The sequence below is a fragment of the Meriones unguiculatus genome, chromosome 7 (assembly GCF_030254825.1).
Source record: "Meriones unguiculatus strain TT.TT164.6M chromosome 7, Bangor_MerUng_6.1, whole genome shotgun sequence".
NCBI lineage: Eukaryota > Metazoa > Chordata > Mammalia > Rodentia > Muridae > Meriones > Meriones unguiculatus.
Window position 1 is genome coordinate 43,515,747 of NC_083355.1, and position 70,356 is coordinate 43,586,102.

At 51.8% G+C, this 70,356-nt stretch overlaps 2 protein-coding genes and 1 pseudogene across 2 annotated transcripts; all 3 read right to left on the bottom strand.

The window, feature by feature from the left end:
• Positions 1–20,336: 20,336 nt before the first annotated feature.
• Positions 20,337–37,544, bottom strand: Trarg1 (trafficking regulator of GLUT4 (SLC2A4) 1). The gene is made up of 3 exons (XM_021664830.2): positions 36,865–37,544; positions 23,499–23,631; positions 20,337–21,698 (listed from the first exon to the last, which is right to left on the bottom strand). The coding sequence occupies exons 1-3, from the start codon at positions 37,240–37,242 to the stop codon at positions 21,688–21,690; spliced, it is 522 nt and encodes a 173-aa protein (XP_021520505.1). The 5' UTR covers positions 37,243–37,544; the 3' UTR covers positions 20,337–21,687.
• Positions 37,545–41,603: 4,059 nt separating this feature from the next.
• Positions 41,604–42,907, bottom strand: Bhlha9 (basic helix-loop-helix family member a9). Its single transcript, XM_021632695.2, has one exon. It carries the CDS (start codon positions 42,731–42,733, stop codon positions 42,062–42,064), a length of 672 nt encoding a protein of 223 aa, XP_021488370.2. The 5' UTR covers positions 42,734–42,907; the 3' UTR covers positions 41,604–42,061.
• A 13,251-nt stretch (positions 42,908–56,158) lies between these two features.
• LOC110565140 (mitochondrial import inner membrane translocase subunit Tim23B-like) lies at positions 56,159–57,880 on the bottom strand (annotated as a pseudogene).
• Between the last annotated feature and the right edge of the window lie 12,476 nt (positions 57,881–70,356).

The following is a 70,356-nucleotide window of genomic DNA, read 5'->3' on the forward strand; positions in this document are numbered from 1 at the left end:
CACACTGCCTTGTGGACAGTTTCTTCATGTAACTCGGTGCCCACAACTTTCCGAGCCATTAATTCCTCATCTGCCTCATGTTTTGCAAAAGCTGCACTGAGTTTCCTTCTGCATATGGCCTCGCCAGATAAATTTTTCAAATCTACAACCCCTGACTTTTAAACTATGGTTGCCAGTTTTAGCCCATTATAAATAAATGAGCCACGCTGGCTCTTCCTTTTAAAAACCCCGAGAGCAGATCTTTCTGGGCGCTCACTCTTCCGCTAACCCTGCAGTCTCGTACATTTCCTTCTGTCCGTTTTATGAACTGGGCCGAGGGGCATTCTCCAGTTTACTAGTGACTGTTTAGCTGGTTTGTGAACTTGGGATATACTGACAAAGGGCAAGGAGAAGGGCCCCAAAATGAAGAGCTAAGCATGCCTCCCTTTCAAAGTCGACCAGAAAACCATGTGTAACGGTGCAGATTTGTAATCCCAGCACCTGGGAGGCAGAGGCAGAGGCAGGAGGCTTGTCTTGAGTTCGAAGACAGCCGAGGCTACGTGATGAATTCAAACTGAGCCTTCACTCCGGAGCAAGACTGTGTCAGTCAACCAGTTAGCCGACAGTTAGACAAGGGGTCATTCTTACAGTAACAGTTTAAAGGGATAGGCTCCTTTTAAACTCAAAGCCTCCAGCATTTGGGAAGTTGAAACAGGGGAATTGTTGTGAGTAAAAACTCAGCCTGGGCTACCTTGTGAAGCCTGTTATAAAAGTAAACAAACAAACAAAAATAAAAGACAAATGGCTGGCTCTGCTAATTAAGTGTCCCGCACACATGAGGCTCTGAGTTGAGCCCCAGCACCATGGATAGGTCTGAAATATCAGCGCTCAGGAGACGGACGCAAGAGGATCCAGAGTCCTGGGACATCGCTGCTTGGTTGGTTGGCTGGTTGGTTCGTTGGTTAGTTAGTTGATTGTTGGCAGGTTGATTGGTGATTGGTTTTTGGGTTTGTTTGTTTGTTGTGTGCATGAGAGAGAGAGAAATTTACTATGTAGCCAAGGCCAGACTCAAATGATCCTGCCTCTGACTCCCAAGTGCTGATTTGATTTGAGATGGGGTCTCACTACGTAGCTCTGGCTGTTCTAGAACTTGCTCTGTAGACCAGACTGGGTGCAAACTCACAGAGCTCCGCCTGCCTTGGCCTCTTCAGTGCCAGGATTAATGGCATGTGCCACCACCACCAGGCAATTGAACAGGTTTTTGAAGTGGCTGACCCAGTCTCCCTTTCGACCATTGATGATCGAACATGGCAGCTCCAACATGCCCCAGCGGTTTCTTCCAGAAGCCGTGCTGGTTTGCCTTCCACGTTTAGAACGGTAATTCTTCTGCAGTTATTTCTGCATCCGATGTGAGGTGGGATTCAGCCTCGTGCCTGAGAGCCCTCCCGCCTGCAACGGCCTGACCCTCCCACGGTGCTGTGGATGCAGGCACTGGAAAGGGGTCTCTGCCAGGTGTTTCTTTGTTTCCATGGCTGCTCTCCTGCTCTCCAGTCAGTACCACCCTGTCACTATCCCCAAAATGTTCTGAGACATCTTGACAAGTGGGGCATAAATCTTACAGATGTGTTCTTCTTCCTATGGTGTCTGGGCTAGTTCTTAGTCCTTTGCAGTTTTATGTACGTTTCAGAAGGTCGTAGGTCCCTAGAAAACCCCTGGCAGAGCTTGTTGCCTGACAGCGTCCACGCCCAGTCCCTTAATGTCCTGCCCATCACAGGGGACAATAGACATAGAAGCACACGCTTACAACTCACACTCCTTAGGATGGCTGCTCTCGGAGGAAACGAGCAGCAGGCGCTGGTAATGACATACGTGGACAAACTGAAATCCCCTGGATGCTGGGACCAAATGTAGTAACACAGTGATTCCAGCACTCGGGAGGCAGAGGCAGGCAGCTTTCTGTGAATTCAAGGCCAGCCTGGTCTCCGTAGTTCCAGGACTACACAGAGTGAAACTCTCCCAAAACAGATAAAATAGAACCCATTGTTGGAGGCAGGGGTGTGCTTGCCTCACATGGACATGGTCCTGGATTCAATCTGAAAGTGCAAAAAGTGATCAGAATAAATAGAACAGTTAAATTAATTAGAGGTGTCTGAGTAGATAGCAGCACTTGCCACACAAGCTGGATGAGTTCAAAACCTGGGACCAAAACAGCCCTATTTGGTGGCATGCATCTGTTCCTCCAGCACGTCTACGGGGGCGGGGGGAGGGAGAAAAGACTGAAGTATGCCCTGGAGTATGAAAAGTGGCAGAAGCAAGAGAGACCAGACCCAGCCCTCAACAAGGCAGAAGGGAACCAACTCCCAAAAGTTGTCCTCTCACCTCCATACTGAAGCCAAAGTGTGTGTGTGAGAGAGACTAATAACAAATAAAGGTTTTGAATATTTTACAATATTAATAAAATACATGGTCATGAGGCTCAAATGAAAGATATACAGATGTAAGCAGCATAACAAATTCTCATTAAAAGTTGCTTGTCAAAATAAAGGGGGGTGGGCTGGAGAGATGGCTCAGAGGTTAAGAGCACTGCTTGCTCTTCCAAAGGTCCTGAGTTCAATTCCCAGCAACCACATGGTGGCTCACGACCATCTATAGTGAGATCTGGTACCCTTCTCTGGCGTGTAGATGTACATGCAAGCAGAGTACTGTGTATATAATAAAATAAATAAATCATATATATATATATATATATATATATATATATATATATATATATATATATATATATAAGTTGCTTGTCTCAGCCAGGAGGTAGTGGTGTGCACCTTTAGTCTCAGCACTCGGGAGGCAGAGGCAGGCTGATGTCTGAGTTCCAGGTCAGCCTGGTCTACAGAGCAAGTTCCAGGACAGCTAGGGGTACACACAGAAACCCTGTTTCAAAAACTGCTCCCACAAAAAGTTCTCTCTCTCTCTTTCTCTCTCTTCCTCTCTCCCTCTTCCCTCTCTTCTCTTTTCTCCTTCTACTCTTTCCCCCTTCTCTCCCTCTCTCTGGGTGTGTATGTGTGTGTGTCTTTCACTCTGGTTTATTGAGACAAGAGCTCCCTACCTAGTCTCGGCTGACCTGAAACTCATTATGGTGAATAGGCTGGCCTCAAACTCATAGAGATCCTCTTGTCTCTGCCTCCTGAGTCCTGGGACTAAGATTGTGCACGACCACACCTGATGTATGTGACTTTCAAAGGAAGTCAGGGGGCCAGGGAGATAGCTCAGCGAGTAATGGGGCTTGCTTCCAGGGCTGATGACACGGGTTTGACCCCTAGGACTCACATAGGGGAAGGAGAAAACCTCTGACCTCCACATACACAAAATGACAAATACATGCCACACTTACCCAAATACAGACACACACACACACACTCACAAAATCATCACTATCATCACCACCACACAAATAAGTAAATAAATAAATAAATCGGTTTAAAAAAAATAAAAGTAGAGAAAATTTACAGAAAATCCGAGCTTCTGGGGGAATGGCACTGAGTATAGGACTGTTGATGAAAATGACCTGTGTGCGGCTCAGGACGGGCAAGACTGCCCACTGTCTCCCTCTCCTCCCCTGTGTAATAGGGAGGACCGTTTTATCTCTGTTCTCCAGGCACATGTCCTGCCATGCCTCTATCCTGGGTGTTCCTTGATGTCTGTGTCACTGACTCCCTCCTTCCATCTGGGAGAAGACTCCTTCCCCTCAGGCCCACGTGTCTACCCAAGGATGGGCCTCCAGGGCCGGCTTCCCCATCGCCCGCCTGGGGAGAAGCCTCTGTCAAGAGAGGCAGGGCAGAAGACACTGGGGCAGCCGCTGCTGCGTCACAAGCTCCTCAGGGACTCCCTTGGGCAGGCAGGACTCTGCCCCTGATGCAAATGGAACATTTGGGGCCACTGATTGGGCCAGGACTGAGTTCGAAGATGCTTGGAACATGAGCAGACGCGCAGGCATGAGAACGTTAAGGCTTCTCCTTAACGTTGAAAACTGGGTTTTAGTGGCACAATCCTGGAATCCCAACCCTAGGGAGGCTGAGGTAAGAGGGTGGAAGTCCTTATCTAAATAAATAAATAGATTTTTAAAACAAAAACCAGACTTGGGCTGGCATATAAGTATTGCAAAGCCTGTGCCTTTAGCATGTACAAAGCCCTGGGTTCAGCAACCAGAACCAAAAGGTGAAACTGAGTGATGGTGTGGCCTGTAGAATTAAGTCCAGATCCAGCTCTGGCTGGAGGTGACCAAAAGCAGACAGACAGCATGAGGGGTGACAGGAAAGAAGGCAGAGAGACCTACATGTGCATTTTTATGTGTTTTTAAGATTTCTTCAGTTACTTATCTGGGGGGCTGGAGAGGCAGCTTGGCAGTTGAGAGCACTTGCAGCTCTTGCAGAGGACCTGGGCTCTGCTTCAAGCATCTATAGCTCCACTTCCAGGGCATCTGATGTCCTCTTCTACCTTCTACAAGCTCTAGGCATGCATATAGCGCACATACACTCATGCAGGCAAAAACACTTATGTACCTACACAGGGTCTTGAACCTGGGTCTTCTGTGAGGCCAGCGACATTGCTAAGCCACCTTCAGCCTCCGGCCTGTGGGTTTTAAATTGGAACTTGTGAGGGGTTCTCTGTAGAATCACAGTCACCTCTTGGTGGGGCCTGCCCATTTTAGTGACCATCTCTGAAACGCCTGAGAAATTTGTAGTCTTAAAAGACCAAGAGCTGTGGAATGTTCCTTTTGAGTTAGCAAGCATAATTAATATTTGGTTTGAATGAAGTGGTGAGAATGTGTAATTGAGGGACGTTGGCCCTCCCTGCCTTAATTGCATGTTTTCACAATTGCCTGTGTTTTATTGAGCTTTGCAGTTCAGATGGGCAAAACCAACATGGCATACCAGACAGTGAGAGCCCTCATCTTCGTGGGTCACACAAGGACAAGGGGCGCCCCCTCTTAAAGTCCCTGGGAACTTTGCCTCAGTTAATGAATCAGCTGAACAGCCCTGGCTCTTGAAGTCAGCCTGATGAAATCCATTTCCTCACCAGCCCAGACTAAGGCTTTCCACAGAGCAGAGTCCAAAGGCAGAGGGCACTTAGCTCTCTGAAATGGCTTCACAGTTCCATCGTAATTGAAAGCCTAGTTAAAACACAACCTAGAGTTCTGGTGTGATGTTTTCCCTAAGCAGTGGCTTTTGTTATTTCATCTTCAGCTCCCATTCAGCTCCACTGCTAACCAGCTGTGAGATCTCCAGCAGGTTCAGTGGTCCTCTGTGATGTACGTGCAGAACTGTGGGGGGGGGGGGGCAGAGACAAAGGTCCCTCATGGCAGGTGAACCGCCAGGAGCCCATGGAGGCCCCACAAGGCAGGGGTTACTCTCAGTGGAGTTCTTGGCAGCATCTGACAGCAACCTGTGCCTTTCCTGTCTCTCGTGAACCCAGGCCAACATCCCAGGCCTGACCTCAGCCCCATCCCACCTGAGGTGAAGAACCTTCTGTGCATTTCAGATACAGAAGGCAGTAGAGAGGCTGGCAATAGGGCTCAGCGCTTACCACACTCGCCTGTCAAACTGAGACCTACAGAAAAGGTAGAAAGAGAGCTGAGTGACCCCACAAAGCTGTCCTCTGACTCCCACAAGGGCGCTCTAGCACACATGCCTACATGAATACCCTGTTGCACACATACAAATAATAATATTTAAAGTAAAAAAAAAAAAAACACCAAAATGACAATCATGTGGGGAATAAATATAACACATTACAAAAAATAAAAATAAAAGAAGTTAGTATGGGAAGCTAGGTGTAGCAGTGTGCACATGTAATCCCAGCAAGTGGACGGTAAGTCTGAGGGCAGCTTGACTGCCTGCCGACATGCTGGAGAAAGAAAACGTCGTAGGGTTAGAATTTGCTGCGATGGAACACTATGACCAGAACAACTTGGGGAAGTGCAGTGGTCTGAATAATAATGGCCTTCATAGCCTCAACTATTCGAATACTTAGTCACCAAGGAATGAAACTGTTCCAAAGGATTAGAAGGATTAGGAGGTGTGGCCTTGGGGGAATTGTGGCCTTGTTGGAGGAGGTGTGGCTTTGCTGGAGGAAGTGGGGATGGGTTTTGCAGTTTCAAATGCCCATGATAGGCCAGCCTCTCTCTCTCTCTCTCCTTTTCTCTGCCTGCAGGTCAGGATGCAGCTCTTAGCTACCACTCCAGCACTATGAGGGCTGCCATGCTCCAGCCACGCCCCTCCCTCTGAAACCGTAAGCAAGGCCCCAATTAACTTCTTTGTAAGAGCTGTGTTGGTGATGGTGTTTCTTCACAGCAGTAGAACAGCGACTGGGACAAGAAGGAAGGGTTTATTCACTCACAGTTCCATGCAATAGCTCATCGTCACAAGCAGTGAGGGCGGAAGCTCAAGTTAGGAACCTGGAGCAGCTGCGGAGGAGCGCTCCGTACTGTCCTGCCTCACATGGCTGGCACAGCCTGCGCTGTAGAGAACCCAGGACCACCTACCAGCCCAGGGATAGCCCCACCCACAGTGGGCTGGGCCCGCCCCCAACAATCACTAAGTAAAGAAAATAACCTACAGCTTGCCTCCAGTCTGATCTCATGGAGGCATTTTCTCAGTTGAGGTTCCATCTTCCCAGATGACTCTAGCTGTGTCAACTGACATTCAACTAGCCAGCACAAGAAGGAAGGGAGGGGAGGGGAGGGGAGAGGGGAGGGGAGAGAAAAAAGGCGAGGAAGCAACATGCAAAACGGCAGGAGCTGTGCGGTCACACCTGAGCACAGACGCTCACTCATCCATCCACCATGCAGCGAACCACCTACTATGTGCTCCATCCCTGACAAACAGCAGACACAGCCCCTGCTCTCTCTCGGGATTTAGGATTGCAGCAGGAAGAACCTGGCAGTAAGCAAGTCTGCAACATGAGCAGGCTGGTGGGAAGGGTTGCCGGCTCTGAGCACGAGGCCACCCAGCCCAGGAAGCGGGGAAAGAGTCATTCTCTTCCCTGAGCTTTGGCAGCCTCTGAGTTTGCTGCAGTGAGACCGTACTAATGATGCAAGAAAAATGAAATTAGGGAAGAAAGCAAACAGCCTTCCTCCGCCCAGGCGCGAGAGAGGGAGGTCATGGAGGCTGAGGGTAAAGAGAGAGTAGTCTCCCAGCCTTTCGTGCTGTCATTGTGTTGGGCTTACAACCCCCCCCGGGGGGGGGAAATTCTCTGTCACCCTGGTGCATGTTTACCTCCTGCTTGTTTAACCATCCCAAGAGCAGCTCCCCTGGGCCACCCTCAAAACATGAGTTCATCCAGCGTGGTCCCCCCAGAGGACAGCCTGGTCTGCCTGGAACTGTGCGTTATTCTCTCTGGGGAACGTCTCCACCTGCCAGCTAGGACTGGGGCCTCCCAGCCCAGCCAATCCCCAACAGATGGATGGGCTCATGACTTACTCAGGAAGAGTTTACTTCAGCTCACAGTTTAAGAGTGCCGTTCATTTTGATACAGAAGGAATGCCTGGCAGCAGGAGGCCCCGACAGGAAGCAGAGAGAGATGAAGGCCAGTGTCTTTCTCGTGTTCTCCCCTTTATTCAGTCAGGCCCCCAGCCCATGGGACGGGGCCGCCTGCACTCAGGCTGGGTTTTGCCTCCTCAGTTTTTTTTTAATGTAATTTTTTATTTATTACAATTTATTCACTTTGTATCCCAGCTGTAGCCCCACCTTTGTTCCCTCCCTCCCTCCCCTCCTTCCATGCCCCTCTCCAAGTCCACTGATAGGGGAGGTCCTCCTCCCCTTCCATCTGACCCTAGACTAGTCTTTCATAGTCTTCCTCTGTGGCCTGGTCAGGCTGCTCCCCCATCAGGGGGAAGTGATCAAAGAGCCAGCCACTGAGTTCATGTCAGAGACAGTCCCTGCTCCCCTTATTAGGAAACCTACTTGGAGACTGAGCTGCCATGGGCTACATCAGTGCAAATGTTCTAGGTAATCTCCATGCATGGTCCTTGGTTGGAATATCAGTCTCAGAAAAGACCCCTAGGCTCAGATTTTTTGGTTCTGTTGTTCTCTGCAACCCAGATGTACCTCAATTGAGGAATGGATACAGAAATTGTGGGACATTTACACAATGGAATACTACTCAGCAATTAAAAACAAGGAAATCATGAAATCTGTAGGCAAATGGTGGGAACTAGAAAAGATCATCCTGAGTGAGCTATCCCAGAAGCAGAAAGACACACACGGTATATACTCCACTTATATACTTATAAGTGGCTATTAGACCACTTATAGACATAATATAGGATAATCATACCAAAAACTGTACACCTAAAGAAGCTAATCAAGAAGGAGGACCCTGGGTAAGATGCTCAATCTTCATTCAGAAAGGCAAAGGGGGTAGACATTGGAAGAAGGTGAAAATAAGGAACAGGACAGGAGCCTACCACAGAGGGCCTCTGCTCTACCCAGCAGGATATTAAAGCAGATGCTGAGACTCATAGCCAAACTTTGGACAGAGTGCGGAGAATCTTATGAAAGAAGGGGGAGGTAGAAAGACCTGGAGGGTCCAGACCTCCTCAGTTTTAACCTTCTCTGGAAACATAGGCACAGCTGGGGCCGGGAGGTGAGTTTCCACGGTGAATCCGAATCCATTCAAGTTAACAAGGAAGATGAACATGACCGATGACAGCTGTGTGGAGTCTGACTGAGGGGGAGAGCCTCACTGCCCCAGCTCTACCGCAAACTGTGACTCTGCTTCTCAGCAAGGGAGAGGGGCTCAGACCTGGGCCTCTGCATCACTGGCTGCAGGAGGGCGGCATTAAGGCTTAGGGGAAACTGGCGACAGGAGCCTAATAGAAGCCTCCAGATCTTGGGGTGCTAACAGTCCCAGAACCCCGGAATGCAAAGCTTGGGAGGGGAGAATGGACTCCTGAGGTGTGCCAGAAGGGCACCTCCCTACAGTTTCTGCGACGTGGGTAGAGCAGGCTCCAGGGCACTCTGTCCTCTGAACTCTCCCAGGCTGCTTCATTTCCCAGGACTCCTCCCGAACTGCAGTGTCTGTGAGACCGACTTCTTCGTAGGAGGCCGGCTGCAGGGGCTGAGGAGGACTGCAGCTTGAAAGCTCCCGGGGAGTCCAGCGGCCAGAGAGCACTTAGCCAAGCCCGGCTGCAAAGTGACTCTCGCTATATATTCAAAACAAACCCCCTTCTAATAGCCTGAGGAGGGATGCTCAGATATTCGCATTGATCGCCTCAGCTAATGGATCACAGGGAATAATTCTTCCTCTCTCCTACATTCTTATTTCTTAAATTAAATTATGAATTATAAAAGTAGTGCAGGAATAAAGGCTTGCTGTAAGTTTCTGATGTTATGATGTCTTTGGAATAAAACCCCAAAGGCTTCAAAAAATAAAAATAAATAAATAAAAGCGCTGGGCGTGGTGGCGCACACCTTTAAGCCCAGCGCTTGGGAGGCAGAGGCAGGCGGATCTCTGAGCTCCGGGTCAGCCCGATCTATAGAGCAAGTTCCAGGACAACCAGGGCAACACAGAGAAGAAACCCTGTTTTGAAAAACAAAAAACCCAAAGGCTGGCTTCACCATGTCTCCATTGCCAAAGCCCATGTCATATGACCACAGCCACAGCTAGGTGCATAGACCTTGAATTGGTTTTGTTTGGTTTGGTTTTTGTTTTCATTGTGGGGTGCTAGTGTGGAACCCTGAAACTCATACAAGATAGGAAACATCTGAGCTACAGCCTCGGCCCCACCTTTGTACAGAATTGGACAGCTGAGAGTCAGGGTGAGGACTGCACCATGAGACAGGGACCTCTGGGACACTGGCCCCCTGCTGGCTACACTCCCAGAAGTGTCCCAAGAACATAAAAGTCTCCTCTCACCCAGAAACTTCCGACAGTCAAGTATGCAAAAGGGAATCCTTGTTTCAAAATCTTGGAGAAACATGGAATTTAAACCAGATTGACCAATTTCTAAAAGGAAATCGCCATGCAGTGGAAAAATGCAAGGGGTGGGGCACCTTCAGACACCCCAGCACTCATGTCCTGAGTGGGAGCAAAGGCTACTCAACCCCAACCGCCCAACCTCCCGCCTGATCTTCGCCCCAGCAGGCGTACAGGGAAGAAGGCTTCTAACTCTGGTCACCTGACACTCTCCAGAGTCATGAGGAAAATGACAGCCATCCTTCCCAGAGGACCCCCACAGTCTGGTCTAGACAGCCTCAGCGCCAGGCTCCTGGCTGCCTGGCCTGGCCTTCCAGCCTCGGTCAAGAGTATCTTCTCCCTTCCTGACTCCTACATTTCCAGTGACCAGATCAGCTGCCCCTGGGGAAAGCTGGGCTCCAGGTGTTGACATCACTGGCCCAGATGGGCATGGAATGCAGGTGTGAGCGGCGGGAGACGCCCCAAAGCTCCTGCAGTTTTCTCCCTCAGTGTCTGACAGGAAAACAAGCTGAGAGAGGAAAGCGGGATCTGAGGGTGCTTAGCAGTGTGAGAAAAGGCGGGGTCGGAAAACAGGTGTGGCTGGTACTGTATAGTCAGCCATTTAACAAGGATGCGTGTGATCCCAGCACTCAGCCGAAACAGGAGGACAGAAGTTCAAAGCCACCCTGACCTATATAAGGGAGTCTCCAATATATCAGTAAAGGATGTTTACGAAGAACTTTTAAATAACTTGGAGAAATAGTTGGAACAGCAAATCTAAAACAGGTTTTGGAAAAATGCCTCTCAATGATAGAGCTCACGGGTGTGAGGATACTGAATATTCTCTCTATCTTGGAGATTGTTCAGGCCCCTCAGCCTAGGAAAGGCTCAGGAAAGTTTCCCCTTTGGGCCACTTATTCAACTAGACTTAATCCAGAGCATTCTATTGGGTGACGAAGCCCTTTTCCATGGGACAGGGCTGCTCTCCATGGGCCATTCTCCTCATGGGCCATTCTTCTTCCAATGATGTTTATCACAGCATGTCAGCAGTCACTAACCCCACCCCTGTCATCAAACCACTTCCGCTAAGGGCTGCATCCGTGAACTGGCACGAGCGGGTGCCTTGTCCGACTGTAGGAGGACCACCCACACCAGCCCACCTGGACCCTGGCCTTTGGCCTGGCTCTGGACACTGCACCTTCCACACAGCATGCTGTAAGCATCTTCCTCAGGTTGTTGCTCAGCAGGTGATTCCCCACATGCCCAGAGATGCCTCCTAACACCCCTGCCATGAGTGTCCGTCCTTCTGTCTGTCCCTCCAAACACTGGAATGTAAGTTCTGAAGCTAAACATGTCCCAACTGCGAAGTTGCCGAGAGGCTCAGCAACTCTCCAGCCAGCGACTGACCTGCATCTTGGCGTGGTTCCGTGGGGTAGCACGGTCAGAGAACGTGAAGCAAGAGTCTCTACCTGGAACATCCAGGAAAGCTCTTCAAAGGACACCTACCCAGCTGCCACACGCCCTTATGCCCTCCTCCTTTTGTTCTTCCCAATGCTTGGGACTGTAGCAACCATCCTGTGTCCATGATGTAGATAGATAAATGCCATGAAGATGCCTGGGACATGAGTGATGACATCACAGAGGCATTGAACCTGCCTGAACTGCCCATGTCTGGACATTTTTTTTTCCTTTCCCTTTGCAGTGCCAGGGATCAAACCCATGGCTCACTGTAAAGTTCACCACCACTGAGCCATATACCTAGTCATGGCCTAGTTGTTGGGTGAATACAAAGTGATCCTCTCCCATCCACGCCAGTGTTTGGAGGCTGGTGTTGTGCTCAGCCAAACATTTTTCCTGATGCATTCAACTCAGTTGCCCCTGAGCAGGAAAGGGCAGATGGCAGTTTGGGGACTGAAGAGTGACTCTGCACCATCTACTGTGATTAAGGACAATGAATGACATGGAGACATCTTGGTCACAACAGTGAGGGCCAAATCATTGCCATCTTAGCCCGCTATTTCCCTGCTGTGACAATCAAGGGAAGGGGACAGAGATCTGCAGCAGACAAAGCATCTGCCTGGAAGAATGGGGACAAAGGAGAAAATAAATTAGACTAAAGGAAAACTACCATTTCTTGCACAGGGGAGTTTGGCCTCAGAGTCAGGCATTCTATTTTCTTCAGTAACTACAGGTTCAGCCAAGCAGAACTGAGCTCGGGGTCTTTAATGTATAAGGACTGAGCCGGCCAGCTCCACTGTTATCCTCCTGCAGCAGCTCCAGGCCCTGCAGTCTTTCCTGCTTGTGTAGAAGCCCCTGAGACTGGACTTCAGAAACTCTGATCAGGGAGGAAAATCACTGCAAGATTCTGGCTGGTTCTGGAAGTCTTTCTAATCTCTGCCCTTTGATCCTTCCTGCCTACCCAACCCAAAGACTCCGTGGCCGGGCCTCCCCACTCTCCTGAAGCTCTGAGCTGTCCAGCCGTGTCCGCTATCCTGAGTGTCACCAAATGTGACATTGCCAGGACCCAGCATTAACCACAAACAACATGGCGGCTCATGTCACAACCGTGGGCTATGGGTGAGGAGACGCCCCACTCACCCACATAATAGCACAGTCTACAATATGTTCCTGACTTGTGGAGGCTCAAAGAAGAGGAGTTCCCCATCCCCAGGCGGCGGGCAGCTCCATCCTGAGTTAGACCAGGTTGAGGGCGATCTCAAGCATAGGAAGCAATTCCCGTATCTCCCCCATAGGTGGGAGAAAAAGCCTGAGGATCAGATAGAGCCATTAAGACAAGAAAAGTAAACACAAAGCCAGGGGAGGATGGGAAGGAGCCGGGATGCCTCCAGTTGGTGAACCTCTTATTTCCTTGTCTTGGTGAATTATTCATCCTCGTGGCCAGGCATTGAATCAATAATGCAGGAGGCAGCAGCCTGGGCAGGGCCCAGATTCCAGCTGACCCACTCAGCTGCTAAAGGCTCCGGGGAAAGAGCTGTGCTCTGTGCCAGTTGTGGGGTGTTAGCTGGGACCTCTGAAACCCAGTTGCCCTCAGTGGTCTACAGTGTCAGGGGCTGCAGACAGCCACTTGGGAATGGCACCCAGACACACCTTCTGGGACACAAATGCCTCTGCAGCCAGGAGTGCAAGAGGCTGTGAGCTTCCCAAGGTGCCTTGCTCCACCTTCCCCATCTAGCCCTGGGGGCTGAGGAAAAAGAACTTCAGGAGTATACCCACCTTGAGCTTGCCACCCTCATACCTGGGTTGCAACCTCACTGGCAACAGTTTGGAAAGTGGGGTGAAGGTGTCCACTGTTAGGAAAGGCCCACTAGGCTGAGCTGGGGTTATCTTGCCCTTCCCTTTGCATCTCAAACATGACTACCTGTGTGGTCTGAGGTTGTTAGAACAAACCCTTAAAAGGAAGGATGGCAAGAAGGAGCAGTGGGAGCTGGGGGGTGGCTCAGTAGTAGAGTTCTTGCCTCGCTTGTGCAAGGCCTTGGGTTCCAGCCCCAGCACCATCAGGAAGGAACTGAACAGGGAACATCACTCAAGAGGAGACTGTTGGAGGAGGTGAGGCTTGAGGTTCCTCTCCATGGCCTACACTTCTGAGAGCATAGCAGGACCAAGAACTGGAGACATGGGGCCCAGGCATCGTGGTCAGTGACCCTGCAATAAAGCACAGGAACCATTTTCCCATCTGTAAAGTGGGAATGTATGGTGTTGGCTTCCACTCACAACTCTGGTAATGTCCCCATGCTAATGGTCCTGGGTCCACACTTTGAGAAGCAAGACTCCAAAGTCCAGACCTGTCTCAGCCATCAGGAGTGGCACCCGGGTGTTTCAAACAAAATCCCGAACAATTTTACCAATTCAGCAGCCAGGTGCTGGGGTGAAAAGTCTATAAACTCAGAGAGGGAGGGACAGCACACAGCTGCCCTTCCTACTCAGCCAATGTCCCGGAAGGAAAAAAGTCCCTTCTCATTCTCCACACTCTCTTAAATACCCTTCAACTCAATGTTCCTTCCTTCCTTCCTTCCTTTCTTTCTTTCTTTCTTTCTTTCTTTCTTTCTTTCTTTCTTTCTTTCTTTCTTTCTACAGGGTTTCTCTGTGTAGCCTTGACTGTCCTGGACTTGCTTTGTAGACCAGGCTGGCCTTGAACTAACTTCCTGTGTTTTCTTATCTTTAGTTCCTGCCAACTGGTTGTTTGCTCTGCCTTTTGACCTATGTTGGCTTTATTTAGCTCTTATCTACAGAGAGCTCTTGGGTTAAAGGTGTGTGCTAGGGCTGAGCCACACCACAACAAGAAACAGGTTTTTCCAGTTCACACTCTCAAGGTTCATACTACCCTGCAACACCCAGGTGTGGTACCTGCAGTGGTACCCAGGTATCAGGGCCTTGTAAAGCAGGGATGTTCAACTCTTGACTCTGTGACATGATGTTGTCATCTTCAGATGGGCTTAGCCTCATTTATAGCTACTCAGGGACACATATGTCCCACAGACCTGTTAATGCCACCAGGTGATTCTCCTGTGTGTCCAGGATGAACATCCTGTTCTAAGCTGGCTCATTTCTTTACATGAGCAAATTAAGGCCCTCGGCAGCCTCTCCTAGACAACACAGCCAGTGTGTGGTAGACATTGCACAAGGTTTGTATGCTTGGCTCCTGGGCATACAGGATGATGAGTCACAGGAGGACAAAGGTAAAAGACAGCTGGGACTCGGGGGCAGGCAGCAGGGACCAGAAAGTCCCAGGTCTGGGATGAGCAGGCCTTCAGGCTGTGTTCCAGGACATTGCTACCCATGACCCTCACACAGACACAGCTCTCATTCTCTCTCCCAGCTTCCCCTCCTGGCGGAGGGGAACCCTCACCTGTGTACAGATGGTGTCTCAGTCACTTTTCTATTACTAAAGCGCCATGACCAAGACATCTTACAGAAGGAAGGATTTATTGGGGTTTACAGTTCCGGAGACATAGGAGTCCGTCATGGCGGGGGATCCTGACAGCAGGGGACAGGCATGGTGATAGGAAGCTGAGGGTTTACGTTCTGACCTGCGGCAGGAAGCACACAGAGAGAGCTGGCAGTGGGGAAAGCTTCTAAACTCTCAACGCCCGCCTCCTGGGACACACTTCCTCATCAAGGCCACATCTCCCAAGCTTCGCTAGTGAGCACCACCAACTGGGGACCAAGTATTCAGACGCCAGGGACCCAGGGAGACAGGGAGACCCATGTCCTCAGCTCACCTCTGCCCTTTGAAACTTCCTGCACTGTGAGAGCTCCAGCGTTCTTTCCCCTTACTGGTTCCAGAGTTCACTCCTGTCTGCTCTTATGCTTCTGAAATTTGATTTTTCTCAGGCAAATGGTGTCAGAGACGCCCTCAGAGCATCAGGCTGGGCTGAAAGGCAGTGTAGTCTGTGTTGTACGAAACAGAACGGTGCCTTGGGCGGTAAAAGACCTTTCTAAGACACAAACAGACCAGACTTTGCTGAAGTAAACTTTGGGAAGGCAACGGGCCAGTTCCAGGAGGGGATCACGTCACTGGGAGGGGACAGTGCCGCTGAGAAGGGGTGTCAGTACTTTCACAGAAGTTGAGGGGAGACTCCCCATTCTTGCCGTCCGACGGTTACTGCATCTGGGGACAGGCAGTCCCTCCCCTGTCTTGTTGAGTGCTGAGTTTCACATTGTTCTCCTTGACACTGGCCTTGTGTGAGATGCCATGGGTCCTTGGGGGTCAGGCTGAGGTATCCTGGCTCAGGCTCCAGATGGCTGCTGCCAGATGGTTACAGAATGGACCCCTGCTCTTAACGTTTGTCCTTTTTCTCTGTGGCCCTAATGATGGCCGCCTGTGTAAGTGGCTGCGCACCCTTTGTTGCTGCTGACATCACCCTGATGGCATTTCCTCTTTGTGAACCCTCGGGGATTAAAGGTGTTGGCCACCCTCTCCCCAGCTTTTATGGAGGCTCTTCAAGGCCTAGAGAGGCTCTCTTACCCACACTACTTTAAATTCTTTTTTCCATTTTATTTATTTTTATGTACATTTGGTGTTTGACATACAAATATGTCTGTGTGAGGGAGTCAGATCCATGGAATTTGAGTTACAGACCAGACAGCTGTGAGCTGCCATGTGGATGCTGGGAATTGAACTCGGGTCCTCTGGAAGAGCAGGCCGTGCTCTTAACTGCTGAGCCATCACTCCAGCTTCCTACCCCTGGAGTGGTGGTACACTCAGGAGGCAGAGGCAGGTAGATCTCTATGAGTTCAAGACCAGCCTGCTCTGCAAAGTGAATTCCAGGACAGCCAGCAGAGCTACCTAGTAAGACCCTGTCTCAAAAGAAAAAAAGTTTTTTAAAATTTTATTTTATGTGCATGAATGTTTTTCCAACATGTTTGTATGGAAAACAAGTTCCTGCTTGGCGCCCACGGAGGTCAGAAGAGGGTGCTGGCTCCCTTAGAACGGGATTTGCACAGTCGAGCACGGCTGCGTGGGCGCTAGAAACCCAGCCCTGGTCCTTCGGAAGGGCAGCCAGTGCTCTCAAGCATGGCTCCATCTCCCCAGCCCCCACACTGCCCTCCCAAGGGCTGCCCTTCTTCTCCATTGCTCCCTCCACCCAACTGTGTGCGTTCCTGAGTCCTGTTCCATCTAAGGACGAGCCCTCTCGGGCGTGTTAGGCGGGTTAAGGTGAGTGCTGGCGCCCAGTCTACAGACAGCGTTAGCCTCACCACTGCTAGACTGGGGGCTCCCAATAAGAATAAATGCCATCAGGGTGATGCCAGCAGCAACACTAGGGTGAAGGGGCCCTTACACGGGCACTATCATTAGGGCTAACATAAGAGCAGGGGCCCATATTGTAACAATCGGGCAGCAGCCATCTGGAGCCTGAGCCAGGATACCTGAGTCAGACCTCTAGAGCCTGACCCCCAAGGACCCATGGCATCTTACCCAAATGGCCAGTCTCAAGGAGAATTGTGAAACTCATCACTCAACAAGACAGGGAAAGGACTGCCTGTCCTCAGATACCAGGGGACGCGCCTGACGGGGTCACTCTCCTGATGGCTTCCCTGACCTCCTGCAACAAGCCTCTAAACTGCTGCTGTCACCTATGTAGGCAGCTCCCAACCCACAGCACACCCATACCTTCCTCCCTAGAGCTTTCCTTTAGATAAAGGTCACACTATCAGGAAGCCTGTTTCCTTTGTGTCTCCAGGGCCCAGTGCAGCACCTGTCACACGGCAGAGCTGTGACACAAGTCTGTGATGGGAGAGGAGGAGGAGCCCCTCAAGGAAACCATCCTGCCTTCTCCTTCCGGGAAGACCCTGGGACTTCCTCCTGCTCTGAGAAACCCCCACGTGTCCTCACGACTATGTGCTGTGTGTCTTCGTCCTCCAGGGTCTGGCTTCACCCGTTCAAGTCTGCAAATAGGAGGGTGCGTGTTACATGGGTGGGAACCCAGTGTGGCATGGAGGGATGTAATCAGATGGAAGGAGAGCTAACTGCTAGCCACGTGCTACCCCACCTCCCCCACAGGAGGCAGATTCCAAGGGATGAGGTGTGACTAGGGCACGCAAAGGCAGGGAGTGTCTCACACGTGTGAGAGAGACAGAGCGCCGAGACAGAGAGACAGAGACACAGAGACAGACTAGGGACTGAACCCACGGCATGACATATGCTAGGCAAATGCTCTAACACTGAACTGCATCCTCAGCCTTATTTTTTATTTTGAGATGGGAATCTCACTAAATTTCCAACAATCTTGAACTTTTTTTTTTTACTATGTATTTATTTTGTGTATATTAGTTCTCTCTCTACATGCACACCTGCAGGCCAGAAGAAGGCATGAGATCACATTCTAGATGGTTGTGAGCCACCCTATGGTTTTGGGAATTGAACTCAGGCCCTCTGGAAGAGCAGACAGTGCTCTTAGCCACTGAGCTGCGTCTCCTGCTTCGGCTTCCCAGGTAGCTGGGATTACAGGTCTGTGCTCACAGACCTATTTTAGGGCTGTCGTTGGTTAACTCTCCCACACGTGTGTATAGAGCAGGTTGGAGAGGCACTTGTTTTTTCTGCAGCAGGAGGGAGCAGGGCCTCCAGGCCCAGCGGTGGGCGAGCACACCTCCCGCGGCAGGGGAGAGAAGCTGGACCTTGCCTTCGCATCGTGGGTCCAGCCCACGTGCAGCTGCAGCTGCAGCTAGAGCTGTTGGTGAAGGGGGCGTGCTCATCTTGACATGGGTTACCTCTTTGACTGCTCACACTTCAGTTTGGGTTAGGTCAGAGGTCAGGAACTTCCCCAAGGGCAGGGGAGGGGCTCGACCAGTAAGTAGCCAGCTGAGATTTGAGCCCAGCACCTTGCCCTTGGCTCTGCTGCTCTTGAGTCCTGAGACCCTTCCCCTCCCCATTTCTGTGCTGACAGCACTTCCTTCCATGTCTAGCCTGGTGGCTCTGCCTGTGCTCCCCCAAAATCCCCCCTCAGGAAGGTAGCCCCTGCTTGTGGCTCACAGCAGCTAGAAAGCAGCCCCTCCCCCCTCAAACCATCCATGTTGGGCTTTTCCTCTGGGCCAGCAAGACACTGAGGGTGGAGTCATGTCACCAAAATATATTTGGTATCTTCTGTGTGTCAAGCATGGTGCGACTTCAGATAAGACCCAGAATCGTTCTGAGCCTCAGTTTACCAATGTGTGTACTGGACAGTGACACTAGCTACCCCACAGAGCTGCCCTGCGGATTTGCCTGGAACAAGAGCTGGTTTCCTGCCTTCTTCTCCTCGGCTCAAGATCATGGCCCATGAGCAGAAAGGGCAGAAGCCGGCACGGTTGGTAAAGTGCTTGTCATACAGAAGCTGAGTTCTGTCCCCAACACCTGACATAAAAACCCAGAGGTGGTACACACAATCTCAGCGCCGAGACGGAGAGACGGATGAATCCCTGGGGCTGGCCGGCCAGTCAGCCCAGGTCCCGGTGACAGACCCTGTCTCAGACACAGATAGATGGTTCCTGAGGAACAGCAGCTGAGGTTGACCTCTGACCCCCACAGGCAGGCACACACATCTGCAGGCACACACAAACAAGACAGAGAAGATGGGACCAGCCATTGCCCGCCTGCTTTGTGGTGTGTAAAACTGAGGCCCGGGAGAGAATGGTGACTTGCCCACCGAAATGCCTTGAATTGTCTGTGGAGTCCCAATGACCTCAGGATCCCTAAGCCCAAAGCCAAATCCAGGGACTGATAGGCTGAGTGGACGGCTCCTGTGGGGGTGTTTGGAACCCCCAACCTCAGCAGTACACACTCAGGGAACACGTGTGTTCAGCTTTATTTCTTTCCATGCCAAGAAATACAGAGTCGCTGGAGCATGTGGTGAGGAGGGGAAGTTCTCCCTGTTGGCCAGGCTGCCCAAAGAGAGGCGGGGCCGGTGCCCTCAGCCACTGTGTTCATGCAGCTGGCAGTGATCCAAAACAGAGTCAGGCTCGCATGGCCCCTGTCCGTCCTTCAGTGGAAACTGGGGGGGAGGGGGGACCCACACTCAAACTTCTCCCATCCCATCATCTCTCTCCTCCTGCCCCGTGCTCCTCTCTACCCAGGGGGCACCTCGGGGACCTCTAGGCTGTGTCCCTGGAACCACGGGAAGGCTTGCAGGTTGCTCTTGCTTGAATGGAAGACCGATCCAGCTAAGCCCTTCCCTGCTGCAGAGTCCACCTGTTCCAGGCTGAAGCGTGAATCAGTGTGTGCATGCGTGAGGCTGTGAACGGCAGGCTTAGTGTACACCTGGGACTAAGGGATGGGGAGGGGCGGTGGTGTGAGCTGGACTCCGGTGACGTAAAAGCCACAGATAGAGCTGCCTCTGCCTCCTCTCCCCCTCGGGACAATTCCTAGACAGTATATTTCCTTTCCCTCTTAAGGGTCCTGAAGCTGGACCCTGGGGGAGGGGGGGCTTTAGGAGCCCACCCACTCAGGATCAGGAGCCTATGACAGGCTGGTTTACAGACAGCACACTCCCCTGACCCAACCTCTCAAGTCACACACGTGCTCTTGGCTCGCACACTTACTTCCCAGAGCAAAAGGTCCCGTGAAGGGTGTGCAGCCAGTCCCTGCTTTAGGAACGTAAGTCCAGGTTTACTTCCCCAACGGGGGCCTGATTTAGGGGCACCAGCCCCAAAGAGACTCCCCAAGCCCCTCAGCCCTCCCAGCAGCCGCTCTGACCTTGTCTGGGAACCCCAGAGCTTCCTCCACAGTGCTCTGTGCTAACCTGCCCTCCTGGGGTCTCTGAGATTGTAGGCCAGGGGCCCTTGAGAGGAGGTATCAGGGCCCAGGGCATGAACTTCCAGTCCCCAGCCAGTGTGGCTGTGGCTTTGGACCTGCCCTCTTCCCCTCTCCTCCTTCCCCTCTCCCCCCACCCCGTTGAAGCCAGTGACCCTGGATCATTCCTCTCTCCCAGGTCTGAGCTGAATGTGGTGAATTGGAAAGGGGTGCTCAGAGCAGGCAAAGCTATCAGGTGAAGCCCCTGGGGGCACAGCCTGTGCCGGGCAGAAAACTGGGGAAGCACAGAAGCAAAAAGCACGAGGCTGGTTGGCAGAGGGCTCTGTTCGGCTCCTTTCCCATGCTCTGCTAGGTCCTAAGACAAGCGGCTGTGGGCTCTGTTTCCTGCCCCAACCCCCACTCTCCTGACTGACCCTCCAGCTGTGGCTTTCCTTCTAGACTCCTGGGACTCCAGATCAAGAAATAACAAGCCTTCCTAAGAACGCTATAGCCCACTCCCTAGCCAATCACAGCAAAGACTCCCCAGAGCCTGTGAACAGAATAGTCCAGCAGAAGCCTCAAAGTTACCTCTAGGGAAAGTCTTTGTTGCTGAGGACGGCCAGGGACACAGGACCAGGCACAGAGTATCCGTTAGAGCTGGGCTAACAGCCTGAAGGCAGGGTCCACCTCAACTTTTCTGGACAGGATACCCTGAATGCCCCGTATAGTCCCTGAGCCACTTGCATGGGTTACCAAGGTGGTATCTCAGACCTCCAAAGAGTCAGAGGCAGGAGAGAGCGAGGCTCTGTCCCTCCTCAATGGCTGACCTGGGTCAAGTCAAGTTCTAGGACTTCCAGGTTGATGCCCCAAGGGTACAGACCAGGTGGGAAGCAAGAGGCAGACTCCATGTTCTGCAAGGCACTCGGAACCAGAGTCCTTGGTAGAGAAGCCTCGAGGCGGCGGTTCAGTAAGAGTGTCCCTATCCGGTGGGGAACTTCCGTATGGGTCTTGCCTCTGCCGGTGGGTTGGTATGCAGGGCCCATGCTGAGTGACAGTCTCACCATGGGCTCTGGCTGGGATCACAGCGCATGCTCGGCACAAAGCATGCAAGCTGTCTGTTTGGTCCCCCTCAAGAAAAATAGAAAAGACAGCGGCCCGGATGCGCTCATGTCCACAGACACCCAGAGGGCGCGGTGCCTCTTTCTCGGCTGTGGGGCCAGTTTTCTTCCCACTCTGGCAGTTTACGCTACATGGAAGTCCAGGAACTGTGGGACGAGAAACAAGCCCGAGAACTGAGGTGATGTGATCGTGAGATCGAGTTCACAGCCAACTTCCTTCCAGATTCTCCTTCCCTCTGCCTCGGGCTGACAGTGGAGTGACGTGGAGGTCTCCCCCCAAGGTTGTGCTTTTGGAGCTTGGGAACAGGTGGGCGCGTAGCAGCCACCATCCTATCTTCGGTAATGTGTGGGGACGTGGGGGTTCGGAGCTCTCCAGCTGGCTGGCATCTGCCTCCGCTAGAAACAGCTCGGAGGTTACTTCTGAACTGCAAAGAAAAGAAGGGTCATAGTGAAACCGCGCTGGGAACACAGGAGACGCCACGTCCCTCGTTTAAAGAGCCGTGAGTCCGTACGGAATTGTCTCTTGGTGGGAAATGACGTAGGAGGTCAGGGACATCCTTGGCTTGGGGGCTCTTAATGCAGGAACTGCCGCCAGTGAGAAGAACGTGGCCTTGATTGGTGAGAGGATGGTCATGTGACACTAGGCCCAATTAAAATCAATTCTGGGACTTGTAGTCTTTGTTAGAGGCTTTAAAAAAATTTTTTTTAAGACAGTGTCTCACCGAGTAGCCCTGGTTAGCTTGGAGTTTGCCATGTAGATTAGGTCACAGCCTCTGCCTCCCACGTGCTGAAATTAAAGGCATGAGCCACCCCAGCCGGCTGAGAAGTGACTGATTTTCTTTAAGGCAGAGTTTCATGTGGCCTAGGCCTGTCCCTGAACCCGCTGCCTAGTCCCTGAACCCTGAACCCGCCCCTTCCTCCAGCTTCCACCTGCCTAGTGCTGGGATTACCGTCACACATCACAAAGACTCGCCCAGCACTTTTTTAAAATCACAGCTTAATTACGGGGCTGATTTGCCTCTCCCAGAACAGTCACCCCTGGTGGCTATCGCCCTGCCATCCCAAGGAGAGATCCTACCTAGAAGTGACGCCAACACACTGAAAGCAGGACAGGAGCACGAGACAGAGTCCCGCCACTTCCTTTCAAGTAGCTAGAATCAGCTTTGCACTAAACAGGAGCATTCCATCCTGACCTTCCCTTTGCCAAGCTGAATTCAGAAGTTGTCCAGGTGACAATGAGAAGCGGCAGAACAAGCAGCCTGGGACACCCCAAGTCATGTGGAACCCAATGCCTCAGGCTACTGGCTCCTGCCACTCGCAGGCCTGAGCACCCGTCAGACTCCACACTAATGGAGTAAGCCAAGGAGTAGACAAGACTGTCCAGGACCCCAGGCTCTGAGCATTTCCTGCTCTAGGCCAGCACCTCCCACACTGGTACTTGAACTGGAAATCTTAGAATGCAGATTCTGGGCTGGTGGTTAGCACTATGGGAGGTTGCTTCCCTAGCATCAGTAAGGTCCCAAACCCCATCCTCACCACTGCCAAAGAAAGGAAGAAAGAGTCTAAAACAGAGAGTTCCATCTGGTGTGTGCAGAGTGAGGCCTGAGAGTCTAAAATAGCCCCAGGTTGTGCCCCTCCCGAGGAACCTCGGAGCACACTTTGAACAGCATGATCTTTAGGGAAGAGGCCTACACTGACCTCTGAAATAAACAGAAATGACCCCGAGTGACCCATGCTTGGGGCAGCTCTGAGATGAACCCTCAAAGCTAGGCTGACAGGGTCCTCTGAGAAGGACCTCCACCTGCGCAGGGACAAGTTCCCGGGGCCACCTCAGGTGCTCTCAGAGCGCTGCTTCCTTCCTCCAAACATGTGGCTTTCTTCTGGTCCTCCTACCCTGATTATGCTCGCAAAAGCCCTCCCTGATGGAGGCTTCTTCTCTGTACTTTATACTTGAAAACACAAGGTTCAGCCAAATGGGACACTGGCCCAGGTCCCAGGCCATCAGAGCTGAGACTGGAATATGTGGCCTCTGAGTCCTAGGCCAGTGCCCATTCTACACTCTTTTCTATTGATCCATAAGTCCAGACATAAGAAGATGAAAAACAAAACAAAACAAAACAAAAAACACACCTAAATGGTGCTGACTGAAGTGAGAGGACATGGCCACGCCCTCACCTCTGCCCTTGCCCACAGGCCCCTCCCGGTGCCCCTGGCCCCATGCTCACCTGTGAAGTTGACAGTGACAGCCACAATGATGATAACAATGCCCAAGATGATGAAGGTGATGCTGAGCAGCCGTGCCAGGCGGCCCAGCCTCCTTGCCCCATCCAGGTCCCCCTGCTGCACACTACTTCGAGACTGCAGAGAGAGGGCAGAGAAACCTCAGGAAGCTTGTCCATCAGCCATGTGGGCATGGAAGCCGTGAACTCCCACATATTCCCCATCCTCCCTGCCATCCACAGTCCAGCAGGCTTCTCCAGGACACATGACCTGGGCTTCCTGCAGACCCTTCTCCAAAGGGACCAAACCATATCAGGTGCTTCCTCTCCAAGTAGTGACAGGGCAGTGTGGAAGGACTCCCTTGATCTCTTGAGTATTGTATGGGTGCAACACTTGTCAATTTAAAAACCTATGGTCTATGTAGCTGAGGCAAGAAATAGGTGGGATTCTGGGATAAAGCCAGAAGCACAAGATTCAATCTGCAAGATGTGAGAAAGATGGACCCATGGTGCCTGAGCTCAGGTAACCAGCCACATGGCAAAATGTAAATTAAAATAATGGGTTCTTTTAAGCGATGAGCTAGTCCGAGAAGAGCCTTGCTATATGGCCTAGGTATTTGTATATTTAATGAGTCTCATGGGTCTTTATTCCAGTAGCTAAGAGATGGGGAGGGGGGAACTACCCACAACGTAATGGCATCCTACTATAGGGCAGGTGATAGAGTGAAGATCCAGGACCTGAGAGGGTGGTCAGGTCCACACAGGCCAGAGACCCTGCAGACCCTCCCAGCCTAACCCCACAGCCACACGGGAACTGGAGGCTGTCCTCTGGTTTTCTCTGCTCACAGCATGCCTGATCCCCGTCTTCTGTGACCTCCTTCTTACCACATAACCAAACAAAGGCACTGGCCTCCTCCTAGATTCTTCCGTGCCCATGACCTTGTTCAACACAGCCCACCTTTGTGATCCCACCAAGACAGCCAGGCTGGGGTGGAACAGCTCCAAGCTGGGGCTCACTTCCGGGACCCAGGGTATCTGGCGAAATCAGGGGGATGTGGGTGGAGTGCAGGACATTGGAGACTGTAAGGACACAGAGGCCCCTGGGTAAGTCCTGGCAGCCTTGGTAGGAGATACATCTGAACATTCGCAAGGGTGACCCTGGGACCCTCCTAGTATGGTGCAAGGCTGTGTGCCCCCAGGGCTGGCTCCTTGTCTGCAGAATCCATGTTCCTCCTGGGCTTCACGCACTTGCCCCAACTCTAGGCCACCCAGGCACAAAGGGCTGACCAGGGTGTGACTGCTTTCAGGTCCACAGACAATCTAAGGCCTCTTCTCAGTACTTTATACTTGAAAACACAAGGTTCAGGCAGACAGGACGCTGGCCCAAGTCCCAGGCCATCGGAGCTGAGACCAGATTCATGGCCTCTGACTTCTAGCCCCTTTGTACTTTTCCTTCTATTGATCCAGCAAGTTCGGGCACAAGATGAATTTGTTTTTTAGTTTTGTAGTGCTAAGGATAAAACCCAGGGCTTTGACTGCGCTCAGCAAACACTTCACTACTGAGCAATATCTTCAACCCTTAAAAATGTGGTGTGTGTGCGCATGCGCCTTCCTACAGGGTCTTTATAAATTACCTGGTCTGATCTTAAATTCGTTCTGTTACGCAGGCACAGTTGTTCAGTTGTTGAACTCTCAATCCTCCTGCCTCAGCCTGCCAAGTAGTTGGAGTTCCAGGCCTAGCCAGGTGTCCTATCTTCTGACTCACAGAGGCTTGGGGCGTGTGCTGCAGAGGCATATGGTCAAGTACCTGAGGGTGGAGTGAGGATGATGGTGGTGGTGGAGGCAGTGGTGGTGATGGGTGACGATGGTGGTGGTGAAGGCGGTGGTGGTGAAGGCGGTGGTGGTGATGGGTGATGATGATGGTGGTGGTAGTGGTGGGTGGTGGTGATGGGTGATGATGATGGTGGTGGTGGAGGAGGTGGTGGGTGGTGGTGATGGGTGATGATGATGATGGTGGTGGAGGAGGCAGTGGTGGTGATGGGTGATGATGATGGCAGTGGTGACAATGACAGCAGCTAACCGAGCTCTTACTTTTACCAGGCAGCTTGCTCAGGATGGGGCCTGGAGATCTCACCCGGCCTGAGTCATCCCAGCAGGTGGCAGCTGCTGCCCCACTTCCCTGACTTAACAAAAGAGCTAAGAGTCAGAGATCTGATGTCCCTTCTTCTTCCTGCTCCTGACGCAGGTGCCTCACCCCTGCACTGGCGCCTTGTCATCCCCTAACCGAATTCCATCCCAGCTGACTACAGGGACAGGGTGGGATCCACCTGCCCCTTACTTTCTTCAGTGCCTCTCAATTGCCCACACCCACTGACTGACAAAAGCTACAGTCCACCATTTTAAAAGCTGGGGATTGAACCCAGCGGGCCTTGTGCACTCTAAGCGAGTGCCCTACCACTGAGCCACATCCTCAGAGCCACCGTGCTTGTGTGTTTCCTGTCCTAGTCAACCCCATTGCTGCTCTGCTCTCTAACATCCTTGTACCTGCCCTAGTCCCCCCTTCTAACCTGAGCTGTGGCAACAGCCTCCTAAAGGCCCTCTTGATGTGATTCTCTTCCATTTCGTTCCTAACACTACCATTCCATTTGACTGATACTGATACCAGGCACCATGTCAGGGCCCCAGCGGTGTGAAAGAGTCTCAGTGGGTGTGCTTGTGGTCTTACAGCCCGATGGCCGTCGATTCCATCACACACACATAAAAGTGAACTTGCAAGCACAACAAGTGTTCAAGAGGAGATACACAGACATATCAGAGCTTATAAAGGAGGAGAAGCAAGACTTCTCGGAGGAGGGCTGCAGTGGTAAAGATGGGTAGGAACTGCATAGATTCCTTCTCTGAAGGAGAGTGCCGTGTGCAAACGGCCCTTACGGCAGATGTGCGCATGCTACATACTCCATGCACCAGGAAAGCAGAAGGTGCAAGATGAAGGCCAGTGCGACAGGAGAAGACAGGGTGGGGTAAGAGGCTAGAGGGAGGGAAGGGTGTCTTGTCTTAGTCACTGGTGTCTTCCAGTAACTCCCACAAGGAAAAAAAAAAGTTGAAGAAGCAGCTGGAGCTGGAGAAGAAGGGCATGGCATGCCTGGAAACCGCTTCTGAAAGCCCCTCTGGCTGTTAGTGAGGTCAGAATGGAGGTGAGGAGAGCATGGAGTGGCAGTGTGGGCCATCATCCCAGCACTCAGGAGATGGAGACAGGAAGGTCAAAGTCTATCTAGCCTGAGCTCTGTAGTGAGGCCCTGTTTCAAGAATGGTGACAATAACTTCTAAAAAGCTGGAGAAGCCAGGCGCTGTGACACATGCCTGTAATCCCAGCACTCAGGAGGCAGAGGCAGGCAGAACTCTGTGAGTTTGAGGCCAGCCTGGTCTAAAGAGTGAGTCCAGGAAAGCCAAGGCTACACAGAGAAACCCTGTCTTGGAAAAATAAAATAAAAGGCTAAAGAGATAACGCAGTCCATAACCTTGCCTGGTCCACAGCACTCATTCACAGTCGGGCATGTTGGAATGCCTGAGCACAAGGTTCATTTTTAAGTGTATCTGTGTGAAAACATGTACATGTGTGTGAGCGCCTAGGGAGGCTGGAAGAGGGCACCATGTGCAGCTGGAGTTAGAGGTGGCTGTGAGCTCCACAGGGTGGGTGCTGGGAACTGAACTCTGGTCCTCTGGGAGAGCAGCAAGTGTTCTTGACTTCTGAGACTGGGAAGATGGCTCCGTGGAGAAGAGCACTGGCTGCTCCCCCTGAGGACCCAGGCTTGATTCCTTGCACCCACATGATGGCCCACAACCTTCTGTAACAGTTTCAGGGGATCTGATGCCCTCTTCTGGCCCCTGACGGTGATGCATGCATGTCCTGCACAGATACACAAACCAAATAATATTTTTTTTTTAATTAAAATACTGGTCAGGCATAGTGGTGCACGCCTTTAATCCCAGCACTCAGGAAGCAGAGGCAGCGGGATCTCTGTGAGTTTGAGGCCAGCCTGGTCTACAAAGTGAGTCAGGGACAGGGAAACCCTGTCTCAAAAAATAAAACAAAAGCGAAAAGCTGGACTTGGCTGAGTATGCCTGGCATTGGGAAAGGAGGTGAAGAAACAGATCCCAAGCCCACATACCAGCCAGTGTAGACAGAACAGTAAGCTCTGGTTCCTTGAGAGACTTTAATCCCAGCACTCGGGAGGGAGGCAGAGGCAGTTGGATCTCTGAGAGTTCGAGGCCAGCATGGTCTACAGAGCAAGTTACAGGACTTCTAGGACTATTATACAGATAAATACTATCTTGAAACAAACAAAAACAAACAGGAGAACCATTGAACTTGACACCGCAAGTCCTCCTCTGGCTGCCACGTGTACACATACCTGCGCACTAATGTTCATGCACACATGCTCCACACACACAAGGTAAGTGAGAAACAGGCTGAGGTGGTCCCATCTCGTAGGCTTCACACAGTCCATGGAAAAAGCCTCAGTTCAGGTCAGCTTTGCATTTCCTGTTAAGCCCTCAGCATCCTCTCCCACAAGCTCTGGGCAGGCGCGCTGTGCTGCATGACTGACCTGACCCCCAGTGCCTCTAGTCCCTCTAGTCTTCTGCTTCCCCCAATCCCATGTAGTCAAATCCTCCACCATTCAAGGGCTTACCCCAGTAACACCTCTTCCATGAAGCATGCCAAGATTCCTCCACCTCTGTGGAGTATAGGTAAACCCTCCTTCTATTTGGGTGTTCACCCTGTCTTAAGATCTACAGTGAGTGTGCACCTCATCAGGGTATTTTATTCTCTGCACACACTGATGAGGTGGGGCTGGCACTGGCATGTAGAGCACTGTGTGTGTGTGGTGAGGAAGGCCACATCAGGAATACAGTATGGTGACGCCTGCCTGTAATCCCAGCACTCTGGGAGGGTGTCGGGAAGACTGTGAACTCAAGGCTAGCTTGAGCTACCTAACCAATTTGAGGGCATCCTGGCCTAAATAGTAGAGAGATCCCATGAAATAGGAGGCAAAAGTAGAGGAGAGGGCAGAAAAGAGGGAGGCATCTTGACTGCTGAAGAACAGGGATTAGATTTGGTCGTGGAGGTTTACATTTTTTGAGACAAGGTTTCTCTGTGTAGCCCTGGCTGTCCTGGAACTTGCTTTGTAGACCAGACTGTCCTTGAACTAAGAGATCCACCTGCCTCTGCCTGCCTCCTGAGTGCTGGGATTAAGGGTGTGAACCACCATGCCCAGCCTTGTCCTAATGAAGGATTTTGTTTACATGAGGACAAAACCAGATTTGCAAGTCTGTCTAGCATGGAGGCTAGAGAGATGGGAGCAGACTCGAAGACCTGAAATGAGGAATAATCTGGAAAGAGCCCAGCCCAGAGAAGTGATGATGCTGGAGGTCAGATAGAGAATGGGAAAGAGACCGTCTGAGATGATGTGGAGGTCTCTGGCTTGATTGATGGAGATGTGGAGTTGAGCTTCCTGGGCACCATGAATTTGTCTAGATTTGGGACCCACTAATGAATCCATGTCACCTTCAGCCACCTGGATGGCTAGTCCACATCACTAAATCTGTGACATTAATGATCAGGCAGCTTTAGAAGAAAGAGGAGCTGACACATAGAAAGGTTTTGGGGATTTCCAAAAAGTTCAAAATTGGCAGGTTTATGGTTATCCAGCATGGTAGCACACACCTGTAATCCCAGCTACTCCATAGGCAAGAAAGGAGCATGAAACATTCAAGGCCAGCCCGGACAACTTAGAGAGACTGGCCCTGTTTCAAAATAAAGTTTAAAAAGCTCTGAGAAAAGGTGTTCAGTGGTAGATCACCAGCCTAGCGTGTGCGGGACAGTAGGTTCTGTCCCCAACACTGCAAGAGAAAAGATGGTGGGTGGGGGCAGGTGTGATGGAGCACACCTTTAATCCCGGTGCTCTCGAGGCAGAGGCAGGCGGATCTCTGTGAGTTCGAGGTCAGCCTGGTCTACTAAGACAGTGCAGGACAGTTAGAGCTCTGTTACACAGAGAAACTCTGTCTTGAAAAACAAACAAAACAAAACAAATTTGTTTTAAAAATGGAGGGAGAAACTCTGAAGTCGCCCTGGGTAATTTCTGAAGGACTCTAAACTGTAAGGCTCAAATACAGGAACCAGGTTTGCAAAGAGTGCCACCCCATTTTCACAGAGAAACAGTTGAGCGTGCGTTAGTGATTCAGGACCATGGAGAGAGCTAGTGTGGCTGCCCAAACGGAGAGGTGAAGAAGAGGAAAAATACCAGGTTCCCTCCCTGTCTCTCCCTTCTGAGGAGTCAGTCCGCAAAGCTCAGCTACACGTGTGCCTTCGGGCCTGAGAGACCAGCACACGCCCCTGGCTGGACTCAGTGCATTTGCCCTCTAAGGAAATGAATGCACAAATGAGCAAATCTAAGCATGAACAAATGTGCTGCCCCTACCACACTGTGCTCAGTTGGCTATGAAGCATGCCTAAGGAGGGCGAGAGATGCAGCTCTGTTGGTAGGGTGCTTTACAGCGTTCGGAGTCCCGGGCTCTACCCCCAGCACCACATAAACCAGGCGTGGTGACACGTGCCTCAATCCCAGCACTTGTGAGGGGGGAGGCAGGAGGATCAAGAGTTCAAGGGCTAGCTGGGCGTGTTGGTGCATGCCTTTAAATCTGAGCACTTGGGAGTCAGAGAGGCATATAGCTGTGAGTTCAAAGACAGTTTGGTCAAGTAACAAGTTCCAGGCCAACCAAGACTACATAGTGAGCCCCTGTCTCACAATCACAAGACAAAACACTCACAGACACAAGCACTCTCAAAGCTATGCATCATTGCCGGGTTACATAGAGTTTACAAAGCCAGGCTGGGGTACATGCGATCCCGGCTGGGGCTGGCACTCTGGATTGAGGCCCTGTCGTGTGTTATAGAAATAACACACAAAGAAGTGTCTGTCCTGTGGTCACCACCACAACTGCAGCTGGGGATGCCCCCACTAGAGGCAGTGATGAGATGTGGGATCTTATTTCCAAGCTGGTGGAAGTCAGAATTGCTCATTCACACTGTTTGTTTGTTTGCTTGTTTTCCCCCTTTCCTCTGGCCTTACAAAGTTTCATTTAGTGTCAGCAAAAGCACAGCCATCTGTCTACCGTGTGCAAGGTTTTACGCAGGCACTGTAGCGCACATTAGCTGGATTAATCCCCTCAACAGCCCTGTGAGATGGGTGCTTCTATTGTGCCCACTTTAAAAATAATATTTACTGATTTCTTTGAGACAAGGCCTCACCTAGCCCAGACAGGCCAAGAACTTGCTATGTAGCTGCTGGTGATCTTAACTCCCTACTGTTTCTTCCTCCCGAGAGCTAGGGTTAACCCATGCCTGGCTAGTGACACATGCCTGGCTAGGGGCTTGTTTTATCAGTATTGCTCATGGAAGGGCCATTGCCTAGGGTCTTGCCCCAATGACAGAGGCGTTGCTGCAAGAACATGGCCTTCTCTCAGCCCACGTTATATGTCAGATCTGCTGACCCCATCATGGAGACTGTGGTGCAGAGTGGAGCTAAGGCTGGACATCTGTCACAAGTGTTCCTCAGAGAAAGCCCCTGACCCCTGACCCTACCTTCCTGGCCATGGCAGGCCACATAGGGGCTATTTGCCTCCCTCTGGTGGGCCTCATAGTGGGGAGGGCAGGTGCGCTGGAGGAGGGAGAAGGGTGAGAGAGGGTGTGGCACTTCCCTGCACACACAGCAGAAGGTTTGACTTTCCAGGAAGCATCCTCAGATCCAGATACAGGGTGGGATCATGAGAAAGCAAAGGATTCAGCATCCAGCCGATGGGTCCTCCTGCCAGCTGTGTGGCTACGGCCCATTCTGCATAGGATGTGCTTCTGCGGGCAGCACCGTGCTCTTAGAGGCTGCCAGTGCAGAGGCTGAGAGCTTGGACCTGCATCTGGTAATCTGCAGGGACTTCTAGCAAGGAGTTCCAGAGCAGGAAAACTACCAGCCCCTTTTATGACACGTCACCCCTTCATCTCCAGGGCATGCAAATGCTGAGGACAAAAGCAGCTGCAGGCACAACAAAGAAGGCAAGAGGCATGGTTGGTGGGAACATGGGCTCTCATTCAAGGCAGCCAGGCTGGATTCTGACCCCTGCTTCCCACTTACTACCTTCTTGTATCTGCACCTCAGGGTTTTTTATTTGTTTGTTTGTTTGTTTGTTTGTTTTTTGTTTTTGTTTTTTTTTTTTCTGTCTGTACCATGAGAATAATAATAGCACCCAGACCTCACACGGGTACAGTCAGGGCTAAATGAGATAAAACATCTAAACGGTTTGGAACGGAGCCTAGCACTTAGCAAGCTTCCATGAATTTTAGTAACATCATCCTTCAATTTCCTCATCCCTGGTCCTAATGCTTCCTTTGGACATTCATTTCCACGACTTCATTCCGCTCTTGCCATCATTCCTCTGAAATCTGAGCCCTCTGCCCGTTGTGCTAGTGGGACCTGCCCTTCTCTGAGTCCCAACCTGTGGCCTCTGCCTCTCACCCAAGGCCATCATCACTCCCTCCTTGTCTAGACCCTCAGCCACTCTTGCCCATCTGCTGTGCCACTTGGGCCTAGTCTAATAGCACCTCTGGCACTCAGAGCCCAGGGACTACAAACCTACAGCTACCGATGGGCAAGTCATACTACCACAGAAGCTGATGGCGGCTTGCCACCATACTCTCTAGCTTCAGAGAGCCATTATCTCTCTGTCCCTGGTCACCTCCAGCACCCTGTGCCATGAGGCCCCTTTTTCTCAGCAAATGGAGACACTGCCTTCCACTTCCTGGGAGCCCCACTCCCTGGGAGCTCCCTCTCCTCTGAGCAGTTCTCCCTCAGGACCACACACTCCCTTTGTCTCTCCATCCAGACACCCAGAATCCAGGAGGAGCCAACCTGTCAGACTAGCCCACCCTCCTGGAGCCTAAGCTCTCCCATGCCCTCAGCCACTCTCCTCCCTTCCCTTTTTGTCGCCTTTCTCCCGCCTTCTGGAATCTCCATTTCAAAACCCTTTTCTGTCCACTTCTCTCAGTAAGCACTTTGTGTTGTTCTTTGTTTGGTTGGTTTGAGTTTTTGAGACAGGGTTTTGTTTTGTAGCCCCAGTTAGTATAGAACTCACCATGTAGCCAAGACTGACCTTGAACTCATAGCAATCTTTTGGCCTTGGCAAAACATGACAGGCATGTGGGCCACACTCAGCTTCACTGTATAAATGTCAACAGTCCCACAGCTAGCTTTGAGAATAGCTCCAGTGTTCCTGAGTTGGAGCCTGAGCATGTACTATACACACACACACACACACACACACACACACACACACACACACACACACCTTTCTTTGTGCTCTTTTCTTCCAGTCTATTCAGAGCTCAGACATCACCATCCCTTCCTGTACATGGAATCTCCCTTCTATAGCCCATTTCCCACAATGCAATTGAGAGTCATTTTACGGTATGAGCTGACCACATTGCGCCTCAGCTTAAAACTCCCCAGGGACTCATCAGGGGCCTAAGTTCCAAGAGTGAGTCCCTGCCTTGCAACAGCCTCCGGCACATTCTCATCCCCTTCTACAATGCCAAACAGCAACTTTAGTCATCTGCTTCTCTGCCTACTGCTGAGCCTGCTTCCTAAGACAGGCTCAGTCACTGCTGGGGGGCGGGGGGAGCAGTTTCTATGTGCCACTCAGTTTCCTCAAAACAAGCAAATGGCCACTCAAGACAAATAAATATGTCAGTGAAGGATCAAATGAGTATAAGGTCAGTGGAGTCAAATTTCGGAGGCCCCAGAAACCACCTCTGCCCTTTGCCAGTAAGCCTGGCCCAGGACTCAAACCTCTAGCATTTCTTTTTCTTTCTTTGAAGACAGTTTCTCTGTGTAGCCCTGTGTGTTCTGGAACTCACTCTATAGACTAGGCTGGCCTTGAACTCAGAGATCAGCCTTTCTCTGCCTCCTGAGTGCTGGGATTAAAGGCATGCACCACCACTGCCCAGGCTACATATAATTCCACTTCTAAAGTGTCTAGAATAGGTAACTCTGTGGAGAGAGGAAAACTGGTGTCACCCAGGTTTGGAAGGGATCAAGGACACAAGGAGCATCTAAAATACACAGGGTTTTATTTGAAGATGAGGAGAGTTTTCCAAAGTCCGCTGGGGTTAAGCTGGAACTCACTGAGAGCACCAAAAGCCACTGAATGATGATTCACCCTCAGAGGATGGAATCCTGTCATCTACAACAGCTCGCATGGAACCACAAGGCAGACACAGAAGGTCTACTTGGTCGCACTCAGTCTAAGGCCAGGCATGGTGGCTGTTGCTGCATAATTTCAGCACTTTGGAGCCTGATACAGAAGGATGGTCACATCTTTTCTCAAGATAAATAGGGGCAGGGTGTGTGCATATAATCCCAGCTAGGGAAAAACTTGCTGTCAGGTGTGTGCATATTCCTTAAGTGCCATCTGCCGTGTGTGTGTGTGTGTGTGTGTGTTTGTGTGTGTGTGTGTGTGTGTGTGTGTGTGTACCAGTCAAGTGCTTGGCCACTGAATTACATCCCCAGCCATCTTGCTTTTTGAGACAAGGTCTCTCCCTGGCTTGGAGTTCACCAAGGAGGCTAGACAGGCTGCAAGCCCGGGAATCCACCTGTGCCCCTCCCCCCAGTTTGAGATCACAAATGTGCAATGTGCTTCTCATATTAATTGTGAGATTCAAACTTGGGCTCTCAGCTTGCAAGGAAAGCATTCTATGCCTCCAGCTTTCTCCCCAGCCCAATGCATTATACTTTTTTTAAACTAGAAGAAAATGATTTGAAAGTTTCTACAATAAGGAAATGATCAATGGCCAATCAATATTTATGTTTAACCTAATTTAAATATTACACACTGTATAATATATTGAAACAATACATGGCATTGCATCAATATAAGCATTTCTTTTTTAGTTTTTCAAAACAGGATGTCTGTTATTCCTTAAGTTGTATCTACAGTGTGTAGGGGTTGGGTTTTCCAGGAACTCACTTGATCTGTAGACCAGGCTAGCCTCAGACTCACAGAGATCCACCTGCCTCTGCCTCTCAAGTGCTGGGATTACAAGCATGTGACACCACTGCCTGGCTAGTTTTTGTTTTGTATCTGGGAGGCAGAGGCAAGAGCATCTCTAAGTTCATGGCCAACCTGATCTACACAGCAAGTTTTAGGTTATTCAGGGCTACATATGAGACAGAGAAGGCATGGGGGTGCACCCATCAAGCCATGCACCTCAAATGGATGTGTTACAAGATATATGAATTACATTACTAAAGCTATTAAAAACCCCATTAAAAAGCAAAGGGCGTTGGCACACTCTTGTTATCACAGCACTAGGGAAGATAAAGTAGGAGAACTGACATGAGTTTGAGGCCAGCCTGGGCTATATTGCAAGACTGTGTCTCAAAAAACAAACAAACAAACAAATAAATAAATAAAGCCCACAGTGGCTTCCCAGAAGGGAGACTCCCTGAAGGACTTAGGACAGTCCCTGTGACCACAGCACACAGGCTGGGCTGGGCTCTGTTCTTTAGCACTTTGGAAGGCCCCAACTCAGCCTCTCTGACCCAGGCATCACACATCTGCCTGCTTTGCTGATGGGTAACCGACAGGAGGCTGAGAGGCTTGCCCAGGATGATTTAATTCCCTTGTGCCTGTATCTAGCCTGGGCACTTCTTTCAGTGTGTCATAAGGACCTGTTTAGAAACTTCTCTGCCTGGAATGCAGCCCCAGGGCTCAGTCCTACTGTTGGGTTTAGAGTTGTCTCTCTTATTCTCTCCTGTCTGACCCTACTCAAGTACAGAAGAAAGAAAGAAAGAAAGAAAGAAAGAAAGAAAGAAAGAAAGAAAGAAAGAAAGGAAGGAAGGAAGGAAGGAAGGAAGGAAGGAAGGAAGGAAGGAAAGAAGGAAGGAAGGAAGGAAGGAAGGAAAAAGAAGAGAAAGAAAAAGAAAAAGAAATACCAGAGATAGGTCCAGTGGTCTCACCATCTCCAACCCAGCTTCTTTTGGACAACTCACCCTGCCCCCAATTCCTGGGAGAGAATTCTAGAATCTGTTTTCTCTTGAGCCTTTATGTGATTTCCCTGCTGTCTCCCTTCCGAGGACCTTTCTCTGTAACCAAGAAGTTGGCCTGCTCAGAGCCATTAACTCCACCCTGAAGCCTGGCGTGGTCCCCAAACGCAGGGGGCAGCACAGGAAGTTTAGATGAGCCCTGCCTGTGACTCCACCTCCCCCTGTCTTTCGAGTTAAGCTCTTACACTTGAGATGCTGCCCCTGCCCTCAATGGACTGTCACGTGACTCTGGATCACACGGGAACTTAGTGGAGGCTACAGAGATATTTGAAGAGATGTTTGAAATTGTGGTTGTAGGAGCAACCACAACTCCTAGGGGCTTAGTGATCAGTGACTCAGCAGCAGTGTCCCTCCCAAGGAGACAGAGTGTCACCCTGCCCAGGTCTCTGGTTCTAACTGGCCTGTTTTCTCCTCCTGCCCCTAACCTCATTCTGACACTCTCCCTTCCATCCATCCAGCCTTGTCGTCAGCACACATTCTCTGTAGGATCTTCTGTAAGTAGCTCTACCCAATGACTTGGCTTGAGGCCAGCCTAAGACAAGCAATTCAGAGTCTTGCAGAAGTGCAGGCTAGCACACAGGCCCCTCTTTGGCCAGGCTAGCCATGCCCTCTGACTTGTGCCCAGACCTCTAGCAAAACCTACACGGTGAAATCTGCAAATTCAGGAGATCCATTGTGCCCCAACCCCAGCCTGACAACTCCCTTCTTCTCCCTCCCCGTGTGTCCCAAGGGAGGTCAGGCCCCAGGGCTCACAGCACAGCAAGGAGGCCACCGTGGTTCTTGGAAACAGAGGCTGGTAGAACGCCCTGGTGGCCCAGGAGGCCCGGCTCTCCTTGGGGCATTCAGAATCTTTGGTCCTCTTCGGGTCATATTCTCTGTTGACACAGAACTCCACTCATACAGTGACCCCCTATACCTCCGAAAATAAAAAAGAGCAGTTAAGACCCCCCCAAGTTGTCTGTCACTCTCTCCTTCAGAATTTCACTCCAGACGTACCCCTGAATCCTTCCAGCAAGGGCCGCAAGACATTACCAGTGACACCCGAAGGCAGAGATGAAGAAAGAGCAAACAGAACTGAGCTTTAAATCCCTCTAGAAGAGAAGTCAGGAGATGAGAAAGGGTTTCCCCGCCAAGGCTCCGATACCCGACTCTTCTCCCGGGGAAATGCCTGCCACACTGAGGTGCCCAAATTCTTTCCCTGAACAAAGCATAGGACTTACCATGATGGAAAAGATGAGGGGGATGAGGTTGAGGGGCCAGACAGGGCAGAAGCAAGAGGCAATGGCAAGGACCAGGTAATCTTTGGGGGCTTCTTGGTCCTGGGCGTAGGAGGTGGTGATGACAGAGGACGCTCGCCGAGAGCTGGCCCGGGAAGGGGAGCCAGGGAGGGAAGGCTGACGGTGGCCCTCAGAGATGACCTTGAAGGGCAGGCTGTGACCATTCTGCTCCAGGTCCAGAGTCCCCGACAGAGACTTGGACAGACTCAGGGCTTTGTCATCCTTGTTCTCCACTTTGGTGAGAAGCTTCTCCATCTCGGGCAGGTCCAGGGGTGAGGTGGAGCCCGGGTCTTGAAACTGAGTCTGCACTGGGTTGGCCATGTTAGCTGGGGCCTTGCGTTTCTTCAGGTCCAGGAAGGGACAGAATGCTCCCGAGGCTCCTCAGCACGCCATTTCCCAGCCCAGATCTCAAACCTTCAGGATGAGGGTGGCTGTGTTTTGCAGGAGACTGGGGCCGGCTGGGCTCTGGAAGACTCAGAAGAGCGTCTCGAGGCTAGCCGCGTCCACAGCTGGAACCTGCCGCCACCGCCACCGCCGCTGCCGCCACCGCTACAGCTCCCAGAAGCTGGAGACTTCAGCTCCGTTCAACTTTGAGGCCAACTTTCCTGGAGCTGCTGACTGCACAGATGGGCGGGGAGAGCAGAGAGGAGAAGACTGCTGCTTTCCTCTCCTCTCCAGTGAATGAGAGTGAAGCTGAGACAGGGAAGGGGTGTGTGTGTGTGTGTGTGTGTGTGTGTGTGGCACACAGCCTCCCTCTCCACCCTCCTTGGAGATACCTCTCTTTTTTCAATTCCCTTCTCCACAGGGAATCAGCCCAGCAGCCATCCTGCCTCTGGCCCAGCCCAGCGGGTCCACAGGGACTTGGGCCAGCCCCTGTTTCCTCTGCAGCCCCAGACCTGCTGCTCTGAGCCACGGGCTTAGATAGAGAACATAACAGTTCTCTCTCATGAAAGCAAATGCCTTCTGCTCCTCTTCGGATAGGCGAGTTTGTTCTTCCTTCTCCTGTCAGCAGATGCTGGATTCTCAGCCCATCATATCCCACCTGGATCTTCATCCTCAACACTTATCTGAGGGAAGACCCATGAGGGCTGTGTAGTCCCTGGAGGACCTGGGAGAGCCCTCTGCCTGTGTTTCTAAACAGCTCACCCTGGGCTAGAGAAGGGGCCTCTCCATCTCTCAGGGCTTATGGTGCTGAGCCATAGGCAGGGATCCTCTTGAGACTGCCCTGACAGATGCCAGCTCTGCAGTGCCAGAGGCTCTGCCTGTCTTTCCTCTGATTCTCTTTCCTCCTCTGTTCCTGCCTCCTCGATAGTCTTCATCTTCTCTTTCCTTCACCTGTCTCCTCACTTTGTTTTTACCAGACTGATCTAAAGCCGCTAAGGGTTCACGGGGAGCAGTATGAAATCATTTAAAATTCCAGGGTCATGCATGATGTGGGAGAAACCAGAGCTGGAAGGATCGTGGAGATCATGGAATTGAAATCTGTTGCTTTTGTAATGAAGAAGCAGAGGCCCGGATTGGAAAGAAACTTGAGCCCCGAGAGTCCTCTCAGAGAGCAATGCCTGGCCGTTGTCCCAAGGCTGGTGATGAGCAAAACCAGCCAAGCAGCGGGGGGGGGGGGGGGGGGGAGCGGGGGGGGGTTGGTTGGTTTCAGGTTTATTTCAGAAATACTTCTCCTAGCAAAGGTAGAAGGGGCGTTTGACTTCACAGAGAGCTGGCCAGAGGGAAGAGAAGGGAGGGTGGGAGAGGGAAGAAGAGGAGGAAGGCCAGCCCTGAGGAGGAGTCACATGCAGAGCTACCTGAGGGGACCTGGGGGACTGAAAGCAACCCTGGGAACTAGTAAGTGTAGAAAGTGTTTGAGGATTGAAGACGAATCTTTCACCTTTGATAAATTAAACTATATTAAATAAATATTTTTTTTCAAGGGCTGGGAGATGGCTTAGTGGGTAAAGTACCGGCCGAGCCTCCTGAGGCCTGGAGCTCGGAGTCACAGCACCCACGTGAGTGCGGGGCAGGAACGGCACACCCCCGTTCTCCCAGCCCGAGGGAGGCAGAAACAGTGGATGCCCAGCTTGTGAATCAGTGAGACCCTGCCCGAACACAGAGAGTGACGCCCGTCGTCAGTCTCCGGCCTTTGAGACGTGTACACAAACACAAATGTGCGCCAGCACGCACGACCACCCCGAGACACTCACACCATCCCACCACACAGGCATACGCACGAGGAAAAAAAGGATCTTTATTCAGGAAGGGAAAACCATTGTTGTGTGTGAACAGCAGACTCCAGTGGCTCTCACGATCTCGAGCCGGGAGGGTGGCTAGGGAGATGAACCAGGTGGGCGGCCCTGCCTGGGAGTTCCAGAAAATATGCTAATGCGTTTCAAACAGAAAAGGCCTTCCACGGCAGGGAACCACGTTCCTGACAGTGGCCAGGTGCACAGACGGCAGGGTACAGTCCGGGAGCTGTCCCTCGGATGAAGGCTCCCAGGCCCAGTCCAAGCCGAGGGCTTCTGGCCAATTGCGGCCCTGAGCACTTAAAATGAAAACGCGCTGGTAAAAATATCTTAAGCGAGTCAGGTGCGGTGGTGTGTGCCTTTAATCTATAAAGAGGCAGAAGGAGGTGGATCTCTGTGAATTTGAGGCCAGCCTGGCCTAAAAAGTGAGTCCAGGACAGCCAGGGCTACACAGAGAAACCCCGTCCCGAAAAGTAAAACATGTGTATATTTTTAAGTAAATAAATAGCAGAGGGAACCAGACATAAAGGAGCCCTTTTTACTTTAAGAAAGAGAGAGAGAGAGAGAGAGAGAGAGAGAGAGAGAGAGAGAGAGAGAGAGAGAGAGAGAGAGAGAGAGAGAGAGAGTCAAGATGCTCCCAGAATGGTCGAGGCAGTAGCAGGGAGGGTGCTGGATGGGCTGGGTTAGGGGGAGCCAAGGCAGGGACCAGTGTGGAATGCTGGGTCTGTAGTGCCACCTAGTGGCTGAATGCCCAGAGCAGCAGATATTTTGAGCTTCCCGAAAGAGTCCAACCTGGCCAGTGCGACAGCATGCTAGCCCACTAGCCAGTAGTCCCTGATAGGGTCCCACCCAGGTTGTGCACGGAGGCTCACAGACTCTGCTTATTCTACAAGAGGCTGGACTCGGCCTGCACAGTCGTGTGTGTGCGCGTGTAGGTTAAACATTGATATCATGTCTTTCTCAATCACTGTCAATCTCATTTTTTGAGACAAGTGTCGTTCAGTTACCTGGAGATTGCGTATTGTCTGGACCGGCTGGACAGCTCGGGATCTTCCTGCTTCTGCTCCCCAGCGGGGCTTACAGAGCCCTGCATACCTGGTGTCCATGGGCGCTGGGCTCCGATCCCCCAGGGTTCACTGCCTAAGGCATCTCCCCAGCTTCTAAGGCATGCTGTTTTTTTCCCCTACCCACTCCCATTCCCCTCTCTTTGGGGGGGGTGCTGCTTGAGACAGGGTCCTTACAGTCTCTTAAAACAACCTCATGAAGGGGTATGTAGCCTCCAGTGGGTGCTTCCAGAGGCGCTGGACATCCTGCCAAGTTCGCTCTAAATTGTGCCTCCTTTGGTCTGCACAGCAGCTTGAGATGTAACAACCGACTGGAGCCCATTATCCAGATAAGAACACCAAGGCTCGAAGAGGCTAGGTGACTTGCTCAAGGTCACTCCTCCGCTGGACCAGAAGGCCGGTCTCAGCCACTCCGTCCTGTGCTGCACTTCCTAATTCTTCCCACAGGGGGTGCCATCGCTGTCCTCGGGAGAAGAATGCGATGCAGAGAGGAGGACCTCACTCTCCTAGAATTTTGAAAAATGGGATTTGCTACTTACTTACTATATTCCCAGAGAAAAACTCCCGGAAGGTAAAAACAAGGGAAAAGCATGGTCCGGGCTACCCACGCGTAAAACTGTAGTTTTGAACCGTAACAATTCACAAGCAACTGCTGGGCATCCCCTAGCGGCCCTGGCGTGCCGTCCGCATCCGAGGTGAAGCGGCAGGGAGGTCAGACCCCGGGCGGGGAGGTCAGACCCCGGGCGGGCCGCGTTCTTCCCTCTCCGCGCCCCTCCGCTCAGGGCCAGGCTGAAGCCTCACGCTTTGCTCCTGTCTAGACCCAGAGGGGAAGCCTTCCCGTGGGCCGCTCCACAGCCTTGGCTGACAGGCAGGAGCCCTAAGGCTTGGCTGGGGGCAGGATGTCCCAGAAAGCAGACAGCTTCCGTCCTGGCCTTCAGCCCCTTCTCAACTGCGCTGAGAACCCCCTAGTGTCCCCCGAGTCCGCGCGGTGACATCGGTCCAGCCTCCACTCAGAGGTAGCAACGGCCCAGCAAACAGTGCCCCGCTGCGTGCCGGCGGCTCTCCACGTGCCCCGGTGTTTCTGCGCCCGCCTTGGCCTCGGCCAGAGACCGCTCCATCTCTCCTGTATCCCTGCCCCGCCCCAGAAGCCCCGGCGTTCTATTGGCTGAGAGCGCTGCCTGTCACCGGGCCTAGCCCGATCCTTGACCTCGCGTCCCTCCCTGCGGCTCGCCCGGCCACTCTTTGGGCGGCCTGGGCTGCTCGCTGCAGGCAGCGGTCTCGCGGGGAGACCCGCCGGTCTGGCTGGCAGCAAGGCCCTCCGCCCGCCATGCCCCCACTAGCTTCCTCCGGCGCACAGAGGGGTGTTCTGTCCCGTCTAGACGCCTCCTCCCCGGGCCCCGTCTCACCGCGCACGACCATTCCCAACGGCTGGCGATAAACCAGTGCCCAGGTGCCCACCCGGGGGCTGTAGGTCCTGCCCACCCTCCCAAGGCAGCCCGCTGATTCTGAGCCTTTCCCCGGCAGACAGAGAAGACGCTTCTCCTTTTTATTTGCTCGTTTTCCGGGCCTCTCTCAGCTCGGCAGCAGCCCAGTCAGGGGACGGGGGCCACAGCGTGTACCCTCTGCCCTCAGCAGCTGCCTACCCACACGACCCCGCAAGTCCACAGTCCAAAGGCAGCAAGGGAAGAGGCCTCCCGGGCACAGGAAAGCAAAGGCGCCCGCCCCGCTGGGAAGGCGGCCCCCGCCACTGGGGTCGCAAGCCACTCGGTTCTGCCCTGTTGGGGATGGTTTTGCGGTCTTCTCCTTTGTAGTCACTCAGGCTTCCGGATGCCGCGGGCCGGGTCAGGAGTGTTGGTAGCCCAGCGCGGAGCCCCACCGCCACGGAATGGGTCCAACGTGGGGCGCCCCGGGACATCGGCGCCAGCTTCCCCCGGAGCCTTGGGTCAAGCCGGGCACCTCGGCCACCACCCTGGGCCGCCCCGAGGGCGCGAGCGGGGAGCACGGAGCGCGGCGCGGCGCCGAGGGGCTGGCGAGGTCCCTGCGCGCGAGGCCAGGCGCCGCAGCAGGCGGCCCGCTGGGGCCCGGGTCCCCGGCCTCCGCGCCCCGGGCGGCATGGCCGTGGCACTCCAGGTGGCCGCAGGGCCAGCGGGGCGCGGGGCTGGCGCGCAGGGCCAGGGAGAGCGCGGCGATGCGGCGGATGGCCCTGCGCAGCGTGGCGATCTTGGAGAGCCTCTTGCCGCCCGGGGCGTGCTGCAGCGCCCTGCGCAGCGCGTTGAACGCCTCGTTGTAGTCCACGATGCGTTTGCGCTCCCGCACGTTGGCTGCCATGCGCCGCGCCTTGGACCGCGCTGGCCGCTCGCGCTTCCTGCCGGTCGCCTCCTCTGCCTCGTCCAGGCTGCGCCTCAGCGCTCCGAAATCCCTGCCAACCTCGGGGCAAGAACGCCCCACGTCCTCCACGGAATCCTCACCCCGCTTCAGGCCCCTGAGGCCTAGTCCTGGCGTGCTTCGGAACATGGCCTGAGCCCTGGGCCTGCGGCTTCGGCTTCAGGTCGAAAAGGCTGCTGGGCCACTGATTGTTGGCTCTTGATGGCTGGACACCCTCTGGACAGACCCTCTCTGGCTGGGCTTTATGGCACCACGTGGCCCTCCACCCTCCCAGCCCATCCATCTCCCTCCTCCTGCTTTGTTACCTGCCCCCAGGTAAGGGCTGAGGGAGGAACTAAGGAAGGAAGCAAGGAAGGAAGCCTGCAGGTGCTTGCACGCAGGACCAGCTGGGTAGCCTGGCCACGCCCTGGGCAGTGCCCCAGTTGTCACAGAGAACACTGCGCTGTGCTTCACGGACCCTCTGGGGTGACTGGGTTCTGCTTCTGTCTCCTGACCCAAGACGGAATGCTGCATTTGATTCTGCTCAAGAGAGCAGACGGGCTTACAGAAGGAGAGCAATGGTGGACTGAGCGAGTTTTAAGAGCCTTGAGTGACGCTGAGATGTCTCAACGAGTGTGGGGACCTCCTGACAAACATTACAACCTGAGCCCCATGGGGGGGGGGGGCAACCGGAGTGGCCACTCACTACGAAAAAGCATGACCATCCCAGAGGAGTCTGGAAAGCAGGCGCAGATCGGAAGCGGCGGCCCTGTAGGGTCCTGTGACCCTCAGCTACCACTGTGAGGCCGGTCTAGATTCCGGGCTGCGGTTTGGATTGAGGTCAGCACCCCCCACACACACTTCTTTTGGCTCCCCCTTGGCAGAGCTGAGCTGAGTCAGAAGCAAAGAGCGCTGAAGATGTTCATTTCTGGCTTGCCTTGCAGTCCCCATCAGGGAGCAACCCCTAAAGTCCAGGGCCTCTGAGCAGCCCTGGTCCACAGCAGGGAACCGTCAGGTTATGAATCCAGTGGACAAGCCCCACTGCTATCATCAAGGACTGGAATTCTAAACAAGACCAAAAAAGAGAGAGAAAGGGGGCAGGGAGAAGGAAGGAAGGAAGGAAGGAAGGAAGGGAGGGAGGGAGGGAGGGAGGGAGGGAGGAAGGAAGGAAGGAAGGAAGGAAGGAAGGAAGGAAAGAAGGGAGGGAGGGAGGGAGGAAGGAAGGAAGGAAGGAAGGAAGGAAGGAAGGAAGGAAGGAACCATGCTTACTCCTAGAGAGAGACCCCAGTGGAATTTCAGGTATACATCCATAGTTTTTCGGGAGCAACATAAGATTAAGACTAATCTCATTCCCAGCCACATTCCAAAAGTTGTGGCACCAGCCAGGATGGGCACATGGGTTACATCCACATTACCAACGACCTAATTACTTCAAGCTGAGTTTTCCCACGAAGGAAAAAGAACAGAGTAGTGGGAGGCCAACCACATGGGGGTTTTTATTTTATTTTGTTTTTGTTTTATGAGACAGGCTTTCTCTGTGTATTCTTGGCTGTCCTGGACTCGCTTTGTAGACCAGGCTGGCCTCAGACTCACAGTGGTCAGCCTGCCTCTACCTCCCAGAGTGCAAACTACATGTATTTGCTTACGGGTGTTTGTCTGTCTTGCCCACTAGACTGAAAATAACCTAAAGACTGAATTTTTCATGATCAATATCTCCAAAATGTTCAATTATCTGTGGATTAGAAATCAGTTAAGCCCAGCATGTAGGCGCACACCCACAGTCCCAGCCCTTGGGAGGTAGAGGCAGGATGATCAGGGTTGGATGCCAGCCTCAATCGCATGGTAGTTTGAGGCCAGCCTGGACTGCCCGGGACCCTGACCCCAAAACAAAACAAAACAGAACAAAACCAAAGAGCAGCTAGATGCTGAGCGTAGTGGTGCATGCCTGTCATCACGACACCCCAGAAGGCTGAAGGAGATCATGAGGCTGCTTATGGAGACCTTGTTTGGGGGGGAGGGGGGCTGTGAGTGTAGCTCAGTGGTAGAGTGCCTATGCATAAAGCCCTGGGTTCCAGGCCTAACACTACAAGACAAAAACAACCAAGTAAAAAGCGGGCTAGAGCCAATATTTCCAGTGCCTGAGCACTGCTGCCCACCACCATGCTCAAGCGACAGCGTGTCTATTTAGATGCATCACAGAATGGAAGACCAAAGTCCAGGCCCTGGGCTCCTGAGCATCACACTCCAGGACCACTCTGCCTTGTCTTTTAGTCTGCTGAGTCATGGCCCTGTTCACTCAGGAGGATAATGGGCCTCAGGGCCTTACCCAGGCCTCTCAGAAAAGCCTAACTCCAGCATGGGGAGCCTAGAACAGAGCGGAGCGTCTGGACAGTTTGGAACCAAAGGAAGCTTGGTGGTGGGACGGCTCTTCCTCCCATCCGCTCCAGCCAGTAGCTCCTCACTCTGCAAACTGTGCGGGTCATTTCATCTGCACGCTTCAGTTTCTCTTGTTTTGTGTGGAAGATACCTTCTCTATGAGCGTTTAGCCAGGGGACTGGCGAGATGGCTCAGGCAGGAGAGTGCCTGCTGTACAGACAGACCTGTTCAGACCCTCAACACCCACATAAAAGCTGGGCATAGCATCTGTGATCCCAGATCTGCTTAGCTGGGGACAGGTGGCCCCCAGCAGCTCACTGGCAAGCCGGCCTAGCCATACCGATCAGCTCATGCTTGGTGAGAGACTGTATCTCAGAATATAAGGTGGAGAACAGCTGAGGAAGACACCCGGTTCAGCTGGGATGGTGGAGGTGATGTGGAGATAAAAGAAAGCAGTCCGGCACCTCCGGAAGCAGGAGTGTTTTTTAGTGACAACAACCAAAGGCCAAGTCTCTCCTCTGGAGTAGACTGTCCACACAGGCACGGGGCTTGGGGGGTTGTGTTGGGTAGAAAAGGATCAGATGAAAGATTCCATCTGCGGGTCAGTCCCCCCACAGTCTCAAAGACACCCACAACAGGCACTTGCCTTGAATCCCAGCACTCCGGAGGCAGAGGTGGGGGGATCTCTGTGAGTCTGAGGCCAGCCTGGTCTACACAGAGAATTGCAGGGCAGCCAGGGCTCCACAGAGAAACCCTGTCTCAAAACAACCCAAAAGGTGCTAAACACAACTGAAAGAGGCATACGGATTCTCCTCGGGTCCGACATCAACCCCTGTACCTCTGCTTGTGTGCACATCCGTGTGCACAGACTCCTGCCCACACACATACATGTACCACACACATGTGCACACATGTGCGCGCACACACACAGAGGGGCGCGGAAAGAAAAAACACAGACAGGACTATATGACTTGCCACAGTGTGGAGCCCTCGTTCAGATTTATTAAGAATTTGAAGATGGAGGCAGCCCTTGGGGTTATGCTTTCCAGGCCCCGTAGGAAGGAGCTCAAGCGTTGAGGAGAAGCTCATCTGGACTCCCAACAAGACCTTCCCTGTAGCCAAAGATGGCACGCCCTGCACGTCCCACCACCATGGCCGGGTGGACGGGACCTGTCCAAGCCGTCCTCCCTGCTCAGTCTCCAGGGAGCTTCCAGGAAGCAGGGGGAAGGTGCCAGGGGGTGATGAAGAAGCGAACAGTGCTCCTGACGCCTTCCCTCCAGTGACTCAGCATTTTAGAACTCCCACTCCACTGTGGACACTCTGCAGCTTAGTAATAATTAATCATAAAATAATAATCTTAATAATACTGATACTGACTTCTGCGGAGTGTTTATTGTGGCTGAGGCATCCATCTAAGTGCTGTTAAGCACACATTATCTTAGCCTCACAACAAGCCTGTATGGAAGGCCTATTATTATAATACCCATTTTACAGACTGCAAACTGAGACTGAGAGAGTCAAAGGACTAACGCCAAGCCAGTGCGCTGACCTGCAGTGTGGATCCTGCTCAGACACTAGGGTCTTACTAACCTGCTGGGCTAGGCCTGCCCTCTCAGCTCAGGAGCATGTGCCCCAAGACCCGAAGACCCCACTGACCACCTGTAGTTATTAGAATCCATTAAAGAGCTGAGGCTAGAACTCGGTGGCAAAACACTTGCTTTTCATGTGCAAGGGCCATGGATCCCATTCCCAGCAAGGAGGTGGGTTAGGGAATTCAGGGACTGGTTGGAGGCCAGAGGAGTTGGAATTTATAGGTGGTTGTGAGCTGCTCGTCCTGATCAATTTTCAAAAATTCCTTTTCAACCAAGTGTGAAAAATGAAAAATTCTTGGCCAATATGGAGAAGTTCGGGAGGTCAGGGTCAGGGAAATGGAGATGTGAGCAAAGGAGGCCTGATCTGGGGGTCAGGCCTGGGCTGGGAGTCAGGCCTGGTCAGGCCTGGGCTGGGAGTCAGGAGAAGGGTACAGCAGCCTGCAGCCTCCGCTTTGCTTGGCTGACTGTGAACAGCCCCAATGGAAGAGCGGGCCCAGGAGAACTCAGGGCAGAAGTGGCGTCCAGCGCCTTAGCCCAAAGTAGCCTGGAGGGATTCAGGATCAGCCTGCAGCTCTGAGTCTGTATCCTCGATCATGTCTTCACCGGGACACTTCTCGGTGGGTTCCCGTGCATTGCAGGAGCCTCAGCTGGTTAGTATTTCCTCTGCGTGGAGCAATCCCTGAGCCTTCCCCTCAGGAGGTCCCCTTTGGTCCCTCAGAGCTGAGCGCCCCTGCCTTCATGCTGGGGCCGTCGCAGTTAGGCCCCTTAAAGCCTGGCACAGAGCACAGCTTCGAGGAAACTGCATTTGCTGCATGTTGGAGAAATGACATAATCTCTGCTGTTAAGATAATCATGACTGACGGTTGTGGCTCACATTGCAACCCCAGCGCCAGGAAACTGGTTACAGGAGGACAACACAGTTAAGGCACAGCAAGCCTTGGTCTCAAATAATAACCATCGTTAACCTAGAAGCCCCAACACGGCTCTGATCTGCCAGGTACAAGAGGTGTGCACAGACACTCAGAAACGAATGCATTAAGTCAAAGCAAGTCTGTGAGGCTCAGGGTTAACGGAAAGGAAGACAGCCCTGCAGCGACATGGCAATGTTTCCGGCACCCCGCCCCTCCCCCACCCCGGGTTTGACCGTTGTCTTGAAGCTGTGGCCCTCAACAGAGGCAGGAGGATTGCTTTGTCTGAAACCAGTTTGGTCCACCCAGGGCTACACAGCGGAGACTTTGTCTCAACCACAAGAAAACTGACATTGCATTAAAAACATCGTTCAGAACTGAGCATGGCGACTCCAGAAAACTGAGACAGGAGTGCCCGAGCGATGTAGTAGGACCCTGTCGAAGAAGAAGAAAAAAGGAAAAAGGAGGAGGGGGGGGAGGGATGGGGAAAAGCGAAAGGAAAAAGAGGCCGCAGTTGCACACCAGGCCTGGGACGGCGCTGTCTTGACCGCGGGCTCCCGGGCGAGCGCGCTGGGATCCTGCAGGCCGCAGGCATCTTCAAAGCGCTTCCGCGGCACCTGCGGCGCTGCGCCCGGGAGCCGCCCCTGCCCGGGGCAGCTCAGCTCCCGCCCGCCGCGGAGGAGGAGCCGCTGCCGGTGATTTAGGGCCGCGGTTCCGCCGGCTGCCGCGAAGGTGCCTATTATCGCCCGGGCCGGCCTGGATTTCAGAAATTCTTGCTCTTCACCGGCGTCGCTCCCTCCGGCGGAGCGCAGGATCCCACCTTGGAAGAAAGCCGGGAAGCCACACTCCGAAGGCCGCTGTGTCTCTGCCCTACCAGACCAACAAACACCCCAACAACCTCCCCGCCCCCGGCTCCCGCGCGCCTTGCCACCGGGACACCAGCCCAGGCTCTGCGGCTTCATGCTGTCATTCAACAACAGGGGGAAACAAAAGCAGCAGGGACCCAGCGCTTTCTGCATGCGACCCAAAGTACACGCTCCACCGCGGACCTGCATTTCTGTCTCCGCCCCCACTGCCAGCAACAGGGACAAACTATTTTCAGAGGACCCAGGGTTCGAGTCCCAGGACCCACAGGCACCTGTAATTCCAGGTCCAGGGGATCTGAAGCCCTCTTGTGGCCTACGCTGAATGCGCATTCGAATACGCGAGCAAAACGCCCGAACAGAAAGTAAAATAATTTTTAAAACTTCTTAGAAATTACTGACTGCCTACCAGGGCTGTTACAGGGGTTTGATGCCTGGTATGGCCAAAAACATCCTGTGAGGGGCTTGGAGAGCAAATAATAAGTCATTTGTGTATCGAGGGTTGGAGTTCAGTTTGTTGAGAGCCTGCCCAGCATTCAGGAGGCTCTGGCTTCTCACTTCCATTTCCAACACTCCATAAAGTAGGCAAAGTAACACAGGTTTGTAATTCCAGTACTCAGGAGATGGAGATGGACAAGTCAGAAGTTAAAGGTCATCCTGGGCTGCATAAAACATCTCCACAGCAATCATACAACAAAGCTAATCTTCAGCCAACCTGTGAGGGTGCATGTGTTTTATCCCAGCACTCAAGAGGCAGAGGTAGATGGGTCTCCGTGGGTTCAAGACCAACCTGGTCTACATTGAATTCCAGGCCAGCAGGCTACCTAGAGAGACCCGGCCTCCAAAGCAACAAAGCACCACCACCACCACAACAACAGCACACACACACAATTATGTATTAAATAAGTACTGTCAAAACCAGCATAGTGGCACAAGACTGTAATCCTGGCACCCAGAAGGCTGGGGCAGGAGGAGCTCTGTGGGCCTAGAGGCCTCCTGCCCAAGGACTCCTGCTTGAACGCCAGGTGCTGGCTTCCTCCGAGCCTCCACTCCATGTCTGTTGAGGACCTCCAAGTCAGGCACCCTTTCTAGGATGTTCAGCTCTCCTGCTCTTGGCTCCTGCCCTGGAAATGCAACCATGCAACTCAGACGCTGCCTCCAAACAAGTGAAGTGGAGAGGTCACGGGATGATGCGGGGCTGGGGATCACTAGGCCCTTGGTTTTCCTTCTGTGGACAGCTACAAACTACACGAATACTAAGCTGATGTACAGCTCAGAGTGATGGTGATCCCAGCACTCCAGAGGCTGAGGCGAGATTTCAAGCTCTAGGGTAGCCCATGCTACATATTCAGAGCCTGCTAAATAAGTAAACCGAGGCACGGCATGCAATGGTGGGAGGAAGCTGAGTACATCTGGGCGGCAGAGAGTGGGTTGAACACACATCTCTTAGGAAGTAAGGATTCGGAGGGGGTCTAAGCTAGGCGGGGTGGGGGGCACAGACAAGGCGTTGGAGTTGGTGTCTGGCAAGTGGTGGTAACAGAAGGGAGGGGTTATCTCCATGTCGTCCCTCAAAACTGGGGGCTCCTGGCTTCTTAGCAGTCTCAGAGCCCCGGCCACACTCATGGTACACAGACACACATGCAAGCAAAACACTCATACGTGCAAAAGATACAAACAAGTATGTCAAGAACGGAGCTATTAGTGGCCTCTTCCTGGCAAAGTCAGCGCTGCAGGAGCACCAGCCTAGTGCACACATTGGGCTCTTTCTGCCATTCCCATTTCCAGCCCCACGTACCACCCGAGGTGAACCACCTCGTTCGAAGCCTCCACTTGCTGCTTCTCTGGCTCGCTGGCCTTCAGCCATGGCCCGTTAGTCTCTCAGCTTCATCCGCTTCTATGCCTATACCCCACACTCAGGTGCCATTTTGACCCAGAAACAGACTCATTTTTTAGCCTCGGACAAGATGCTTATCCACTTCCGGCTTCCGCTTTCTTGTCCATCAAATGGGCAAATGTAATAGGACTATGTCATCAGATTTCTGGTTAGGGTTAAATAAATTCTAATGGAGTATGTTAATGAATCACTGAACTCCCTCCCAGAAGTGCTCAGGGACCCAACTCTTCCTCCTCCTGCCTGCCCCCTCCCTGGCAGGCTGTAAATCACTGCTTGAGCCACCAGCCCCCCCCCCAGCACTCCTCATCCCCTCCACCCACTAATGACAGAGCCATTGGCTCCTCATTAAGAAAATGACAAAGAGCCCTCTGTGCTTAGCTGGGGTCCAATTTCCAGATCCGTCCTAGTAAGGGAAAGTAGAGCAGGGAGGCCATGGGGGTCTGGCATGGTGAGGAAGGAGGGCTCCTCCTGGGAGAGGCAGCTGCTGCCCTGGCCAGGGCTGATGGAGGCCAGGAACCCTCTGGAAAGGACTCCGCTTCCATGGAGAGGAAAAGCAAAGCTCCTTTCCTGGGCTCAGAAAGCTGAGAGCCAGGGGTGGGCTCAGAGGTGGTGACCTTTGTCCTCCTGTGGTCTGTCAAATGGCTAGTGCTTACTTTTTAGGGTTAGGGTGAAAATGAAGTGGGATAGACCAAAAGTATGGTTCCTCTGACCTCCACTGATGAGCTCGAGGGGAGGCATGGCTTACGCTTTCATGAATGTTACTGGAAACCAGGTTTCCATCTGCCAGCCCTTTGGTGTCTGTGATTTCTGTGGAGGGTCTGGACAGCCAGGCTCATTCTTCAGAATTGCCTTGGGCATTCTTGGCCCTTTGTGCTCTCCTTTTAAAATGCAATTAAAACGTTGGGATGGAGAGATAACTCAACAGTTAGGAGAACTGACTGCCCTTCCGGAGGACCAGGGGTTAATTCCCAGCAGCCACATGGTGCCTCACAACTGTCTGTAATGCCAGTTGCGGGTGAGCGGACGTCCTCTTCTGGCCTCTGAGGGCACTACACGCCCTTGGTGCACAAACATATGTGCAGACAAAACACCCGTACACGTAAAAATACGTTTATAACGAAGACTTCATTGTAAAGAACTTTCGAATTAAAGAAAAACAAAACCACAAACAAACGAAAACCAGAACCAAAGACGCTAACCAGACCCAAAGTTTATACAATCTCAGTGAAGTTCCGTACAGTTAGAACAGCCGTTCTGAAGCCGTGGAACCTGACCCTGAGTTTTACAGTTTCACATCATTATATTTTTATGTGTTTACCATTGCACACGCACACACATACCAGAAAATCTACGATAGAGTTAAAACCAGAAAAAGAATTAGTTTTATATCTTATTTCGAGATTCAAGTGCCCATTACCAGAACTTCATTCCTCCTCGGCATCCACCATTCACACCTCTGTACATTCCAAGGAATTTAAGAATCATTTCTGTGACTATTGTATGATTAAAAAAAAAAAGGTCCTTGTTTAGTGTGCGTGTGTGCGTCATAGGACAACTAGCGGGAATAAGTTTTCTCCTTCTGTGTGTGGGTCCGCGGTATTGAACTCAGGTCATCAGACTTGGCAGAAAGCACTGCTGAGCCCTCTCACTGTGCCTGCTCTGTGCTTTCTTTTTAATCCACCCCTAGGTGTTTCTTTTTCAAGATGGCTGTCTTGGTGTTGAGAAGAAAGCCACAGACATTCTCGAGTTTGCATGCTTTCCCCATCATCTACAAAAGGGAAAGAGAGAATGACCTCACAGCCACCCTCCCCTGAATTCTTCACCTATTGACACTGTGAACTAAAGTGATTTTTAAAAAAGATTAGGCTGTTTGTTTGTTTGTTTGTTTGTTTTTGGTTTTTCGAGACAGGGTTTCTCTGTATAGCCTTGGCTGTCCTGGACTTGCTTTGTAGACCAGGTTAGCCTTGAACTCACAGAGATCCTCCTGCCTCTGCCTTTCTGGGTTCTGGGATTACACCCAGTGAGATTCGTTTATTTTTATTTTCTGTGCCTGCATGTATGTCTATGTACCACATGAGTGCCGTGGCCACAGAGGCTGGAATGAGGCAATGGGCCCCATGGATCTAGGGTTACAGACCATCATGAGCCACCTAGTGGAATTAAACCCTGGTCCTCTGGAAGATCAGCCAGTGCTCTGAACCACTGAGCAACTCTCTAGCTCCTTTTTCTTTTGTTTGTTAGGTGGGGTCCCTGCCTATTGCCTCCCACCCGAGCCTCGGCAGTGTGGAGATTACAGATGTGCCCCGCCATGCTGGACTTGTTTTAAACCACGGCTTGGCAAGAGATGATGACCAAACCTTCATTTCCAAACCTTTCTGCCATTGACTGGAATGTCTGGTGTGTGCAGAATCAATAGGCTCCCCCTCCTGGCCTGCTGCTCCCCCCCCCCACCCCCAGCTGCCCTCTTGCTCCTTTTCCTTTCAAGCTGCTAGCCGTGCCACCCCTGGCCAACAACAGGAGCCACAGGCTAAATGACAGAGCTGCCAGCCTGTGAAGACCCAGCTTCGTGATGCCTGGAAGGAACTGCCTGGGAAGAGAGAGTGGCTGGAGACATCAAAGGCGCATGGACAGGAAGTGAGTTTCTGTCGCTGAGATTGGGGACGTAGCCATCACAGCACCCAAACTTTCCTCAACAGGGACACTGTTAAATGCTTCCCCTAAGTTTAAGGCGGGCTCCCTGTGCAGTAGGTAAGCCAGCGTTTGCCCAAGGGCTCACCGCACCTGGCAGGAGCAGAACGGCAGAGGAAAGAGCAGCAAAGAAACAGGACAGTCTGGTCCAAAAAGCTCACCATTCTGGGCCAGAATGGTGAGTCTTTCCGAAGTCCCTGCTGACCAGTCGAGTGACCTTGTCATTTAATTGCTTCCTTCCACCAGGACAATATGTGTGAGAGCCCATTCAGTAAAGGAATTAAAACACCCTTTAGTACGCCTCGGCAGAAAGCCACCATTGTTCCTGTTTAGATTTACTTCATATCCAAACGTATCACCGCTTATTATTCTCAGGGTTGTCATTTCAACAAGGCCCTGGAATTTGGAAGCCTCTCAGGCCTCCGGCCCCTACCTCCCCAGCCTCCCCCAGACATGCAGGCCTGTGCCTTTGCTTGTACCATAAATCAGTCCCCACAGGCCTGTAATTATGGGACCACTAAGGCGGGCTGAGCCCACCCTGTCCTGGGGGCTTCCTGCACTCCGCCCCTCCAAAGGGGGAGGGACGGGCTGGAGGCTGGGGGGTCCCTCTTCAGGTCCCTGATTTATGGTTGTCTGTGTGAAGGAGATTTACGAGACAAAACCCAGAGCAGGACGGAGGTGAGAGCATGGGGAGCGCAGTGCAGGACACTTGGGGACACCTGTGGGGTCCCGAGCGCCCAGTGGGCCCGTGGAAGGCGTGGCTGCTCTTGGACCCCCAGCTCCTGCCTCCTGAGGCAGCTCCTCCTCAAGCTTGTTGATTCTACAGACCACCTGACCCTGTCTTTCGACATATCACCTTGTTTTTCAGGTGAAAAAAATTAACTGTGTCACCTTAACTGCAAAGCTCAGTGGCCTCTGGCGGGTCAGTCGCCCTCCAACTCTGCTTCATCAGGACAGATGCTGGCTTGCGGGTGGTTCAGGGACCGGAACAAAGGAGGGTATTCTCCAGGCCCTGTGGTCGCTTCCTGAGATTTGGGTCCCCAATGCTTGGCATATTTGTTGTTGTTGTTTGTTTATTTTGTGTTTTGGGACAGGGTCTCTTGTAACCCAGGCTGGCCTCGAACTCCCCAGATAGCAGAAGCTAAACTTGAAACTCTGGTCCTCCGGCCTCAGTTTCCAAATGCTGGGATTATAGGCATGTACCCCAGTGCTCTGCCTTCGTGTATTTTTGTACCATTTCACGAAAGTAGAAACAGCAGCCTCCCGGTGGTCACACAGCTGAAACTGAGCAGGTGTCTGCGTGGCTTTGGGTGAGGTTGGGAGAGACCTGGGGTTACTGGTGAGACAGAATACACTGGGGGTGGAACACACAATTCAGGAACTCCTGGGAGTAAAGGGCCTTGGAGCCTGGGGCATCAGCTGCAGGCTGAGAGGTCAGCTGCAGGACCGGGTCTTTCTCTAGGAATATTCCCAAGGGCCACACCTCTAGTGGGACATGAATCCTGTTCTCTGATGTGGCGCTCAACCTTGTCCACCCAGAATGCCAGCTCTGAAAACGGCCCAACCTGTCTGTCCTAGTCTAGGCGGTCACGAGCTGGTGCGGACTTTGCTGAGGATCTTCAACACAAAAGAGAAGCGCTTTCCCGGCGGACTTTACCGTCTTATTTGATGTATGTGGTGTTGTGCCTGCATGTAAGTCAGCGTACCACATGCCTGCCTGGTACCTGTGGGGTTCAGGAGAGGCCAGGGATCTCCTGCAACTGGAGTTACTGACCAGTGTGAGCCACCATGAGCTCTGAACTCTGCAGAAGCAGCTGAGCTTAACCCCACCACCACCTCTCAGCCCCACGATGAGTTCCCTGTGTAGCCCCTCTGGCCGGCCTTGAACTTGTAGCGCTCCATCCTGCCCTGCCCACAGAGGGCTGAGCTGACAGGCACCACCACACCTGGCCATCTTTGAGTGGACTTTGATTCGGATTTCACCCCGGGCAAGTGATTTAACCTCTCTGACCCCGATTCCTCACTGGACAACTAGAACACCAAAACCATGTGGGGGGGGGCCACGGGGAGGTGCTCAAAGTACTTGCTCTCTAAGTAGAAGGACCTGAGTTCAATTCCCCAGCACCCACGGGGACAGGGCACTTCAGCAGGAAAAAGAGCTTGCCCGCTCTGTCCTCTGACTTCCTGACTCCCATGTATGCATATGACAAACAGACACAATAAATAAGAAAGAAGGAAAAATCTCTGTGTGGCTGTGCAAAATTAGGAAAATTAGCAAGGCAGGGACAACTTCGGAGTGCTAGCTGACCAGCTAAGCCTAGCCAAAACGGCTTGCCTACCCTGCAGTGAATCTGTCTCGAGCTGGTGAGGACGAGGAGAGCCCAAGAGGAAGACAGCCGACGCCCTGCTCCGGCTTCCACAGGTGCATGCTTAGCGTGTGCGTCTGCACGCTCACAAAGCATGTGCCCCAAACACACAAAACACACACAGTCTGCAAACTCACACAGCGTATGCCGCAGTCACCACACCATACGAAACACACACACACAAAAGTCAGATGTCTCGCGACCACCACGAAAGTAAAAATAAAACCAAATCTTAAAATAAATAAACAAGGAGCAGAGAGATGGCTCAGTCATTAAAGTGCTGTGCTCTCAAAAAAAAAGGGGGGGTGAGTGATCGTTGACAACACCACATGAACACACACACATGAACACACACACACACACACACGATCACATGCATACACATCAAAATAGACAAGCTCTTCCATTTTGTTTCCTACTGTCTTAACATTTTTCATTTTGCTTGTATGGGTGTTTTGCCTGTCCCAAGTATATGGGTTTGTTGTTTTCTGTTTGTTTGTTTGTGTTTGTTTGTTTTTGTTTTTGTTTTTGTTTTTCTGGAATTATGACTTTGGTTCTCTTTCCACCCTTTATTTGGAATACAGGGCAACGTAAGTTTTGGATTTTTATGGTGATGAAAGTGTTGAAAATAAGTATGGCCTGCATTTGGAGAGGGGGCGGGTTTCCATTTGGGGGGTAGGAGAGAAAACAGGGGCAGGATCATCTGCAAAGGAGACGAGCACTCACGGCCAGCGAGCCTCCAAAGGCTCTGGCTTCCGCTCCCCTACGGGCAAGGGTGCAGCCCCGCTAACCACCGTGATGTCACAGCAAAGTGGTCTCCGATCGTTCAAAGTAATCGCAGGCACGAGAGGAAGCAGCTCCAGCCTGACGTATTAATTGACTGGGTGATCACGCAGTGTCTCCCATCCCTGAGGTGGCAAGCTCTTCCGTGACCGCGGGAGCAGGGGCCCTTTCGTGTGCTCTGTGCACTGTGCACAGAGGCTGGTGTGGGTCCTGCCAGGCCACGCGCGCTCGAAGACCACCTGCGCATTTATGCAACATTCCGTCACGGTTCCGGGTGCTACCGTGCTGAGGTCACCTTCTGCTCCCCGTGTTTTCCAGGTGATAACACAAAATGTACTGGAGAGCAGAGCCAGAGAACCTAGAGGATTAGCCCCAAGCGCCGCTCGCCTGCTCACCACATTCGAAATCCGCACATTTCTGGTTTGGGCGGAGCCAGGCTCTGGGTTTCCTTCAGTCCTAGACCAAGGCCTTTCTCTGCCCCAGAGGCAGCCCTGTCCTGCAACATCCTCCAGCGGTAAAGAAAGCTGGTTCAAATCTGCCTCGGGCAAAACAAACTCATCAGTATCCTGAACAACACAGCGCGGATTCGCACTTAAATAAGCAGACGGGGGCTCATACCGGGTAGAGGGTGGCCGGCCAATCAGCCAGCGACCCGCTTCTCCCGCCCCGAATAAACCAGCCAACCCGCCCGCGGTTTCGTTGCCGCTTCCTCTGCCGCCCTCCGAGCTGTCAACAATCTGCAGTGACCTCCCAGGCCGGGGTCACGTGCTCAGCCGTAGTCCCCTCAGCAACAGCGGGAAGACCCTTGTCTCCTGCCGCTGTCACACGCTCTGGTGTGTGTTCATTAATTAAGGAAGAGCAGGGTTGGAGAGGTGGCTCCGTGGTTAGGAGCCCCGGGTGCTCTTCCAGAGGACCCAGATTTGATTTTCAGCACCCACACTGTGCACAGCTGTCCGCAACTCCATTTCCAGGGGATCTGATACCCTCCTCTGACCTCCGTGAGCAGCAAGCATGAACATGGCTCACAGACATACATGTAGGGAAAACACTTCATGCACATAAAATAACAAATGAATGAATGAATGAATAAATAAATAAATAAATGCATTTTTAATAAATTAAAATTAAAAATTATTTATATGCCGGAGAATTATTTTAAAATGATTTCCTTTATGAACTTCTGATGTGTATACCTTTTTACACACTTATATACAGAAGATTGGATAAAATTTCCGAGGATGGAAAAAGGTGGTGAGTGGAGAAATTGAGGGAGGGGGAGGTTGGGAAAGGGCCTCACTGTGTAGCCTTGGATGTCCTGGAACTTGCTCTGTAGACGAGGCTGGCCTCGAACACAGAGATCCACTGCTTCTGCTTCCGTGGTACTGGAGTTAATTCCGAGTGGAAAGAGTTTAAGCAGCCCTGTGCTGGATGCAGCACTCGAGGACACAGGTTCGAAGCGGGCCAGGAAGCATCCCGCAGGCCCACTGCCCCCTCTGCCCAAGCTGTGACCCCTCCGAGACTAGCAGCCCAACCCCGACTCGTTCTCCGGGTCTGTCTGCAACCCCACACATGTTCCTACATGCGTCCTTCCATAGCGGGTTGCGATCAGTCAGGAAAACAGTGGCGCGTGGCGGCGGACGCCTTTAATGCCAGCACTTGGGGTTGTGGTTGGAAGCGGCAGGGCAGGCAAATCTGAGTTCCAGCTCAGCCTGGGCTCTGGATTGAGACCCAGTCTTTAAAAAAACACGAAAAAGAAATACGGTTTAGCTGGGAAGCCAAGCCAAGCCTATCCAGCCACACCCAGAAATAAGGAGACTGCGTTGCCATGACACCGGACACGCAACACCCGTCAGGTCCTCCCCACGGTCCCATTGGTCCTCCCCACGGTCGGCCAATCCTGGCGAAGGAGCGCCAGGTGAGAACTAAGCGCGAGTCAGTTCGTCCTCTCCGGAACTGCCACCTGAGGCGATTCACAGCATCTCCCGTCCTTTAAGCGTGGGCAGCTCAGAACGTTTACTCCAAAGACCCGAAGCTCTGCCACTTCGGAAGGAGTGCGGGGAGGCAGAAGTTACGTGGCTCTTGCGCCCTCTTCTGGTGATAGTGTGGAACTTTAAAGAGATGAGCGGTTCATGCCCAGAGCTCTGGGGCTTGCGGCTCTCTGGGGTGACAGCAAAAGCACAAGTTCGTTCTCACAAATCTCTTAGCTTCTGCTCCTGTGATAAGCGGCTGCTTCAGTTCCTTGTAGAAGCTCTCTCTACCCAGTATGTTTAAAAGAGGGTTTTTTTTGGGGAGGGGGATATGGTTTGGGGTTTATATTACATAACTTTATTGATTGTGTGTGCATGCATGTGTGTGTGAGAATTCCACAGTGCAAACGTAAAGGTCAGAGGACTGGCCGGAATTGGTCAGTCTCCATCTTGACCATACTCGGAATCAAACCCAGGCCGTCAGGCTTTCAAGCACGTGCCTTCACCCCCTGAGCCGTCTTGTTGTTTTTGTGATGCAGTTAAACCCTGGTCCTTGCCCACTTTTAAGACTTTTAAAAACTGTGTGTGTGAGACAGGGGGCAGGGAGATAGATGTGTCACACAGTGACTGCTTCCGAATGCAAATAAAAAGGGCGCCTGCAGGGAGGAAGAGACGGCTCAGGCGCTTGCTGCACCACCTCAGGGCCAGAGTTCAAGCCCGAGTACCCAACACCAGGCAGACACACAGCCGTGGTCCCGCCTTCCTGCGCTGAGAAGGCGGCGGCACAGGCCTTGCCCGCTCAGTGAGTCTCAGGCCAGTGAAGACCGTCTGAAGAGGACAAGGTGGACGGCTCCTGACAGCCAACACAGGAGGTTCTCCCCTGTCATCTGCCTGTACCTGCACACACGTGCATCTGCATACACACTGCACACGCTCACACACGCATGTACAGAGCGCCTACAAAGAATCAGAAGCTTTCTTCCATTCCCACGAAGTTAAGGCATATTTGCTATACTTGTAAGTACATTAACACCGCACCAGAAGAGCCTGTTACAGCAGGATGTGCCTGAGGTCCCAGCACTCAGGAAGCCAAGGCCGCAGAGTGCTTGAGCCTGGACAACACAGCACAACTTTATAAGGGAAGGAGGGAGGAAGATAGACGGAGGGAAGGAAGGAGGAGGGGACAGTGGGGCAAGAGGATAAAAAGAGAAAGTGAAAGGGTTGGACTAACTTTGTAACCTGTATGTCTTCTAAAACCTATAGTTTAGAGTTTTAGGTTCAGGTTAAGCTAAAGCTTCTTAGTACCTTTCCAGAGATGGAAAAATGTGACCCTATCTGTGAGGACAGATAGAAAAATAGTGAACAAGCAATGACCTTCACTCAGCAAAAAGAAGGACCAGACCCTTGTCTTTGAGATAGTGTTTCTTAGCAACCAACCCAGACTTCTTCTGAGTAGCTCCTGACCTCCAGCCAAAAGTCCACAGCCCCTAATCTTCAAGGATGAGCTAACCACCCCACCTTCAATTGCAGCTGCATCCACACTTGGCAGGACTGGCCAAGCTTGAGCACCTAAGCCTAACCAATTATCTTACTTTATAGCCTCCTCATCCAATCCTAAATTGCCAAAACTGCAACTTCAAATTTCCCGCAACTTTTCTTTAAAAAACCTAAAGGCCTTCGTCTCCGGGTGCCACTCTTGGCTGACCGGCAGGGGTGACCCCATTGTGCAATGGTTAATAAACCTCTTGCTTTTGCAACGAGTCCATAGTCTGTGGGAGTTTCTGGGAAGGGCGCGATCTTGAACTCCTGAGCTGTGAGATCCCAGGTCTTACAAAAGCAGAAACAAGAAGAAAGAACTGGGAGAAGACAGAAAAGCCAGTGGTGACACACGCCTGTAGCCCCAAATATTCAGAAGGCCAAGGCAGCAAGGCCAGCCTGGGCTACACAGAGAGACTGTTTTTTTAAAATCTGGGCCAGGCATGGTGATGCATACCTTTAATCTGGAGATGGCCTGGGCTTAGTCACTAAAGTACTTGCTATACCAAGGAGGACCTGAGTTCAGTCACCAGAATCTATGTAACAAAGCTGGCACATACCTGTAATCTCAGCCCTGGGGAGACAGAGGCAGGAGGATCTCTGTGAGTTTGAGGCCAGCCTGGTCTACAGAGTGAGTTTCAAGACAGCCAGCAGCCAGGACTACACAGAGAAACCCTGTCAAAAAAAAAAGAAGAAGAAGAAGAAGAAGAAGCAGAAGAAGAAGAAGAAGAAGGAAAGAAAGAAAGAAAGAAAGAAAGAAAGAAAGAAAGAAAGAAGTTGCTATACATTGAGAAAAAGACTAGCAGTGACAGAGAGAAAAAAGGGTAGGTTTTGGTTTGATTTGGGGGTGGGGGGTTTGAGGCAGGGTATCCAGGTGTAGCCATTGCTGTCCTGGCACTAACTCTGTAGACCAGGCTGACCTCAAACTCCACACAGATCCACCTGCGTCTGCCTCCCAAGTGCTGGGATTAAAGGTGTGTGCCACCACTACCCAGCTTAAAAAATTTTTAATGACTATTTTTATTTCTTGTACTTTTGCATTTAATCTGCATATATGTCTTGTATGTGAGTCTCAGACCATCTCAAATTACAGGCCAACTGTGAGATACTCTGTGGGTACTTGAACCCAGATCCTGTGGAAGAGCAGTAAGTACTCTTAACCACTGAGCCATCTCTCCAGCCCTGTTTTTCTGTTTTTCAAGACAGGATTTCTCTGTGTAACAGAGTCCTGGCTGCCCTGGACTCTGTTTGTACACCAGGCTGGCCTCAAACTCACAGAGATTTGCCTCTTAAGTGTTGGGATTAAAGGCGTGTGCCACCATGCCTGGCTTTTTTTTTTTTTTTTTTTTTTTAAGATATTCTTTAGCCCAGTCTGGTTTGGAAACTCACTCTGTACCCCAGGCTGACTTTAAACTTGTGACATCCTCCTGCCTGTGCCTCCCAGGCTGGGATTGCTGGCTTACGGTTCTGTATCTTGGGTCTGGTTTGAGGTGTTTTGGTGCAGGGATTTGAACATCCTTCCATGTCGTCTCAGCCTGTATAACCAACCTACGCTGACAGCATCCTACAGGGAGGCTTTGACTCTCCGGAGGAACATGGCTGTGGCATGCTGAAGCGTAGGTAGGCCGTTCCTCTTACACATCTGTGTGTGCCAGGGCCAGGGCTATGAAGTCACCAACGCCTATGCCCAAAACTCAAAAGAGGCCTGGCAGCTTTCAGGGTCAGGTTGAGGCTCTAAGATGTGTGTGCTCCAGCTCGCCCATCATGTGTTGATGCAGCCTGAAGGAACATCTCTGCTGCTCACAGTCTCTCTCTGTGTCGGTCTCTCTCTATCACTCTTTCTCTCTCTGTCTCAGTCTCTGTTTGTCTCTCTGTCTCTACCTCTCTCTCTCTCCCATTCTGGCCTGGGAAATAGCTATTTTCACTTGGAAACAAGGAAGCAGAGAGCTGGCTTCAGAACAGAGCTAGGTAGCATCAAGAAAAGAGAGCTTGGAACTATGCTGAGTCACATGACCTCAGGACTAGACCAACCCATCCCTGAAGCCCTGCCATGTCATCCATCCACTGTTCAGCTGCACGAGCCAGAATGTTCTCTCCAGTACTTCGGTTGCATGGCTGACTTGCAAACTGCATAATCCCATGAACCAGAGGTTTAGATTCCATCAGTTTCTAACGGACTTCCCTCCCTCCCTCCTCAGCCCTCCCTTCTTTCCTGGCAGGATCTCACTATCTGGTCCAGTCTGACCTTGAACATCATCCTGCCTCCATGCTAGGGGTACCGATGTCTGCCACCACGCCTCCCTTTTCGGCATGCCACAGCGTGTGACCAGCGCACAGCGTCCATTGTAGACCCTTCACCTTCCACCTTGTTTGAGACAGAATTTTGCTTTTCACTGCTGCGTTCCTCAGGCTAGGTGGACCTGAAGCCGCCAGAGGCTCCTCTCTCTGCCTCCCATTTCCCCGAAGGAGAGATGGAATTACAGGTCCCCATGCTACCGTGTCTGGCCCTTTCCGCTATTACATATGTTTAGATTATGCGTGTTATGTGCATCTGTGAATGGTATGTGCGTGTGAGTACAGGCACCTGAGGAGGCTAGGGTCATATCTGGAGCTCAAGTTACCATGGTTCTGGGCCGCCTGACTTGGAGACTGGGTACTGAACTCGGGACCTCTGGAAGTTCTTAACTGCTGAGCCCTGTCTCCAATCCTTGTGTCCGACTTTTACATCAGTTCCGGGGACCCGAACTCAGGTTATCAGGCTTGAACACCAAGTACCTCGCCCACAGGATCACCTCTCAAGACCCATCATCTGTCTGTCTATCTTTTCTTTTCTCTTCTTTTCTTTTTTGAGACAGGGACTCCCTATTTGTTTGGAACGCTCTCCGTAGACCAGGCTGGCCTTGAACTCACAGAGATCCACCTGCTTTTGCCTTCCGAGTGTCTTAAAGGTGTGTGTCAGCATGCCCAGCTTTTAAACATCATTTATAAGTGGGTGTGCATGCATGCGTGTGAACTCGGGGGTGCAGGCCATCTCACGCCACACAGAGGACACGGAGGTCCTCTGTGAACTCCTGGAAGTGATTCTCCTCCGCTCTGCCTTGCTGGCTGGAGGCTTGGTCTGGCCTCCCTTATTTCTGTTTGCTGTTCACTTCAGAGCAGCGGGACTGAGAGCTTCTGTTTGCTGTTCACTTCAGAGCAGTGGGACTGAGAGCTTCCGGATGGCTCTCTCATCTCTCTCCCCTTTTCTAGGAGGAGTGCCGGGATTTCAGGTGTGTGCCTCACAGCTATTTTGTTTGTTGTTGTTGAGTTTTCTTTTTCAGGTTTGTTTTTATTGTTTTATGTGTGTGAGTGTTTTGCCTCCATGTAGGTCTGTGCACCACCTGTGTGCCTGGTGCCTGAGGAGATGGTGAACCTCCATGTGGGCATAAAAAAAGACAAAACCAAACACAAACATACAAACAAAACCACCTGGGTCCTAGGTGACAAAACAAGAGCTCTTAACCACTGAGCCTGCTACCCACTGAGCCCGTTACCCAGCCCCCACAGCCCCCACAGCCCCACAGCCCCACAGCCCCCACAGTCCCCACATCCCCCACAGCCCCTCACCCTCCACAGCCCCCACAGCCCCCACAGCCCCTCACCCGCCACAGCCCTCACAGCCCCCACAGTCCCCACAGCCCTCACAGTCCCCACAGCCCCCACAGCCCCCACAGTCCCCACAGCCCCCACAGTCCCCACAGCCCCCACAGCCCCCACAGCCCTCACAGCCCCCACAGCCCCCACAGCCCCCACCGCCCCCACAGCCCCCACAGACCAGGTGCTAAGTCCATTCTGGGAGGGAACTCTGATCCTCAGGTCTGCATAGCCAGGGCGCCTACCTTCCTAACCAGGTTCTTTGGAGCCGGAAGCAGGAGGACCTTTTGAGCCCAGGAGTTCAAGGTCAGCCTGGGCAACATAGTGACACAGCATTTCAAAAACCAAACCAAACCCCCCACAGTGTATGGGGGTGGGGATTGGCTCTGTAGAGTCAGATGTTCCGGTGTCCTCAGAACATCCTGAAAAGATAGACCATAAAGCAAACACTGTAGAAACAGACTCCTTATCACGGACATGGAACGCGGAGAAATTGTCCCTAGGATCCCAGGTGGAAACATTTGTTTCCTATGGTGAAGAGCAAGGAAACATTGTTTCCTTGTTTTTATTTTGTTTAAAATAGGGTACCCGGAGCCCACCTTGCTTCAAACTCACTGTGGAGCTGAAGACGATCCCTCTGCCTCCACCTGCAGAGTGCTAGCTAATTTATGTTTTGGGATTTTGTTGTTTTGTTTGCTTTTCCAGACAGACGCAATTTCTCTGTGTAGCCCTGGCTGTCCGGGAATTCAGAGATGTGCTGTCTCTGTTTGCTGAGTGCTAGTTATACTTTTATTAAAAGAAAATTAGTGCGTGTGCGTGTGTGTGCGTGTGTGTGCGTGTGTGTCATGCTCATGGCATCACATATAAGTGGAGGCCAGGGGACAATTTGGTGAAGTTGGTTCTCTCTCTCCACCTTTGTCACATGGTCAGCGTCTTGAGTGGCAAGAATTTTTAACTGGCAGGCCATCTCACCAGCCCTGTTTCTCCAGAGATCATGCAGCCCACACTGGCCCCCGTTGGGCTGGGCAGCCCCAGTAGGCCTCCATTTCCTGATCCTGCTGCCCCCTACCTCCCAAGTGCTGGAATTGCAGGTATGTGTCGGCATTGCTAAACCTCTAAACTTCTTCTTCCTATTCTTAAAATTAACTTTTGTTTATGTGTGTGTGTCTTGTGAATGTATGCCACATGTGTGTAGATGGTCATGGAAGACACCAGCTTCCCTGGAGGCAGTTGTGAACTGAACTCAGGCCCTCTATAAGACCAGCAAATGCTCTTAATCACTGAGCCATCTCCCCAGCCCCATAACCTTCTTTTTTCTTTTTCTTTTTCTTCTTCTTTTTCTCTCCTTTTCTCTTTCTCTTCTTTAATAAAGCCAGCTGGCCTCAGGTATTTCATTATAATAATGAAATCTAAGACCCAGGCCTGGGTCTCAGAACCACTGTCTTCACAGCCGAGGAGCAGTCACAGAGGGAAGCAGGACTGCCCGCCTCCCCTCAGAAATAAGAGGACTGTGAGGGGAGCAAACACTCAGTTGGTGGTTCCTGTTTGTTAGGAGAGAAACAGATTTTTTTTAAAGCCTGAGAGAAAAGAGAAGGGATAAAAATGTATAATTCTTGTCTTGTGGTGGTTGAGATCCAGTTGGCACCTCCTCAAGACTCTGGTGCAGGATCCTGGACTCTCCTCAGAGCCTCCACTCTGCTGTCGTTTGTCTGTCAGGGTGGCCCTTCTAATAAAATTTTTACCCCCAACAATCTGTTTTGGTGTACCATTTTGTTTTGGTTTAGTTTTGGTTTTGGTTTTCAAGACAGGGTTTCTCTGTGTTGCCCTGGCTGTCCTGAAACTCACTCTGTGGACCAGGCTGGCCTCAAACTCAGAGATCCATCTGCCTCTGCCTCCCGAGTGCTGGGATAAAGGTGAGGACCACCACCCACCAGGCTAGTGTGCTTTTTGAACCCCACATCTGCATGGTGGGAACCATTCAAGCTAAAATCCTGGGAATAGGAATACAATTGTCCCAGTTAGCGTTGTCATCTTGACACAACCGGAGCCATTGAAGAGGAAAGCCTCAACTGAGGAATGGCCTAGATCAGACTGTGGGGGCTTTATTCCTAAGCAGGGGGGCGCAGCGCATTCCCTAGGTAGGGGCTCCTGGGCTGGATGAGAGAGCAAAGCGTGACCTGCAAGTGGGCCCAACAAGAAGCAGCATCCTTCATGGTTCCTGCTGTGCTTTCTTGGGCCGTGGGTGCATTTCCTCGTCAGAGGTAGATTTCATGGACTAGCAAGCAGTCTTCCGTTCAGGTGCCTGCCTGAGTTCCTGTCTTGATTCGTGATCTGGAAGCGTAAGATGAAATAAGCTCCTGGGTTGCTTTTGGCCAGAGTTTTATCACAGGGACAGAATGGAAGCTAGAACAACAGTGTAAGACTTGGAAACTGCCTCCCCAAGCCTTCACGCTGGCCCCAAGCTCGAGCCTCGTACCCTACCGGGTCTCACCTGGTGGTCATTCTTCCTGCCTCAGCCCCACAAGGGAACCTTTGCCACTCCCTGTCCCCAGGCCCCCTCTTAGGGCACCAGGCACGGGTCAGCGTGGGAAGCCCTCCTGCCATGCAGAATGATTCCTGCTGAGCATGGGTAGCACAGGAGACTGGTGTGAGCTTGGGTGGCGGGGAAGGTTCTAGAAAGCAGGGCTATTTCTAACCTGGCGCACATGCCCTATTCCCAGCCAGGGGGGGTGTGGTGGGGGTGGTAGGTGGGAAGCAATCGTGCCTTTATGACTTAGCATTTTATTAACCTCCTAGGTTACAAGGGACATCGCCTGGTTTTCGTGGCTAGTTTTCCTTGCCACAACTCCTTCCTGCTTCTTACTTTGTAAGCAGCATTCTCCCTGTAGAGGGCAGAGAAGGATGGGGAGAAAATGAAATTGACCAAGTGACAATGAATAAGGGTAAGGAAGGGGTAAACATTCTGTCTTGCGCTGTCAGCAGTGGGAGTGGGTCCAAAAACCCACTTAGGCCCTTAAATTGCTCACTTACCCTCTCTACAGTGACTTTGCTCCAAATGGCTTGGAAAACCATTACAGCTAATCAAAGGCAGCTGGAAGAGAGCCAGGCTGGACCCAGCAGGAGTCTGTATTGAGCCTGGATCCATTATCACTATCTAGTCCAACATTTTAGTGGTGGGTTTTCGTTTGAATCCAGAGTGAGATGGTTAGGTCATTATTTGTTAAATTATAGCTTTTAATTAGTGAATCTATTAAAACGAAAAGCCTGGGAGAGGCACGCGTGCCTCTAGGTTTTTGTTTGGGATTTATAGTTAGAAATTGGTTGGGGGCGTTAAAGTCTTTTAAGAAAATTCTGTGAACAGAGACGCCAATAAGCAAGCTACAAACCTCCCTGTCACAGCTGTCTACATCATTATCTGTTTCTCATGACTGCGGAAAACCGAGGTGAAAGGAGCTGAGGTCTAGCTCAGCTGTACAGCACCGCTAGCATGCTGGAGGCCCTGGTGTCCATCCCTAACACCCAAAACAATCAGTAAAGGAAAAGATAGGGGTAGAGCACGCCCTCCTGAGTCGGCGAGTCTCTCTCCAGCACTACACAAAGCCTATGAACTATCACAAAGAATTCTCCCACCCCCAGCACTGGAAATCTCAGTGTCCATGCACTACCAGCGGATCCTCAAAACCAGTTAGTTCAGCACTTTTCCTGAGAGTGGGCCCAACACCGGGACTGAGGCACTGGGGCAGACCGTGATTGGGGCCAGTACAGTGGGTAGCCAGCTGCAGTTTTAACCCGTCACTCATTCCCTTTGGGTTCTCGGGCGGTAGGGGAAGTGGCAGGTGGATGAGGGATGGAGATACTGGAACTGTCTGTGTAGGTGCAGGCCTCTGGGGAGTTTGGCTTTGTCTTTGGGAGGAAGCAGCAGGGAAAATGCGGTGCTGTGTGGATCTGAGCTTCCTTCCTGTCGCTGTCCAGCCCAGCTTTGCAGACTCCGTTGGGTGCAGAACAGCCTTGGCCCGGCAGAGGGCGCCCCGCCACCTGTTTTAGATGCTCTCGCCACCAGGACAACACACCCCCACCTCTGAGAGCCCGGCAGCGTGGCTCTCTCTGCAGCTCCGGTGTTTTTTCCGTCTCTGCTAACAGCGAGGAAGCCGATCACAATCTCTGTGCACTTCTGGCCTCGGGCCGTCAGAGGCTGCCGCGGCACACGCTTCGGCTTTCTTCATCTTTTTACATAAAAGCAGATCCCGGCTGCTCCCTGCACCTGGGACACCTAAGCTCCTTCTTCCTAGACGTCCAGCTACGCTGCGCGCTGCAGACCGCGCTCGGTGGGCGGGCGACATGAGCCCAGTCCACACTGCCCCTCCCCCAACCTTCCTTAGGCTCCACTAGCTCCTGTCAAGGACCGCAAAACCCATGGACACAACCACTAAGGGCATTTTCTGTCCTCTCTCCAGCAATCAACACCGTGACTGACGCTGACACCCCAGAAACACTCAACGAACAAGCGAGTGCAGGCACGTAACTCATGTAAATCCAAGTTTAGACTCTTTTATTTTTATTTTTTAAATACATTGAGCACGCTCTCTGTACCGAGCACCGGGGAGTCAGACAAACGTAAGAGGCACGATCCCTGTTCTCAAAGAGACTGTAATCAAAAGCTGGCAGGCATCAGTCTGGGCAACTTGACTTTCCAGCTTCCTCTGGGTAGGTGGTTAATTTCACACCCATCACGCAGGAAGGTTGCTGGCTGGCTAGTCTACCGACCCCCCGGTGAAATTCAACCACAGAGAACTTGACTCCCAATCTTTCCCCAGGTCCTGTTACTCTGAAGGCCCAGCTAAGCTCTACATCCGATCCTTTGGATGAAACCAGACCGCCTTGCCAAGGTCATGCTGATGGTGCACCAGGGCCGGTCTGAGTTTAGTTTCCTCACAAGGGAGAACGAGAGAGGAGCCCACGGACTGACAATCGTTTGTGTTTTAAAGGGGGCTTTTCGATGCGGGTGGTGTTGGTTGGAGTTTCTTTGGTTTGGTTTGGTTGAGGCAGGGTCTCACTTTGTATCCCAGAATAGCCTTGAATTCATAACCGTCCTCTGCCTCAGCTTCTCCAGTGAGTCGCCGCACAGCCAGCTTGTTGGTTTGATGCTGCAGAATCTCAGTCGAGGCCTGGTTTTCCGTGCTTTCATCTTTATGCTTAATGACTGCTTACGGGAGCGGTAAGGAGAGAAGCCTGCTCCCTGTGAGGGCGGCAGCGCAGACAAAGCCCGCAGACAAGCATTGCTTCCGGAGGAGCAAATGTCAGACTCCACTGAGGAGCTTTGGGATGGGAGGGAGGGCTATCATTACGGCCTGAGGCAACTCAGACTCACTTCTAGAGCAGAGTAAGTGTTTGGGAAATGCTTTCCTGCAAAAACCCAGCTTCTGAAAGAAGCCAGAGCATGAAATGACCCAACCTGCTTTTCCTCCTTCGCTCTTGCAATAACAAAAGCAATAATTTCATCTTTACAGTTTCAGAGTATTGAGATTTTACCCCGACTAAATGCTTTGGTTTTGTGGTTGCCATTGTTTTTCAACCGTGCAATTGCACCAGCTACAGCTGTGTGCACTGGTGCGAATCAAATGCTATCTGTCATTTGGATTATACGTCTCCCCTCCATAGCCCCCAGCAAGGGTCCCAACCAACACAATTAAACCACTCACTGGATGGTTCACAGAGCAATTCTATCAAACCTTCAAAAAGAATGTAATACGAAGGATTGCTTAAAATGTTATAAACTGTAGAGAAAGGAACACAGGAGCCCAGGTTTGACACCAAACCCAGTGAAGACTTCCAAAACTGTAACTGTGAATTAACTCACTAATTAATAGCAGTGCAAAAAAGAGCAAATGAAACATTAACACATCTTGTAACTCAGAATATTATAATTAATTTACCATAGTTATGTAGTGTTGTTCCAGGAATTCAAGAATGATTGATCACAGTAAACTCTACTACTATCACCTGTAGTGGAAGTTTTGGTTTCTTTAAAAACTAAGCTATGCTACGTAAACATGTTTTTGTTTTAATCCCGGGTGCGGGATATGGGCTGCCTTAGTGTGTCCACAGCTGATAACTGCCTTGTGCGGGGTGTGGTCTTCGCCAGCTGCAGTTGGTGTGATTTTGGACTCTTGAGAGGATGTAAATAGGAGAACCCAGATAGAGAAGGCATGGCAGCTTGGAGGAGACTGAGAGAGGGAGAGAAGGCTTTGAGGACATGGACAGAGAAAGAAGAAAGCTGCTTCTTCCCAGTTCCCTGCACTCTGTTGCTGCCCCTAAAGAACCCAATGTCCCTAACCAGCCAGAACTAAGTCTAAAGAGATCTACGTCCCCTTTTCCTTCTGACCTTCTTCCTCTCCTACCTAGGGCGAGGGGATTGGAGGGGAGGTAGAAGCTTAAGGAATCCCAAATAAAGTAGAGTTTGGAAAACAGAACCCAGAATCATCTGCACCTTCTTTTGGTCATGGAAGACTAAGTTACTTGGTGTTTTGTTTCACTTTTGTTTGATTTTTTAAAAATTATTGTTATTGATTTTTGCATTGCTGTACTTTGAACCCAGGACTTTGTGTATGCCAGGCAAGTCACTGAGCTATACCACAGCCCATTTAGATAACTTACAAAAGTCTTCTCTGTGTGTGAAAGGTTGGGAATTCACTTTGGTGACTAGGGGACCTGGCGTCACTTTTTCCAGGAGTTAGATAAGACTCTAAAGTATGTCAGAAATAGCTGCACAAACCTCAGCGCTCAGAAGGCAGGGCAAGAGGACTGAGTTCAAGGCCACCCTTGTCACCATGTCTAATGACCTGAGTTCAATTCCCAGGACACACATGGTGGAAGGAGAGAGAATTGACCCCCAATGATTATCCTCTGACCACATCCATAAGTGCACCATGGCACAGGGGCAGGGGCACACACATAATAAATCAATGAAATAAATAAATGTAATTTTAAAATCTTTACGTTAAGATGTGTGGCCACAACAAACCCAAGGTACTGCTGGGTTAAAAGCAGAGGCGAGATGAAGAAAGAAGTTCTGTTGGTTGAAGGAAAACAGAACCAGAGATAATCATATTACTGAATTAAGTCTGTCTTGGAAAGGCGGAGTTTTCTCTCATTTGTACTTTCCTGATT

Excerpts from the sequence above, each read along its gene's own strand:
- Bhlha9 (XM_021632695.2), bottom strand. The coding sequence starts at position 42,733 with ATGTTCCGAAGCACGCCAGGACTAGGCCTCAGGGGCCTGAAGCGGGGT.
- Trarg1 (XM_021664830.2), bottom strand. The coding sequence starts at position 37,242 with ATGGCCAACCCAGTGCAGACTCAGTTTCAAGACCCGGGCTCCACCTCA. Across the intron at positions 23,632-36,864 it reads CCCTCATCTTTTCCATCATG|TCTCGAAGTAGTGTGCAGCA; the intron begins GTAAGTCCTATG and ends CTCTCTCTGCAG.